Here is a 61,596-nt window from a genome sequence, read left to right as displayed (position 1 = left end):
CTCACACCTGACTCATGCCTACCTCACACCTACCTCACACATGTCAAACTGTATGGTCACACCAGCCACATTAACCATCTGACCTCCATATTGCATGGCTTCTTCAGAAGGTTCCAGAGCTGTCCATGAACTTGCACCAACTCAGTTTCCTGCTTGTCTATCCTGAGTTGCTCTGGAATTTCCCATGTGTAATAGTTGCTATTTAATGCATCAATTCTCTTTGATTTTTCCCAAAATTTCTTAGTTCAACTCACTGGGAATTTTCAGATTCTCCTGGCTGCCTGCCTTCTGCCCTCTAACCATGTATACTTCACCCCTCCACATTGCCTCATAAAGAAATGAATCCAGGATGCCCTCAAGGATCTGGAACTCCACAAAACACACAGATCCTTCAGACCACAGGAGACTCTACTCAATGCCAACATCAGAAAGAGAGACCCAAAGGAAAGAGAGACTCCAAACAGCTAGATGGTATGAGGAACACCCCTCCTGGGTCTTACCACAGAAGTGGCAAGGTTTGGATATGGCCCAGAATTCATCCCTGTGTAATCCTAGAAGAAGAAAAAAAGTGTAAACAGGGTTTCATGCAGCTTGGGCTAGCCTTGAACTCAGTATGTAGCTAAGGATGACCTTGAACTCTTGCCTCTACTTTCTGAATGTTGGGGCTTCAGATCTGGCTTTTCATGTTGGAGATGGAATCCAGGGCTTTGTGCTTGCTAGGCAAACATGTGTTCTACCTACTGAGCTACAACGCCAACCACAGGAAATGAATACTGGGCTGAAACTGCCGGAGAGCAGACCAATCAGGTAGTTGGAGAGTGGGTGCCTGGGTGGACTTCCTCACCAGCCCTGGAGGCCTCAAGGGGGCAGGGGCCCTCTCAAATTGCTAAAGGCAAGGAGAGGAACTGAGGTTTGTGAGCACTGTGGCTTGCATTTCCTGTTTCAGCAGGCTGTGTGCAATGAGAACGTCAGTATAAGAAGAAAATGGTGAGGAGGCTTAGAACCTCGGCTTGACAGCTCCCTCAGCCGTCTGAGACCAGTGAGACCTGGAGAGGGCTGAAGGCTCTCCTGAAACACTTGACACAGAACCTGGGATCCGAGGTAACGGTGGAGGAAGATGCTTTGGGATCCAGGTTTGGGTCTGTTGACTTAGGGTGGGGCAGACGATCCTCTGCCTTGCCAGCCTCCTGCATAGCACCAGGTGGTAGGACTTTCTTGCTACGGTTTCTACAATCAAAAAAGGGTCCTGTGCGGAAGTCCTCAGGCAACCACAGGGTATGGCTGCCAACTCCACTCCGTCTGTTGGTTTAGATTAGGTGTGAGTCCCATGGCTTGGTGTTGGTGTGCTCAACATCTGTAACATGAATTAGATGACCTTTCCCAATCCCTTCAATGCCCTTCTCCTTCAGCTATCACTGAGAATGCTGAACTAAGCAGGTCAGATCCATGTAGGAAGCCATCCATCACTTCCTCTACGTACACAGCCAGGGGGTAGGTGCAAAAATGTGGAAAGCCAGAACACGCCTGTGGGTGAGGGGCAGTGCAGTGCTGTCTTCCTGTGCAGGAAGGAGAGCCTTCCCTAGCCAATGCCAGCCTGTCCTCCTAGCTCTAACTAGGTCCTTTCATGTTGGCAAGGGGTACCTCAGAGACCACAGAAATCCTAGGCAGTGGCCTTGTGACCTTTCTCTGAACTACAGGACCGGTTCCTTTTTCCTATAGCCTGCCCCTGTCCATCAGACCTTCCACAAGCCTTCTTGTGTTTAAGCTAGCCAGGATGACCTCACCATCCTAGAAGGCTGTGTGGTTCCATACAAGTGCCAAAGCCCAGCAGGTGTAGCAGGCTATGCGTCTAGAGATACTCTTCTCTCTAGGGTGCCGTTCCTATTGCAACTTCCTAACTGTCAAGTCCTAATGATGCAGAGAGTAAAACGGCCATAATTTCAGTGGACCTACCGACAAGCTAGACGGAGAACAGGAAGAGATATCATCACAGGCCTGCCCTCAACCCTTCAGACCTTTCTTCTCCTCATCTGGAGGGCAAGAGGATCTACAACCCAAGGAGCTCCCTCTAGTATGAAGCCCTCATAATTTATAATGGTGTCTCCTTTCTTCACCTACCTCCTTTGTCTTTCTGTCCGACCTAATCAAGTTGATGATTGCATCCAGACCACAGAGAAGTGCTTGGTCCTTTTAACCCAAACTCAGACACCACAGGAACCACAGCAGTAAAATTATTCCAAGATGGAACTACAAGCCCTGTTCAGAACTGAGAGAAGGGAGGAGGGGAATCAAAAGGCAAAAGCAAACATTCTCAGAACCTAGAGTCTGGCTTTGCCTGGGGCATTTGATTCATAGCACCAAGTCTTCCAGATCCAGCACCAGCCATGACAACTATCTATTATTTTTAAAAAGCTGCCATTTATCATATGCCATGTGCTAGGTATATGGTATGGGTACTGCGTGTTGTCTTTTAATGCCCATGCCCTTTCAAGGGAAGTTTTAGCCCCATATCATAAATGAGAACGCTGAGGCTTAACAACTCCCCCCCCCCATACCTGTTTGGTGGGTATTGACAACCTGGAAGTGAGTCAGTCTGACCCCAAAGCAAAGGTTGCCCTCCTTCAGAGAAGACAGAATAGTTGGGTGCCGTGGCTTGAAGGTGCACATGTGTGTAATTCCAAGTCTCTTCCATACATTCATTTATGACAGAACATGAGTAGGCTTTTTGGCTCCTTTTCTACGTAATTAAATAAACAGGGTGACATGTGGCAAATTGAGGTAGCCCCACAGAATGAGAGTGGGACGAAGCCTGAGGGAAAGGCAAACACTTAGCACGTCACAGTCTCGCAGTCCTTGGGGAAGACTCTGCCCAAGGCAGGGAGTGTCCCCCAGCCCTCTAGAGTCAGGTAATTAAAAGCATATAGGACTTGGCCACATAAGAACCCTCCAGAGAGTGAGACTGGCCAGCCACAGGCTTGTGAATGAGTATTGCGACCAGAGGACGAGCAGGAACCCTGCACAGGATTCTGTCCATGCCAGGATAGGGATCGAAGTCCCAAGAAGAAACTCAGGGGCCTCTCTTCCTGCAGAGTCTGTGCAGCCTATACACAGGCATGAGGGGTCAGAACTGGCCAGTGTCTGCAAGACCACCCGGGATCTGAATTCCTGGGCAGTGGGATAATCTGGGCATAGAGAAGAGGCAGCAGCTGTGACTAGGATCTTCCTCCATCACCACAGTCTGACTCCAGAGGGCACAGGAGGCAGGGTACAATCTCTGATGATAGGGTGTAGCTCATCTGAGTCCAGCCCTGATTCCACCAGGCTGCCAGAGCCCAAAATAAGACTAGCCAAATCCTCAGCAGGTGGGTGAAGATGAGGGTTTGGGCACTAAATGGATGCCAGACAAGGCCACCTAGAGGGGCATCCAAGGTGGCCTGTCCTGAAAACTGTTACTTGGGGACTTTCCATTATACAGGTTTCTCTTCTTGTTTCTTGCGATTTGTAGGACTCCTGTTGAGAGCACCCCACACATTTGCTAGTTTAGATGGCAGATTTGAGGACCAGACTGAGCCTGGCAGGGAGGTGATCTTAAGGGAGTAGAGCCTCCTCTCTGAGTCCCTGAGCCAGATTCTCTGAAATGAACCAACACCAAGCATCTTGGAGGTTCTCAGCTAACAGACTAACTTGATCAGCAGCTGAGAGTCAGAGCCCAGCACTAGATACACAGTAGATGACAAAGAGGAAGGATTGGGGTGGTGATGGAGGAATCAGGGCAGGCTTCCCTAGGTCATGCCAGTCCAGAGCCACAAAATGGCTGCTGAGAGCTAGGAGCGGAGCAGAAAGTACCAGTCACAAACCTGGTCACCTCCTGAGGGGTTGTGGCTACCCTTCTAGGTCTCAAGAAGTGTCACTTAGCAAGAGACAGTAAAGATGACATCATCTTTCCTTTTTAGACTGGGAGATAAAGTGGGTCAGGCTGCCCACAGTTCTATAAGCCACCCACATGGCTGTAGGCTCTTTATGGCTACTGTCACTTCTTCTTCACGTTCCCTCACTTAGAGGCATCTACTCAAGGAAGAAGGGATTCCAGAGATAACCGACCACTTTAGGAGATTAGTGCTAGAGAAAAGTGGAAACCTGGCCTTACTGGATTGCACCAGTTCATGCAGGATCAAGCCCGGGAGTCCCGACCCTGGGTTCTCAACACACATGGATGGAGCCCCATATTCCTTCCACCCTGACCCAGGGAGATAGCGGTCAGTTTTCAGCCCATCTTCTGACTCCTCCCTCTTGGCATCTGGCAGATCCAAGCAGCTGTTCAAGGAAAGTAAGCCAAGCACGACAGGTGCTCGGGAGGCCACCATGATCAGCTCAGACTCCAGGTCCTCCCCTGGCTTGGCTCGGTGGGCCGAGAGCTATGAGGCCAAGTGTGAGAGACGTCAGGAGACCCGAGAGAGCCGCCGCCGCCGCCGCAATGAGACCACTTGCCGCCAGCCTGGGAAGGTGCTGAGGACCCAATACAAGGAACAGCTTCAGAGAGCTCGGCAGCTACAGTTCCTCAAAAGGAGAAACCTGGACGAAGAGAAGAAAGGCCAAGTCAGGGAGCAAAGGCCCTCCAGCAAGACAGATGGAAGAACAGGCCAAGTGTCTCTCCTCGAGGAGTCCTTGCCTGGTGCCAACAGGACCTGTTTCCCCGGACAGCAGGTGCGATATGTTTGAGATAGCGCTGCCCCAGGCCCAGGGCTGGGGGTCTGCAAGCTACAAGGGATGACCGTCACTAACAATTGATTTCCATTAATCTCTTCCTCAGCGTTCAGTCAGACTTCCTTTAACCATCAACCAGTGCTCTTTCAGAGAGTCTGTGGTGTCTTGTCTTAACTCCTTTTGAAGAGGAGGGGGCTACATCTGCCTATTGGGAGAAAGGAAATAATTGTACAAACAATTTCAAGCCAATAACTTATATAAGATCTTCTTTTTTTTCCCCTGAGGTAGGGCCTTGCTATGTATTCCAAGATGGCTTCAAATTCATTATCCTTCTTGAATTACAGGTATACCGTAATTAGCAGATTTCTTCCATGCAGCTTTCCTTTAGTTCTCTCGATGCTGAAGGCCTTATGGTTGGTAGCCGAGCTCTCAGCCCACTGAGCCACTGGGCCACATCCCCAGTTCTTTAATATCTCTCTCTCTCTCTCTCTCTCTCTCTCTCTCTCTTACTCTCCAGTAAGGTTTCATATCCACTCTTTCTCTTGTGACACTTCATTTCTAACAGCTTTGCCGAACTGAAGCCTCATCTGATCAGGGAAGCCTTCCCTGGCAAGTCAGGACACCTCTGCTCTCTTGGGTCTGCATGGTTAATATTGCATCAGTACATAGAAAGCCCATTACCATGGCCTAGGAGGAACAGTGTTCACAACAGCAGGCCCTGTGTTATTCTTCTATACTGTCAGCAACTGAGGAGAGGAACGGGTTCATGTAACACTGGGTGCTGTCGTACATACCAAGAATAGGTACTTCATATAGCATGTGTGTGTGTGGGGGGGGGTGTATGTGTGTGCGTGCATGTGCACGTGCATGTGTGCGTGTGTGTGCATGTGTGTGTACATGTGTGTGTACATATGTGTGTGCATGTGTGCGTATGTGTGTGTACATGTGTGTGTGCATGTGTGCATATGTGTGTGTACATGTGTGTGTGCATATGTGCATATGTGTGTGTGTGTGTGTGTCCATGTCTATAGGTGTTTATGTGGATACACATGAATTTATATGTGAAATCTAAAGGTCTACTCCAGGTATCATTCCTTGCTTTTTGACCCTGGGTCTCTCATTAGCCTGGTGCTCACCAGTAGGCTATCCTGGGTGTTCAGCAAGGGATCTAGATGCCTGGCTCCACCTCCTTGGCAATGAGATTACAAGCAATCACCACCAGCCTGGCTTTTTAAACAAAACAAAACATGGGTTCTGAGCTTCATGGTTACAAGACAAGAACTTCACTGACTGCACTGTCTCTCTGGCCTCTTCATGAGGCTGCCACACAGCTGCCCAGAACAACCATCCTGGGACATAACTGAAAAAGAACTAGCTGCCTGCTTGCAGGGTAACAAGGCCTCTGAATGGCCTGAGCGAGGGGGCCAGGGTATGAAGGATAGAACAGAAAACAGTGAAATAACTTCCTGCCCACGGTTATCAGGTCAGCCCATGATGGAATCCCATAGATATTTCTTGGCTTTTAGTGCTCTTTTATTTTGTAGGAGAAAAGATTAATTAGACTAACCTGTGATCACCACTATCCCATCCTCCCAACAAGTTCACTACTCTGTCTTCTTTCAGTGGGAAAGCTCAAAGGTCTTGTGGCTCCTAAGGAGAGGCAGGCAGCCAGTCTAGGCCCTCTTTGATAGGCAGGAGCCAGAGGCCTAGAAAAGGCCATGTCTGACTACTGCCAAGTCTCTGACCACTTCTTCCACTAAATCAGCACATGGCTGAGTGAAGGAAGACTGGCCCCTTGTCTGGTCAAGGAAAGACATTCTCCATGTCCAGGACCAGGAAGAACAAGTGGTTTTCTAGGTGGAAAATATCATATGGACTGCCATGACAGGTTACCACCCACAGGACAGCTTACACACAGAAAGGTGTTTCTCATCATTTGTCAAGTTCAAGCCCAAGCTCAAGGTTCCAGGGTGTGTGGAATCTGATGAAGATACTCCCACTGTGTGCAGATGGTCACGAACTGTGTCCACTAGTAGGAGAAAGCAGGCAGAGGGGCACGCTCCTGCATGGCCCTTCTGGTACGGCACTAACCTCATTCATCAGGGCCCTACACTCAGACATAAGTATTTCCCAAAGGCTCCATTTCCCAACACTGTTAGAATTTCAACATGTGAGTTTCAGGAAAACTGCTCAGTGCGCACAGATGTGATTCCATTCTGCCTTTTTTTTTTCCACGCTGAGGATGGAGCCAAGGACCTTATTCATGTCTGGCAAGTCCACTAGCACTGAGCTACATCCCCTGCCTCTGGTCCTTCTTTCTGCAGTTGTCTGGAAAACTTAAGAGGCCCTTCATGGTGGCATTCAGCATCCTTCATCCTTCATTTGCTTTCCAGGAAACAGGGATAAGCTCTGAGGTTTCCCCAGCCTTACATCATTCCTCCTCAGGCATCCGGAGGGATCTGGATGACCACCATGCTTCCCATGGGAGAGCCTTTCCACCACAGGACTCTGACATCAAGAAGCCACACAGACACCACAGGGGTGAGAGCACAGCCCTGACACCTGCAATGGTAGTCCAGCTCCCCCATCCCTCCCCTCGTCCTCCCTCCTTCCCTGGATGCTGAATCATCCTATCTCTCAGGTACCCAGACAAAGGCAGAAGAGGCGTGGCCAACAAGGAAGAATGATGCCAGTCAGCAAACCAAGTGAGTTCCTTCTGTGTTCCTGACCCCAAAGCTTCATACCTCCTCTCTCCGCCCACATGTTTACTTGGAACAAGTCCACTGGACACACCAAGAGGAGCCCACCCCAAACGAGAAGGAAAAAGCCCTACCCACACTATTATATCACTTCAGCAGGGATGCCAGAGGCAGCTGAGATCCTGCCCGCTCACAGGTTTCATTCTTTGACCCACTGTCATGTTTTTCTTTTCTTCCCAGCTGCGGAGTTGCTGTGCTAGACAAGGTAAGAGGACCCTCATTTGGAGAGATCTGGCTCAGACAGCACCTAAGCGCTACTATTCAGGGATTCTGCAATAAACTCAGGATGGGGTGGAGGGATACCTTCTTCCAGGATGGTCAGATGGTCCTGAGCATAGATGTGGGGCCAGACGGACCCTGTGAGAGTCAAGGCAAAGGAGATCTGTTACATGCAAGCTGGTTCTGCACCAAAGTCCTCCTGAATCTCTTTCATCTCTCTCACTAGGATATCATTCAACTCTCTGAATACCTCAAAGTAAGTATCATGGTCACACACACACACACACTGTCGGCTCTCCACCGACTCTACCTCCAGGATAATCTTCCCTTTTGCATTTCCCTCTAGGAAGCCTTACAAAGGGAGCTGATCCTGAAACAGAAAATGGTGATTCTCCAGGACCTCCTGCCTGCCCTGATCCGGGCCTCTGACAGCTCTTGGAAGGTAAGAGTAAAACCTTCAGACAAGTACGCAGGCTTCTGCGCATGCCCACCGCATTCCTCTTAGCATACCATCTAACAAGGGAAGGGCTGTCTCACTGGGAAGAGGCAAAGGTGGAGATACTCAGATGCAGAGGTCAAAAGGGTCACAGTGAGTGTATACCTAGGGAAGACCCAGAAACAAAAGGAGACAGAGGCCTGCCTTTAAACCTGTGGAAAGACAAGAAGGAAATGCCTATGTAATGTTGTTACTGAGTATTGTCAAACTCAAGGGCTCTCACATGAGATTCTGTGTTTTTTAGTTACCTTTGTTGTTGATGCATCGAAACACCCGACAAAGGCAACTTCCAAGAAAGGGCCAGTTTTGGTTTATGGTTCTAGAGTATGATCCATCGTGGCGGGAAGGAGGGTCATGGCAGCAGGAGACTGTGAGGCAACTGGTCACATTCCTTCCATAGATAAGAAGTCAAAAGAGAAAGGCTGGTGTTCAGCTGGCTGTCCTTACTTTTTCTTTCCATCTGGAGATCCAGCCCATGTAATGGGACAGCCCCTTCCATCGGGAAGCCCAGTCCATGGAAGGGACAGCCCCTTCGCAGGTGGCTCTAACCACCTCTGTGATGTAGAAGCTCCCGTGCAGACACACACAGGGGTTTGTCTTCAGTGTGATTCTAAATGTCATCAAGCCAACAATCAAACCTAACCATCGAAGATCCATACCAAGGTTCACACAAGTCACACAAGCCTGTGACAATACTCAGCCTGGAAATGGGGGCCAGAATAGAGAAGTCGTAACGGGTGATCTAGTCTAATTTTCTGTTTGCTGTAACAGGCCACAAGGCCTTGCCCAAGTCATAAAACCCTAAGTTCACGTCTCTAATGATGGTCTGTTCGTTCTCTAGATAGTTGAAGGCCATGTTCCTGCTAACAAGTACTAGGAATTTGCTCTTTAGGAAGTTTCATAGTTCCTAAAATTCAGAGTTTTGAAAATGAAACATGTGCCAAAATAATACAAAGACATGGTAAAAAATGAAACACTTCCAGGGTAGAGCAGACAACAGGAGGGAACAGACAACTCCAGAGAAGGGAGCCGAGGATGTTGTCTCTAAAAGAGGTTTATTTATCTTATGTATGTGAGTGCACTGTAGCTGTCTTCAGACACACCAGAAGAGGGCATCAGATGCCATTACAGATGGTTGTGAGCCACCATGTGGTTGCTGGGAATTAAATTCTCTCTGGACCTCTGGGAAGAGCAGTCAGTGCTCTTAACTGCTGAGTCACCTCTCCAGCCCCGACATCAGGATTCTTTATGCTAATTTTTAACTGAAAATTCCAAAGAACTTTGGATTTATACCACATCAAAACTTACCTTGTTAAAAATTAAGACAGAAATTCAGAAATATCAGTTTTGAAATGACAACAGTCAAGCATCATTTGCTCACTCAAGTTATGTATTTTAATGAAGAACTCTTGTTTTCAAAAGGATAAAAACAGAGAAGCGGCACTTACAGTAGACATTTATAATATCTAGCTGAACGAAAGACAACTAAACTCTATTTGCTCCTGAATTCAACCTCCTGAGATTCACTCTTTTAGCTGAAGTATTTGAAAGCATTCAGTGTCACGGAGACACGTGCTCAAAAGGGAGAGAGACCTTGTGGATCCCTTGAAAGAGTCTCTGGGAGCTCATGTATTGAGCAGATGATAAGGACATTGGTGCCACCAAAGCCTAAGGCAGCAAGCGTGTTAAAGGAGAATGTCAGCCTCTCAGGCCCCCATTCACCTCACTGGTAGGAAGCTTTATGCTTAAAGAAGTGAAACAGGAAGTTACAAAATACTCGAGGAAGTTTGCAGTGACACAGAAGACCACCACTCCCACCCTGCAAGCCAGTCACTGGACCTGGAGTCAGGAGTCTCTCAGGTCAGGCCTCCGGTTGCCAAGTCATTTCTACTGGCAGAGCAGGAGCCTGAGTCAGGGCAGCTGGGCATGTGAGGTGGTTTCCGGTACTGAGCTAAATTGAGCTCATCTCATGCACCCCTTCAGCAGATACTTAGTGACTTTCAACTCTATGCCGGGGCTTCAGGAACAAAAAGAAATAGAGCCCTTGCCTTGATAGACTCACAGTCCAGCAAGGAAGAGTCCCAGCAGACAATGCCAGTGAGACAGGGCTGCAAATGTATGTGCAGTGTGACACAGAAAGACAGAGGTTCTGCCTGAGGTAGAGTAAGGAAGGCTCTGAGCAAAGAGACCATGTCAGCTGGGCGTTACAGATGAGCTGGAGCTCACCAGTTCAGAAGTAGCTTGATGAGGAGGAAGAGCAGAAAAACACTTAGGGAATTAGAATGTTTACAGGCCTAGGTGTGCAGAGCACTGGGTATAGCCCAAAGCAGTAGACAGGAAGTGACCCTGTCTGAACAGCACCACACAAAGACCTCTCTCACAGTTTCACAACAAGAGACGTGAACCTTTTCTGTTAAGGTTTGCTTCAGATTTAATGAAAAGCCACACAAACACATAAGTACATATTTGTACATGTGTGTGCATGTGTGTCACAGCAGACATTTTGTTTTGGAATGGCCCGTGAGACTGCATGCCACCCCCAGCCTGAGCAACCCGTTTGTCTTTGGAGGAGCTCGGTCACTACAGAACTCAACTGAAAGGAACGATCTGATTTGTGTTCCTAGCTTCTCTAATCAAAGGCCCAGCTGAGTGAGGGGTGGGGCCCTGGAGAAGTCTAGAAAGCCCAGGTCAATTGTGCTTAGTGGGAATGAGGCAGATACTGTAAGAGCTATTTGTATAGATCTCAGGATTCTGAGACAGGAGGTTTCCAAACTCCAGACCAGCCTGGGCTATATGTTGAGGCCCTGTCTTCTTCTTTTTTTTTTTAAGCCATTTGTATCATAAACATGGCAGAGGGTGCTATTTCACCCCAGGCTCCAGCTCGGTTCCTCTCTCCCATCTTCCTGCCCTTCCCAGGTCTCACACACTTCTCTTGTTTCTCCCACCCCAAGCCTCCAGCTTCCTGAATTTAAGAAAAGTCATCCATAACTGTTCATTTGAGAACCCTCGCGTCTCCCAAAACAAAACATGTCCAATCCCACCCCTCCTGAGAAAGCATCAGTACGCCATCAGACTGTGGCCCCATTTGGTGATTTAAGGAAAGTAGTTGAATGAATGAGATCAGAACTGGGACTCAGACTTCAGCCCAGTGTCCACTTTGTCCTTTCCACTCGGGTCCACGTATGAGCCTCCAGATCCTCATGCAAGTCTGTTCCTGGCAAGACCTAGAGAAGAACTCCAGGATCAGTGCCCCTGAAGACACCTCTAGGGACTGCTAAGAACCTAGAGCTGGGTCTGACCACTAGCACAAAAGTAGCTCTACCTGCGGAGGAAGCTGGAGTCAAGCACTAGGGCTTTAAGATCAAAGCAGAACTGAGATCCTGAGATGACAGCGCAGAGAGCTTCACACACTATGCAAGCTGTTAGGGGAGAGATGAGCAGCCATGAGAAGGGGCTTCTGTGATGAGGTGTCGTGTTTCTGGAGACAGAGCTGAGGCAGGGGACCAAACAGCAGTAGGATCTGAAGTCCTGGACCAACACCATGTGTGTGTGGCCTCTTTGCTGCCTTCCTCCACCAGGGTTGGCCTTTCCAAGGTGCTCCAGGATCCTGGGGTAAGGTCTGTAACCTTAGAGCCTCTCAGATGCTCTAACACTGATGGCAACATGGGGAGAGTTGGGGGCAGGAAACCGTGTGCTCCATTTGCAGCAACTTGGCTGGGACTTTCCTGCTTGCCTTAGGGAGTCTGGGAAGACAGAGCTGTGGACAAGAGATTTTGTTCAAGCCCTAGACTTGGGTGGCAGCCCCTATTCCTACTTGAAAGGGGATACTGTAAATTGTCTTGTATTGCAACATAAGTGGAAAAATAATCTGGGGGTTGGCTGAAATACATAAACACTTGGAAGAGGAAAATACTGAATGAACATGATACTACAGAATAGGATGGTGCCCAGAGGACATTTCAAGGGCACGATCTGGGGCTTATGTTCCTTCCAAGCTGTAAGGAGCCAATCTTTAAACTTGGTGGGTTTGGCTGGCTTCTGCACTGTAGAGTCTGGGCAAAGAAAAGTGCATGCACTTAGTGGGAAGACCAACACAGAGTAGGGCGGGGTGGGGCCAGCTTAGTGCGAAGCCGCCAGACTGACAGTGAACAGGCCCCTCTGGGGAATGCAGCTGTTCTACCACTTACCCCTGTGCCTGAACAGTGGAAGCCTTTGTCCTCCTCTTTCATTGGTCCCAAGCCCTGTGGTTATTGTCAATGCCAAATCCCTTTCTCTCTGCTCTTTCCCACATGCGGGGCTGAGAAAAACATTAATAGTAGGAGGCACTTTAAAAAATTGTTTTTGGCAAAGGTTTTTGCTTTTGCAAGGCCCAGCTGAGTAACACAGGAAGCAGCAAGGGTGGGGGCTCCCCCTGACCCATACAGTTAGAAGAATTAAACAAATAAGATCAAAACAGGAGCCGTGTAATACCACTTCCTGCCTTCCCGGGCACCCTGACTCTCAGAAAGAGAGGCCCACCTCATCCTAGACACCCTCATCCCTTGTCTTTTTAGCCATGAGGGCTGGAAGTGTTTGTTGGTTTGATGCCAGGAGCTACAACATCCAGGCCTGGAGAAAGGTCCCCCAAGAGTCCCTCAGGACTTGGGTGGACAAGTCAGAGAAAGAATATGAAAACCATTACAGACTAACTGCTCACAGGCCTATCTCTAAGAAACATACTCTCATTACTGGCACCCCAGCTACTCCAGACAGATACACCCTGGACAAAGCTCAAGGCTGGCAAAGGGCGTGTATACAGGTACAAGGATCAACAAAGCAGCTGAAATGCTACAAGACTAGAAACCAGAGCTGCACCTCCGCTCATCTTTCTCTGCTTGGTGTTAGATCAAGGGATACCTTAAAGTGCCATGAGGCACCTTAGGACCTGGGGCTCACGGAGTGGGGCACGGACAGACCAGTAGATTGTCGCAGCTTCTGAATTCCTCTGTGACTTTCTCAGAAGCCCTCTTACCCCTTCCTGTGCCCACACCTACTCTGCTTCATATCTGTAGGTCCATTTCTCATTTTTCAAAGAATTTCCCAGGAGTCTTGCCAGACAGGGAAGGACACAAACACCAGTAGTCAGTCCTCTAGAGCCACAGGTTCCAAAGCCTCAATTCAACCAATGTTGGATTGAGAATAACTGAAAGGGAAAAAAATCCTGTTTTTCTTGTCTTTCTTGCAATTAGTCCCAAGTCTGACATTTATATGGTATTTCCAGTGTACTGTGAGTGAGTCAGAGACAATTTTAAGCATATTGGAAGATGTGCATACGCCTTAGATACATGTACACATTTATATACAAGGGAGTTGAGCATTCTGAGAGGCTCTAACTAACCCTCGGTGGTTATGAAAGGATTGCCATGACAGAGAGCTCCGCCCCACTGTCCTGAAATCAAGGTATCACCTGTTCCCATCTCCTGCTGCATGGGTTGCTGACATCCGTCTTGTCTTTTGTTGTCTTCCCCCAGTTTATCCTGGTGTTCTGGTCTTGTTTTAGAAAAACACCATCAGACTAGACTAGAATTAAATCTGACTGCATTTAACTTCATTGAAAGTGCACCTCTGTCTTAGTTAAGGTTTTACTGCTGTGAACAGTCACCATGACCAAGGCTACTCTTATAAGGACAACATTTTATCATGGCTGGCTTACAGGTTCAGAGGTTCAGTCCAGTACCATCGAGGTGGGAGCATGGCAGCATCCAGGCAGGCATGGTGCAAGAGGAGCTGAGAGGTCTACATCTTCAACTGGAGGGTACTAGCAGAATACTGGCATCCAGACAGCTAGGATAAGGGTCTTAAGCCCACGACCACAGTGACACACCTACTCCAACAGGGCCACACCTCCTAATAGTGCAGCTCCCTGGGCCAAGCACATTCAAACCATCACAACCTCCAAATATGCTCCCATTCTAGATAGAGTACTGCAGCTCACTGCAGCGTACAAACCTGAAGGTGAACACAACTCAACCACTAACAAGGAGCTGGAACAAATACAGATTCTTCCCAGGAGAAAAGACCAAAAGCTGTGTGCCAGTGCTTTACAGACAAAGGTCCAGGTCCAAGATGAAAGGAGGCAAGGAAAGCAAGAGCAGGTCCATAGGGAGACAGTTTAGAACTCTCTCTCTCTCTCTCTCTCTCTCTCTCTCTCTCTCTCTCTCTCTCTCTCTCTCTCTCTCCTTCTTTGATGTTTGGGGCATTTGTTAGAGGAACTCAAGGTACAAAGAGGATGTGAGGCCAGTCTGGATCGCCCCTGACCTGCAGAGAGAAGACCGACTTCCCTTCAGAACACCTTAGCCACCTCTGCACCTGGAGGGGTAGGCCCACAGCACCAAGCTTTGGCTGTGAAACAGGGCTGGAGAGATGTAGCTAGCCTCTTTGCATTGTTCGTTTATCTGCTTGTCTGTTTGTTCTGCCTTAGCTCACCATCGAATCCTTTACTTTAGGGGCAGCTTAATGAAGACAAACTGAAAGGCAAACTAAGATCCCTAGAAAACCAGCTCTATACCTGCCTGCAGGTAAGCATTCCGGAGAACACTTCTAGCACATTCACTTCAACAGAATTAAAAATGTTTGACTCTCAGCCCCGCCTTCTAGAAATGCTACCAAATGGAGAGTAGCATGCCAACTCTTGCCTCACTGTGCTTGCCTGCGTCACGTTGTCCCTAACTGGCATGTAACCACCTCCAACTGCCCCTTCTTTGTCCTACCATGCATGACTTTGTACCCTTGGAAGGAATTCCGACACTAAACAGTTGTTGGCTCCTCGGGAAGTGTAGGGAGAAGCCACTGGTGAAGATTCACACCATACAGTCTCCAGAGACCCCAATCTGAGGACAGACAAAGAGGCTCTAACAGAAAATCACAAAAACGGTTTTCATCTCAGGAAGGAGGGGGTTTGTTTGTTTGGTTTTGTTTTTGTTTTTTTAGCAGAAACCCTGAGGAAGGAAAAACTCCTAAAGAACGTGCTGTTAGTGTTCAGCTTCAGTAATCGCTGGATTTGGCCTAGTCCCAGGTTACAATAAAAGACAATCAGTTCCCCTGACAGGCGGAGATACCAATAAAGGAGGTGGGAGAACAGGGGCCAGCAAGAGGGCTTAGTAGGTGCTTGCCACCAAGCCTGACGACCTGAGTTCAATCCCTGGGATCCATATGGTAGAAGGAAAGATCTGCATCTCCCTCACAAGTTGTCTCTGACCTCTACATACACTCTGTATATGTGACAAGTACACACACACACACGCACACACACACACATGCACACGCACACATACACACACACATACACACACACACGCACACACACACACAGGTGCATGTAAAAAATATTGAAGGAAACATAAGGAGGGAATGGGTGGGCTTCTCTCATGTGGCACCAGAGGGATCAACAGTTTCCTACACAGCTGAGGACAATTTATACTGTCTATAGCAGCGGTTCTTAACCTGTAGGTCATGACCCCTCTGACAAACTTCTATCTCCAAAAATATGTCCATTACATTTATCATAGCTATACCAAAATTACGGTTATGAAGTAACAAAAAAAGTAATTTTATGGATGGGCTCACCACAACATAAGGAAGCTGAAAACCACTCACTAGTCCCTAGGTTTCCAGGTCTACGTGTTTGCTTGGCTTTGATGTGAGCTGCTTTGTCAGGCTCTTAGCTAAAATATGCCCACCAAACTTGTAAGAGACCAGCACGAAAGCTGGAACGCAAGTCTTTAATTTGGTTGTTGTTGAGAAAGGTGTAGTTATTAGGCTGACCTTGAACTTGTGACCCTCCCACCAGCCTCCCCAGTACTGGAGTCACAGATAGAAGCAACTATGCCAACATAGTCTATTAATGTTTCTATTGGAAATGAAGCTAACCTGTGATTGCTATAGTAACTGGGACATCACCATGTTTGGCTTCAACCAGTCACTGTTGGGCTTGACTTTTAATGAAAATCCTAAAAAGCAGAACACCCTTGCAGATACAAAAACAAAAGTCCAGACAATCCCAAGATGAGACAAAATGATTGTTAATGACCCTCTCCTTAGCTTTCGTTGTCTGGACTTACCCAGATGGGTGTAGAATTGATTGTAAAAGCTGCCCGCCTTCCCCGAAATTACTAGGCAAAAAGGAGAGGTAACAAGGGCTATCAACACTTCATGGATCTGCAAATCTGATTTGGGGGTGTTTTCCTTAGTCCTAAAACCAGGGGAAACATCTACTGCAAATGTACTCTTTTAGAACACCAAGTCTGCAGATCCCCGGGGCCATTTTCTTTTAAACAGCAGTGTGTTTGGAAACTGTTTCCAGTGGCGTGAGGGGGACTCATCCACAGAGCAGAGCAGTGGAGGGGGTGGGGCTAATTATCAGAAATTCCAAAAACATGGGCCCCATTCTCATAAATGCAAATATGCCAATGCTTAAACAAACAAGCCACCAGAGCTGAGGATAGAGGAGTTAGTGAGATTTAACAGAATTGGTGTGTTCTCTACTTCTGGAGCACAGCAGAGGCTACTGGGCGAATGGATGGGGAGGTAGGCTGTGGTGGAAGTGCCCTACTGATGGCAGGCACCTCTCAGACAGCCTGGGAGACTCCTCTGCTCAGCTTCAGCCTGACGACAAGGCCCATCACATGACCGGTATCTCTCTACATTGAGTACGAGACCTACAGTATTCACAGGTGTCTATCCCTGCCTTCTGGTAGATAGTTCAACGCGTATTTGTTGAACTGCTTCTGATTTACAGAAACACTCCCCCTGGGGGATGAAAAAGGTACTACTGGAGATGGAGGACCAGAGAAGCAGCTATGAGCAGAAGGCCAAGGCTTCGCTGCACAGAGTGCTGGAGGAGAAGATGCTTGCAGAGCAGCAGCTGCAGACGGCGCAGGTAGAGATGCTGTGTAGCTCCTGGGGCTGGGACCCTGGGAGCAGTCCCCAGAGCAAGGGGGCCAACCACCACTGCAGGGAGCCTGCTCCTCAACTTCATCCTGCATTCTGAACTCCAGGAGTTCAGTGTGTTCCCTTTCTCTCAGCTTCTGCTCCTTGGGAACCTTCTCTCCTCTGGTCTCTCTCAGCTGTCCCTGGCTTTGGCAGAGCAGAAGTGTCTGGAGTGGAAGAGCCAGTACGAGGCTCTCAAGAAGGACTGGAGGACCCTAGGGGACCGGCACAGGGAGCTGGAGAGCCAACTGCATGTGCTTCAGTCCAAACTACAGGTACCAGGCCCGGGGAGTGGGAGAGGAAGTGGGGCAGAAGGGGGAAGAGGTCTCCTGGGTTGGGCCGCAAAGGCTGGATACATACATGGAACAAGTAGCTTTCAAGTCTTCATCCACTGCCCACTTAGTACCAGACTCACTGTTTTGCTCTGAATTATAAGTGTGTACTTAGAGGGAATGCCTACACTGCCCATGCAAATGAACTAAGTACCCACTGGAAAGACAAAAATGCCTGGGTTGGAACATTCATCTGGTTGATCAGCCTACCAACTGCACACTATTCAGACACCATCCCAGCAGGGCACCCAGTGCACAACTGCCCACTGCTTTGCACACAGTAAATGTTACTGGTTTACTGACAGGTGCTAACACGTCTTCCCTTCTTCTTCACAACATTACAGTAAATTCTTGGCATACTCAAAAGTTCCTACACTTTCAGTCTGCCACCTTAGAAAATCTAATTAACCTCCATGAGCCTGTTTCCTCTGAGGGTCTTCTGTTGCATGGGTTAAATGTGAATAGGCACAGAAAGTGTGTAGCATAGTCTCTGGTACATATGAACCTTGACTCAGGTTAGCAATTACTTTACATGTGTTTCCTCTGGCCTGGGTGGAGGCCTAACATCCTAAGCTCCCCAAAACATATTAATCAATCCACTTGGGACAGTCAATCTTCTGGCTAATGAACCACCCATCAGGAAGGCAAATTCACCTTAAGCCAAGCCAAAGAAGGAAGAATAATTATTCTTTCAGTGTGCTTTATGTACTTTCCCTTTCTAGAACGCCCGCCCCTGGTGTAGTCACTCACAGCGTCATGGCCATGCTACTTGGACAAGCCTGCCCATTCTTCCGAATTTCTCAGAAAAGCGTAACTTTTCTTCTTTGTGTCTTCTTTCTTCCTAGCACTTGCCGAAGCCTAGGCGTGCTTCCAGAATACCGGGCTTTCTCTCTGAAGTTACTCTCTATCCCCTTTGCCATATGGCTGCTTGCCAAACCACCAAACCTCCATCCCTAACTCAAAAGGCATGGCTTTCTTTCCCTTTTGTCCACCTTTGACCTCCAGGCAGCTGCTGAGATTCACAGAATTCCCATTCTGCTTCTGTCGTCATTGTTACTGTTTTGGGGTTGTTTTGTTTTGTTTTTAGTCTTCTTCAGAATCTGTTCTTAGTATTTTTAATGTCAACAATCTTTCTTAGATATTTTTATTCTCAAGATTATAATTACATTCTCCCTTCTTCTTCTTCCCTCCAAACCCTCCCCTACCTCCCTCCCAGCTCTCCTTCACGTTCCTAGCCTCTTTTTCACCAATTGTGATTGCATGCATATATATTCCTGAATATAACCTGTTGAGTCCATATGTTACTTGTATGAATGTTTTCAGGGCTGACCATTTGATCCTGGACATCCAGTTAGTATGTTCTTCCCTGAGGAAGAGCACCTCTCCTGCTCCCAGCTTTCCTCAATTACCTACCATTCTCTGTGGAGGGTTGAGGCCATGGGCTCTCCCCCATATGGCATGCCCACTGGTGGCCTCCATTTAACTTCACAGTTGGACAGCCATGTTGGTGAGACTTTATGGGTGTTGACGTTACTAGGAGACACAATCTCACAGCAAACTCTCTGATCCTCTGGCCCTTACGATCTTTCGGCCTCCTCTTTTGCAATGTTCCCTGAGCCTCAAGTATAGAGTTGTTTTTATAAGCTCTATTCATTGCGACCAGGCTCCACAGTTATGCATTTTGATCGGCTATGGTTTTCTGTGGTGGTCTCCATCTGTTACAGACAAGTTTCCTCAATGTGTTCTTAAATTATTTTATTAACAAATCAAAGAACTCAGAGAGGAGACCCAATTTCCCTAGTCACCTATGGCACCTCAGATGAGGCTCCCCAAAATTTTCAGTTAACACATAGGTTTCGCATACTTAGTTTGAAACTTTCAAGATCTGTCCCAATCTTTACAATTTCCCCCAAACAAGAATAAGAAAAAAATATACTTGATGGAAGAGGGTATGAGACGTTTGGAGGCACAAATCTTACTGGCCACAACACGACATCCACATCTTAACTTTACGAGTTTCTTCCTGCCATGCCTAAGGCAGTTCTTAGGAAAGTGTTTTGAGGATTTTTTTTTCCTGTTCCTTCCCTCTCCCTCTTGCTCCAGCTCTACTCACTCCAGGCCCTGTTCGCTCATATGAGAGCATCAGATCTCATTACAGTTGGTTGTGAGCCACCATGTGGTTGCTGGGATTTGAACTCATGACCTCCAGAAGAGTAGTCAGTGCTCTTAACTGCTGAGCCATCTCACCAGCCTATTTTGAAGTTTTTAAACCTTAATTCTTTATGAAAACAGCCTTAGCTGCCCCTCTTCCTCAAAAACTGATCATGCCAAAATAAAGAGCAAGTAAAACATTTAGAAAAGTTCTGGCTTGGTGCGGAGATCTGTCAAGACATCAAGTCATCCCCCCTGTAAGTATCAAGTCAGAAGCACTGCCATAAACATAGGGGATAGGGCAGAACAAAGGGGAGGGGAAAGCTTCCACCTCCTGACACCTCATCTCTTAAGTTCTACCACATCCTGTCCCTTTCCACGGCACCTGCTCTGTCTCCAGGCACACTAACCTGCTGCTCTGTGGCTCCTCCCCCTCCTCTTTGCAGGGAGCAGACAGCAGAGACTCACAGATAAGCCAGGCCCTGCGACTTTTAGAAAATGAGCACCAGGAGCTGCAGACCAAACTCGAGAGCCTGCAGGGAGACCAAAAGCAGCGGAGCTCTGAGACCCAGGACCTACAAGGTACTAGTCGTCTTTGAGGTCATAGGGTCATGAGAACCACAACTGAACGGGCACAGAGGAAGGAGGCTGTGAGGAGAGGCTTGGGTCCTCATTTGTGCTTGGCCCTACGATTTCGTTTTTCACTGAGGGAAATGCAGGGAAATGTCAATCAACCAAAATGAACATTAGCTTTGCTTCATCTGAGGACTGTGCATAGTCTATCTTCCAGCTTGTCCCTGTGGGCCAGACCTTAGCTGCACAATATACTAGTCACACACAAAGGCCAGATACCTAATTTGAAAGAAAAAGGTTAGTACGAACACAAGCAGGATGAAGGCCTCCTAGCTGTGCCTGTGTGGGCTGAAAGGACCCACCAGGGTGTGTACACAACTTCATGATGTTCCTATGTGAATGCTGGCCCCTCCCTTCAGATCTGAAAGACACCTGACACTCCCAGGCCACAGAGGACAGGACTTAGCTCTCATTTCCAGCCTCTGGTGCTCTCCTATTTCCGTTTGTATTCTCTCACTTTCAGATCAACTAAGGAAGTCAGAGGAGGAGAGACAGGCCCTGGTGAACAGAATACAACAGCTACAGAGTAAGTTTCCTTTTTAGGGTTCAACCTGCACAGGCGGTTCCTGTTGCTGCTGATTACAGAAGGCATTCGAAGGCACTGAGCCATCCAGGCTCTAGTGTGTCCTGTTTCTGAGCCACTTCCTGCAAGGGTGTGGGAGGGTCTTCTGCACAGCTCTCCACGAGTTAAATGGTTTCTTTCCCAAGTCATACATTAGTGTCTGTTCTTGTGTTTCCTATTTGTGTGTGTGTGTGTGTGTGTGTGTGTGTGTGTGTGTGTGTGTGCATGTGTGCACACAAGCCCATGCACGATGCAGAGACAAGGGAGCTGGAGGGTGTTGAGTATCTTCCCTATTACTGTCTGCCTTAGTTCCTTAAGAAAGGGTATGTCACTGTTTTCCAGCGAGGCTGCCTAGCCAGCAAGCCCCAGCCATCTTCCTTTCTCTGTCCCCAGAACTGATAGCATTAGGGTAATGGGAACAGGCAGCCACAGCCAGCTTTTTACCTGGAGCTGGCATTCTAAACACAGGTCCTCCTAATCACAATGTTGGACAGAAGGATCTAGGCAACAATGGAAATGCACATATTAATCCTCCAAGCTGGGCTGGAGAGATGGCTCAGTGGTTAAGAGCACTGGCTGCTCCTCTAGAGGTCCTGAGTTCAATTCCCAGGAACCACATGGTGGCTCACAACCATCTATAATGGCATCTGATGCCTTCTTCTGGTATGTCTGAAGACAGCTACAGTATAGGCTTTCTAAGGTAGTTCTTTTCTTATACATTCTATGGAATGAACAAGTCACTTACATCTTTCTCACTAGAGTGGTTCAGAAAAGAAGCATTCATCAATCCCATACACAAAGAGTCGGGCATCCCAGCCATAGACACTGAAGTATACGAACAAACAAAAGTAATAGTTTCTTAAGAAACTTCCATTCTAAACAAGTCCAGAGATAGGTGTTTCATTAAAAAAAAAAAATCAGTGTATGTGAAGTCACAAAAACTACTATAGAGAAAAAAAGAAGCAGGTTAAAGGTAAAATTAATCACCGTTTGGTAAAATGTCACCTGGGAACGTGTTCCTTCAGAGCCACAGCTGAAGCTGGCATAAGGATGGTTTATTTGTAAGGAAGTACCAGATTAGGTGATGTGGACAAAAATCCGAGCTGTTCCACAGATCTGGAGGCTGCAGACCAAAGTCACGCTGCCCAGAGGATCAGGGCCTTCTGCTGTAAGGTCCACTCCAGGCCTCCGGCAAGTGTCTTTACATCACTTGCCCTGGAGCATGTGTGGGTGTAAATGTCCCCTTTCTGAGATCACCAGTTATCTTGCTGAGGTTTCATCTTTTTTTTTTTTTTAATTACTCACTCTGTTTATTGAATCGACAGAAGGGAATACAAAGGACTGAAGTGCTATGCACTGACATGGAAAAGGTGGGGTTAAAATAAAATGTAAAAATCCCAGTAAAGCAAATCAAAGTTATTGTGATTTTAATAAAACAAAAAAAATTAAAGACATTTAATATACCACACATTTATAAAATGTCAACCAAAAAGTGTCTTGTAAATAATTAGTAGAACAAGTGAAAATAAATATGAGACCTGAAGTTTTTATACTTTAATGAAATAAAACAAAGAAATTTAAACTACTAAATATAATCTGAGAGGCAGTTAAAAAAGCAAACCCCAAAGTTTAAGAACACAGTCCTCTGGAAACATCTTTCAGTCCATAGTTAACTGTTCCTGAAGTTTCATCTTAATGACCTATGTTTAACCACTTTTAAACATAAAAGCCTTTTTAAAGACTCCATCTCAAGGAAGTTCACATTACGGGGTTAAAACTTCAATACAAAACTTCTGAGGAATGCACTGTTCCATCCCTAACAGATGATAACTAATCTTTTATAACTGAGGCCCCAAGCCAATGTCTGAAATGAATCTTTACAGTAAGTCTGTGAGCACAGACAGACAAGTTCCTTTTGTCTCCCAACAGGTCTGCTTCAGAATCAATCCTTACAACTTCAAGAACAGGAGAAACTCTTAAAGAAAGGTCAGCAAATTTCCTCCCACTAAATGTTGCTCTTTCTTTACCTAAGGCTGGGGAAAGGACTACATGACTTCTTGGGGTCCCTCCCACTTCTGAGTCTGTGAAGTCAGGGAGGTAGGGGAAACGTTCTGAGAAACAATCACTGGCCTGGAGACTTCAGCCAGCTACCTACTCTGGGAGGTATATAAACTGTGGGAACGAGTTTCTACTTTCTCTGAAAACATGTGTCTCTGTTGAACATTTCAATAAATTGATTTTGAACTCAGGATTTCATGTCAGTTTTTACAGAGTTGACTTTACACATCACATCCAACGTCTCAACCCAACCATACGGTATACAAAGAATCCTCTTCCTCTAACCCTAACCATTCTGGAGCCCAAGCTTGCTAAGGGCTCATCAGCCACAGAGAGGCTCCAGTAGCTCCTCAGCTAGCCACAGCACCGTCTGTTGTCTTATTCTCCCCACTACTGGGTGTAATACAGGAGAATGTAGAAATGAGTGTGGCCTCACAGCATGGGTAAGAACATAAAGAGCTCTGATCATGTAAATTAACAACTGAACTAAAGCAATAGCCCTGAACTTGAGTTCAGTGCTGTTTTCAGTAAAACTAGGGCTACAAGGTACCAGAAACCAGCTTTACAGTATGAAGAGACAAGTCTAAAATGACTTCCATTTTCAAGACTTTAAAATGAGGGTGCAAGCCGGGCTGTGGTGGCACACGCCTTTAATCCCAGCACTTGGGAGGCAGAAACAGGCGTATTTCTGAGTTCAAGGCTAGCCTGGTCTACAGAGTGAGTTCCAGGACAGCCAGGGCTACACAGAGAAACCCTGTCTTGAAAAAACAAAAAAAAAAAATAAAAAAAAATAAAAATAAAATGAGGGTGCAAAGAGGAAACATTAAGCAAATCTACATGAGAAACTAGATACTATATGACTAATGAAAACCATTTCAATTCATAAACATTCACAAAAAGTATCAGATTCAAAGAAAATCAAGACAAAGTTAAAGAAAAATAAGATGTCGACCTTGCCTCAATGGTCCAAACTTCAGCTGTGTGTCTAAGCCACTTATGTTTGTTCTGTTGTTTTCCATACAGGGTCTCACTATGTAGCTCTGGCTACATAGTGAGGTGTCCTGGAACTCATAGTGATCCACCTGCTTCTGCCTCCCAATTGCTGGGATTGATGGCATGCAGATGCCATTGTGCCAGCACACCAGAGTTATTTAATGCAGAATGTTCTACTCCATTCAGTGAAGCTATAGACAAACACACCATCTCCCTGCTCTGCACATGCTAAGGGTTCACATGACGTGTCAGGCCCTCACAGACAAAGGCCTTACTGTCACTAAAGAGTCTGGCTGCTTTTTTAGATCAGGGTTTGCCTGTGTGGAATCCAAAGCTCTCCCTTGATGAATTGAAGCCTGAGGGTACAGAAAAGGAGAAAATTGAGGAGCTCAGAGACCAACTACAAAAAGAGACATCTCAGCTCCGGGCCAAGGAAAAGGAGGTGAGGAGGTGACCTCAGAGTGTGAGGGCTCATCTAGATTGACAGCGCTCATCCAGAGAGTGAGGGCTCGTCCAGACTGTTGTGTTCATCCAGATTGTGAGGGTTCATCTAGACTGGGGTGGGGTGGGAGTGGGGCAGAGAAACCTTCTAGGAGGCAACTGGAAAGCAGGAACCTCTAAGCTTAAATTGTTACTGGATGACCACAAGTGTTCATTTTCTTCTATAAATGTTTTTATTCTTGGATTGACTTGAAACCTTTCTCCTTCCTAACTTATAACAACCTCTATTGGTAGCCTATTAGAAAGTCAATCAGAACACAAAAATATCTGGTAAACACATTCACTTCTTGTATTGTCATATACTAAGGATCAGCATGCTTTATTTTACATTGTATCTTTTTTAACAAACACTTTCCTAGGAACATTCTTCTAAACTCACAAACCCTTGGAAGTGTGCAGAAGCAACTAGATTCCAAGAGAGACGGGTCCTCCAACTATTTCGAAGTCTTTTGTGAAGAACTTACTTTTTATTTTTATTTATTTTTTTTTAGTTTGCCCACATACAAAGTACTTTCACAAAGTCACATGAAAGCATTTACATGTATTGGAACCAATAAGCCGGCTCAGTAGGTAAAGAAAAGCACCTGCTGCCAAGCCCGAGGACCTGAGTTCAATCCCTGGAACCTACCATATAGATGGTAGAAGGAGAGAAGTGACTTAAGAGTTGTCTTCTGACTTCCACACATGCACAGCATATTAGTGTACATACATACATACACAGACATGTGTGTGCACACACTCACACACACTACCAACAATGTAAAAACATTGAAAGTGTTCCTATATGTAAAACGTAATATATGCATCATAACCAATCTTACAGCTCAATATACTCTCAATAAACTGTGACAGGAAGAAGACTAAAATCTTTGAGAATATTGGGGAAGAATGGTTCACTTAGAACAATGAAGGAGTGTGGTACTCAGGGCGGTCTCTTCCAGAGTTCTGTTGAAAAGAGGATTGGTGACACCTCACTATGTTCTGCTCAGTGCAGAGAGCTGTATTCGGAATTAGACATCCTCAATGAGAAATACCTCTCCTGTCTACATCACTGTCAAGAAGTGCTGAGCCACAGCCAGGAGCCAGCTCCCAGAGTAAGAGGGGCCATCCTCCTCTACAGCCCTACATGACAGTGGGGTAGTTCCTTTTTAAGCCCAGTGTTACAGATAAAATATATCAGTCCACACCAACGTCTGGTCATCCTGTACCATTCCACTTTATTTACACTATGCCAACGATACAGCAAACATGAAAGAAACACTGTCTATTATCTACCCCGTTTTTATGCATCTCTAGGGTCTAGAAGACAGGAGATTAAGCACCCTCGTTGTGGAAACCTGACATGTTCTCCATCCAGAACATACCGTGCATACAGGAGCACGATGCTCAAAAGCTTCAAATAATTTCAAATATTCTGGATTCAAGATGTCTTTTTTATTATGTTTGCTCAAATGGTAAAGTCTATACAAATACTACTGGGGAAAAAAAAAAAGAAGAAAAAATACAAAATTAGGATGCCTCCTAATCCCAAGCATTTCAGAAAACGGATACTCAGCCTGTGTTGGTTCAGGAATGAAAGAGTATTCTTTTGATTTATTGTGAACATAATGACAAGGGCAGGGGAGAACCGCAAAAGTATTGAGGCACACGAATAGAATGTTATTCTGCTGAGTTACTTTCCACCTTCGATTACTCATACCAGCATTTAAATATCTGTCCCCTGTCAGATGAGTCTGTAGGCCACTAGTAACCTGCTTTTACCTCAGTGGAAGTGACAAAAAGTTAGGGAGACACTGAAGAGAAAAAAAAAAAAAAAGTCCTTTCTGCCACCAATGCGAGCTTTTCTACTGGGTTAAAATGCCAAGGGACCATTCCTGCCCATATGGTGTCCAGCTAACTCATGGCTGCTCTCTCCTGTCTCCGCCTCCTTCCATACAGCGGCAGTGTGGCCAATGGCTCCCGGTGCTGATGGTGGTGATTGCTACAGCACTGGCTGTGTTCCTGGCAAACAAAGGCAGCCTGGTCATCTGAAGAACTTCTGGCATCTATCTGAAGTAAAATTCAGAAGCAACGAACTCCTTGGAGAACATGAGCTTTGGTACTTTTATAACTTAGGTTTTCCCTCCAAATGAATCCAGATTCCAGGTTTTACGTTTTTCACCACTGATGTGTTTACAAAAAGATAAAGGGGGGGGGGAATATGGTCTATGGAGAGGTGTAGTCAGGTATGGGGGAAGGTGGGCCCGCGATGAGGCATCCCTTCCCCCTGAGGGACCAGCCACACGATGGTATAGTATAGAACAGAGGTTATTTAGGATTTAGGGCATGGGGAAGGGAGTTAAGATTGGAGTAGAGGCAGAGAAAGGCAGGAGGGTGGAGGGAGGGTGCAGGGGGAGAGGGAGGGAGAGAAGTAGAGGCCAGTCATGAGCACGTGGGGGGGGGCAGGGAATGGGGAAAGAGTGGGAACAAGAAGGGAAGAGTAAGAGCGAGAGAGCAAGAGAGAGAGAGAGAGAGGAGGGGGCAAGCAGCCCCTTTTATAGTGGGCCAGACCTACCTGGCTGTCTCCAGGTAACTGTGGGGCAGAGTTTAGACAGAATACTAACAACCACGCTGTAAATAAACCTTATTTCACAAAACTCTTTAGAACTATGTATTCCTGAGAAATAAACCACAAGTGTGACCCTTGAACATCACTGTCTCATACCCTAATTCAGTTAGAGTTCCACAAACATGCAAATTACCCAGTCACTCTCCTTCCCTCCAAGTTACCGTCCACTAGGGGCATGGCCACCATCCAAGGGTACACTGCTTAAGTCTCCACAACACTCCTTTTCCTGTTCTTCTATCTCTTATTCAATGAAAAACAAACAGGCTCCTCTGCTAAGGACCTAGGAACTCCTAATACAACGGTGGAAATCATACTACTGGCGCCAACAACAGTCCCTGTTCACATATGTGGTCACTGATTGCACAACATTCTTCCCGGGACACTCAGAATGATCGTAATTGACATCTTCCACGCAGAGATAACCACTCACTGATACCTTCTCAACCGGCAGAGTTAACTCAGAGGGCCACAGCACGAAGTGTAATCACCTCAGAGGAGACACTGAGGTCAGCAAAGGCATTCTGAGTCCTAAAGCGGGTTCTGAGTTCCTTCTCCCAGGCACTTAGAAAGTCCCTCAGGTCTGGGAACAAACTCTCTGGAACACTAAAGGAGTACAGCAGAATTGGAGGTTGGCCAGGCAGCCATGAAATCTGGGCAGTAAACACCCGCAGGGGAGTCATGGCTAAGCAGTTGCCATCTCCATGGTTCAGGTCAAATGTGTAAGAGACAGGATAGCCCAGGAGTACCCCAAATACAGTGCAAAGATTCCAGTCTGAGGAATGCAGCTTGCTGTAGGAGACTCCCGGAGACACATCTTTCTGCAGTCCTTGAAAACGTGTGATGATGTCAGCTATGAGAGATTTCAAGGTCGGAAGCTGGTCCAACGACCGGACAGAAGGATGAGGCTGGGTGCAGGAAACATCCACGAAAGCTACGGTACCAAGCAGTGTCTGTTCCAAATGCCAACAGACATGCTCAGGACTCACGATGAGGTTATTCTCTTCAATCTCAAGAATATGAAGTCCTGGCTTCAGGACTCCCAGCCGCTGTAGTTCCTCCAGATAGCTTTGGAGCGCTAATCCTCCTGCAGAGCTGCAATCATAGAGTACAGCTGGCTTCAGCCCGCGGGCCACAGCCAGCACCTCTCCTGCCAGGTGAAGGCAGGTAGCTCGAGGTGGGCTTTTCCTCTTTCCCATGCCCAGAGTCTGCTGAGCAGCTGCCACCAGCAGCTGAGGGCTTGGTGGTGACATGAGATCTGGAAGTTACGTGGCCTCCTTAGCTTGCCACAGTTCCCTTCCCTGAGTCACACACAGTTTGGCTTCCAACACTTGAGAAAGATCCTAGAAACAATATGGTAGGGGGGAAATCGTTAATACTGTCAAGATGGGGGTCAATGCTACACCCCACTTCTCTAGCCGAACTAAGTCTCCGAAATCGTGGTTCTAGCCACATTTACATTGTCTCTGACTTCGATTCTAACTTTTACCTGGTGCAATTTATGCTCTGGGGATTCAAACCTTACAGCAACTGGAACCGTCTTTGGGAAAAGTTATCACTTCTCCCAAAACTGTCCTACTGGGACAGAGAGTGCTCTGGGCTCCAAACGTTACCGTCCGTAAGCTCTCCACTGCCAATTCCCCATCTCTCCACTAAAAGGCTGATCAAACCAGCATAAGCTACAATGCGGAGTAACCACCGCCTCACCCTGAGACACACAGGTAGGCGAAAACGGCTAGAACTGGGGCAGGAGCCATTTTAACACTTGCTGGGACCGGCTTCCCTTCTGGGGCGGCACGCTCCCACCGCCACACGTACCCACGCGTTGGATCATTTTAGACTAGTTACAAAAAGAAACCCTCTGCCTCAAAACACTGGGCTTGCATTTCTTCGCGGGTTCGGGGGCGCAGGAAGTCCTTCCGGCTGCCCTCCAGCGGCCAGGAAACCAGCACTCTCCCACGCCCCAAAAACAGCACTGTGAAAACCCCGCGGTGTGAGAAGCCCAGGGAAAACAAGGACAGCCTGGCGCGCAAGCGCACTGACTTACTCCGCCCTTCCGTGACGTCATTCAGAGTGCAAACGCACGCCGGAACCTTTGACAAGGCCGCGGACCGAGTGAAAGGTAAAGCCACCTCAGACCCGCCCCTTCCGGTAGAGCTGCTGCCGGCCGGCCTTGCGAGGCGGAAGTGGAGAGAAGCATCCGGGCCGTCCTGCTGTCAGTCCCCGGTGTAGCTGGGATCCGCACCTCTTGTGTGGGCAATGCTGTATGCTTTTTTTTTTTTTTAATGTACCTAAATTCTGAACTCGATAGGGATGCCAAGACCATGCATATTCACTCCCTTTTTAAAAAACGCCTTATTGTGTGGACACGCACAATGGCGCCTTGTCAGCGCTCGCTTCCACTTTAGAAGTGGGTCCGAGGGACTGAACTCAGGAAAACAGCCTGCTGAGCAAGTGCCATTAACTGCCGAGCCAGTGCTACTGTACTGTACTGTTTTACTTCGAGATGGCATTTTAGGTAGCAGGGCCTGGCCCGGAACGAGACTTCAAGCTCTCTGCCTTATGCCACGTTGGGAATTGAACTCTGGACTTCACCCTCTGTCTGCAGCCTGAGTATTCACTCTCAGTGTGCCGAGGCCCTAGGGCTGCTCCATTGTACCTTCTTCATGGAGCTCAAAGCCCGAGTGTCCAGTTTGCTGATCATATTATTTTAAAAGATTTATGTTCATGTGTAAATTCGTATGTGCGGGTGCCCAGGAAGCCAGAAAAGTAGGATCACCTGGAGCTGAGTAAGTTAAAGATACTGTGAGCTGTCTAACATGGGCTTTGGGAACCGAATTCAAATCTTAAGAAGCAAAAGCGGGTCTCATCTCTATAGCCACACTGTTGTAGTGGAGGTTTTGTTTGGGTTTTTGAGACAATGTCTTGCTATGTATCCCTCAAATATAACAATCCTCCTGCCTCAGCCTCCAAAGTTCTGTGGTTAGAGTCTGTGCCACTGCGAGACCACATTAGGGGACGGAAATGAGCAGTGAAGATCCAGAGGCCCAGTGGATCAGGTGGCGCCAAACTGCCACCATCTTCAAGAGTTCAACTGTGTGGTCTTGTGAAAGATCATTCCAACTAGGCTTAACTGTTGACATTCCCTTATAGAAAGAGGATCTTGGGACCTCATCAGAGTCTGCAGCCAATCCTCTCAGCCAATTGTATGCAGTCCCACCCTAACTGAATGATACCTCAAGGAAGTGTCTAGGCTGGGAAAAACTAGAGAGGCGAACACCATCTAGGAAGCCAGGGGAGAGTTAACATCCTTAACTGGCAGTTTGAAGGCCACCCATGCTCCTTGCCAGTGGGACCTTAAGAAGTGCCTTGCTCCTTTCCCCAGAGAAGAGTCTTGCAACAGACAGAAAGGACAAATTAGCCTATATCTTCTGTAAAGGGAATCTTAAGATAATGTGATCTTGGGCAAATGGCCCCAGTTATGGGCATCAGAATGGAGACCCAGACTGGAAGGTTTACGTTGGTGCCACTTTGAAAGTATCTTCATACCAAAAAGGACCAACAGTGAGTTAAAGACAGTATGTAAGGAAGATCAGTTTGTATGGCCTACCAATCTAACATAGATTCTTAGCCAGAGGGAGTCCATACTAAAAAATGATACAACCAGTACTCTAGCCTTATATTTGTTTCTTCCCAAATTTATTTTTACATTCCCGTGGCAGTTACCAATAAATCTCCAAATTGAAAGACGTAGTTCATTTATTATAGCACAAATATCTTAGAACACACTGTATCAGACACTGCTAAAGACCTGGCAATAAATCTAAGACAGACTGTTTCCACTTTCCAAGCTGGCAGTCAGTCAAGCAGGACATAGATGCAGAGCAATTTAAAAATGACACAGTTACTCTGAAAGTTTAAGATGCTACAGGAACATGCAACCAAGAACTTAATTGTGGAGGGGAGAGGAGATTCAACATCTGCCTTCCCGGTTTAACTGTAGTGGTTCTTTTAACATTGGAGTTAATCTGGAGTGCATAGTAAGAAAAAGGAGGAACTGAGGGAAACTCTCCTCCCTTTTGAGTCTTCAGATGAAGGCAGGGAAGAAGACAGCTGGGGAGTGAACGGGAGCACCGGGAAACTTAGTATTCCTAAAAGGAGGGGACCTGGTATCTACCAACACCAGAGAAAGCTTACTGACGATGACAAGAGAAGACCCCCACATGCAGTGTGTGCTCCCAGCATTCCCAAAAAAAACTGCAAGACAGGAAAGAAACTGGACTGTCTAGTTAGGACCACACAAAATCGTTCATTGTCCCAACAGGCTTGTCAACTTTTCATTATAGTCACACACTAAAAACTCAATCCGTAGCCTTAGAACATATTTTTGCACTGTTTGTTGCCAGATCCTGTTGTCTGGTCGGTCCTCATAGCCTGCTGACATTTCACAGAAGGGGAAGGAAATGTCCCTACCCCGTCTCTATAATGGGTTATTTCTAACTTTGAGCTCCCAGATGGAGCAGACATACATCAGACTCCCTCACTTCGTCCCTCCAAGTGATACTACTCACTCCTCCAAAGAAGAATAAAGTCCCTAGGCCTTGCATGAGTCCTAGTCAATCAAAGTTCAGCTTTTAAACTTTTACCCAAACTTCTCTTTAAAAATTTTAATTAGCATACAAAGAGTTTTACTCTGATATGTCCCTACTTTGACTATATGTATACAATTATACTGTGCTCTTATTCACACAGATACCTGCCTTTCTTAACTCACCCAGATTTCTCTTTGTCCTCCTTTTAATAATCTCTAAGAGACATTTAAACCAAAGCTTACACATCCTAAGTCTCACTGCTACCCAAGATTAAGTTGAGCTTTTAGACTTTAAATGCATCCCAACTTTTGAGTGGCTAGAAAAGCAGAAGGTGCTACCCTTAGCGTAAAGGCAGCAGACAGTACAGAGAGGCCTGTTCCCTATGACATGAAACAAACAGACATCGGTATTCAAGAGGATTGAGGCTATAACCAGAGAGACGCATCTTGCTTTTCATCTAAATCTTGGAATTCAAATATGAGAAGGGACAGGGCAGACACTCCGTGAGACATAGCTGCACTGTTCTTCATTGTCCTCATTGCTCATAGCAAGTGATACAAGCAGGTCTGAGCCTTTCCCACAAGAGCACCGTCCAGACCTTTAACATATGCAGCGCCTCATTTTTCACAAATGGAAAAATCCAAATGTCAGACTCTTGGAAGTCTCTGAACAAGTACCATCCATTTTGTCGTCGGAGTATATCCTAGATGCCCAACTCCCTCCAGATTGTCTTTGAGAAGAAAATGAGGAAGAGGAGAGTGTCTGCCCTGAGTCACGTGGAGTCAAAGTTTCTCATCAACTTCATACATAAGGTGGTGTGAGTAGTGATGAGGTACACGGCTGATGACAGTCTCCCATGGAGTCCCTCCGTGGCCAACCATTCTCTCTCATGGAATTCCTCCACTGACGACCATTCTTTCTCTCATGGAATCCCTCGGCTTTCTGTGTCAGCAGCTTTCCCTTTGACACTCACTTTATGAGCTTTTACTCCACACACAGGTTGGGTGACTTTCAGACCTTGGCACCATCTCTATTTAGCTATCAAAACTGGTTGCTAGGCAACCAATCAGCTCCTCTCTTACTTCCCCCAGCAGGGAACCAGCTGACTGTACTAGCAGAACAGGTCAAACAGAGCTCAATTCAGATCAGATTAAGGAACTTGGATGAAAGCAAGAAGGGGAAAACATGTGGACTAAGAACAATGCAGAAGGGTCCTGTTCCAAGCAGTTTGGTCTTATACAAGTTGAGGAAAATAATCAAGTCAGAGTTTTAAGGCCAAATGCAATTTTTGGCATCATTCCAAAACTTTTTTATTTATGAGTGATGCATCTGATGCCCTCCAGTTAAACGATCTGTCTAAAGTCAAATGGACAACAGCTGCAGCTAGAGTCCTGGTGTCTAAACTTCCAAAACAAGTCTCTCCTACACCAACCATGGAAGATCTAAAAGGAACCCCTCAGAGGACGACAGCTTGATAAGCTAGAGGAACTTTTAAAAGTAAGCATGTTTGGAAAGTCTCAGACTTCTAATGAGGTTATAGAAAGGAGATTTAAAAGTTGACTGAATCTGAATTTAAAAAAACCCTTATGTACAATATAAAAATGAGAGGAGAGGAGAGAAGAGGGCACGCATGGGAGGCAGTCTGGGTCACTGGGCAGGCAGAGGGGGCGGCAGCTGCATGCTGGGGGCAGGCTGCAGCTGCATGCTGGGGGCAGGCTGCATGGGCTGCCAGCTCTCCTGGGTTTGAAGGATGCGGTACAGCTGCTTGAGCTGGGCGACGATGTTATCTTTGATGTCTGGAGTGGAGATCTGCAGTCGAACACTGCCACTGTCAAAGGACCGGGTGAAGTCCCCAGAAAACATCTCATAGATCATGCGAGCCACCACTGGAATGACCTGTTCAGGCAAGAGCACACGAGTTTCCACTGAAGAACGGGCACTTTTAAGTAGCAGGAGAGGCCCCGACATTGAAGAAGAACCTCTGAGGCCCCGAGAACCACTCAGCCTCCCTACCCACATCTAGATACTAGTGAATGGCTGTATCTTCACTAGTCAAGGTTCACCTTAGAAGTTGGTTAATTCAAGGAAAGGAACCTGGATGCAGCATCATTCCACATGCCTAACTAGATGACGGCTTACTTAGCAAAACTGTGAATCAAGAGGCACCCACTGCCTGTCTTAGTGTATAATTCCATGCACAACCCCAAGTAGACTTGTAACCATTCCCAGAACACAGTTACATCTTATGATGGCCAAAATGTTTTATAAGAAGAGATGAAAAATGTTACGTCTCATAAGGTTAGCAAGACCCTGACATCAGCAGGAGAATGAAAGGTGAAGAGTCCATTAAACTGTTCACCCATGTTGAGAATGTGGTATTTACAACCTAGTCCTACTGCACAAAACTCAAGTCTGCCACCTCACTGAGGGCATTAAAATATACATTGGTCAGTAGATGCTCAAGCAGGACTCATCCCAGACCAGGGGGTAAAGCTCCAGCAGAAAGAAGAGTTGCTGTCATGGTCTTTTCTCTCCTCACCTGGACCAAGATGAGCTTCCTCTCCAGGGGCTTCCCGTCTGGCCACTCTTCCCCGAAGCATAAGTAGATCTCAAAAGGCGGCTGCTTCTCTATCTGTCCTTTCTGGTGGGCAATGAGCTCTGCGGAAGAGGGAAAAGCACTCCTGGATTATTCTCTGTCTGTGCCAATCAGCATTGCCTTCCAGGCAGCCCAATACAATACCCACAATTCATGCGTGGCTATTAATTTTAAATTAATTAAAATTAAATTACTCCTTGGTCATACCAGTCACATTTACATGCTTACCAGACACACGTGACCGGTGTTTACCAAACTGAACTTCACAAAATACAACCTGCCTATTATTTCAGAGGGTTCTCCTGGAAACTGGGGATATAGACCTGGGATTCAAAACACATTATAAATTTATATCTCAATACTTTTTCTAAACTTGCCTCCTTAAATTAACTACTCAAATATTTCCTGAAGGAAGAAGAGTGTGAGTTTTGCTATGCTGAACAAGGTCACCTTCCAAAGTGAAAGAAAATCTAACATTTGGGGAGAGAAGTACTGGCAAGACTGTCTTCTCTGCCCCCAAAGGAGCCATAACCAACCTCAAAACCCCTTTCATGCAGATAGTCCTAGAGCTCAAATCTCTTTGTGGCTGCCCGAGTCCTGGTCCTAGCTTAAAACCAAGGTTCTCTTCTCCCTTGACCTTTCTGTATGCCAGGAAAGATTAGGTGGGGAGGGAGAAGAAGAAGGAGGAAGAGGAAAGGGAAGAAAAGGAGGAAGAACAGGAACAAGAGGAGGAGAAAAGAGAAAAACCTTTAGGGTACATCTCACAATACCAATCTTCTAAAAACAGACTTACCACTCAGGAACGTTTCCAGACAAAACAACTTGACCTTCTTCTGCCTCTCAATCAGGTTAGGTGCAGCAAGTGAGGGGGCACATGGCCCTGACCAGTACACTTTGCACTGGCACAGCCGGATGGCATAAATGGCATGTCCGCTGACCTCCAGGATCAGTCCCCTGTCCATGACATCCAACAGCTTACTAGTGAAGAGTTTCTGCTTCTCGTTGGTGATATGCTCTGGACCCGGGAACTTGACCTGCTCCAGGCTGACAGGACCAAAGAGCTCCTCCTGGTCAGGCATGGGGCCCAGGTCCCCATAGAAGAGCCGGCAGCCCTGGGGGTTGCTCACCGTCATGGTTTGCCCGTACTCCTTCCCACGATACTGAAACTTGATGTCCAAGTCAGTCACTACAAGGCGAGAGATGACAGTGAGTCCTGCTGTTCTGCTTTGTCTGTCTGTCCCTAAGACTCACATGAGTCCACCAAGATCAAGCCATCATCTTTCAACCAGCTTTCAGGAAGGCCATTGCCATAGTTATCCCTCCTGCAATAAAGGGAGGTGTCAACATACCCCAGGATGGTCACACAGAAGGACGCCTTGCAGCAGAGCTTAAGGCCCAGATGTACTATCTTCTCAGTTGCCACACCCTTGGGGCTAGAAACTATCTCCACATACTGATGGTCCTGATATCCCAGGTCACAAAAAAAGTAAAGATACATTGACAACATCTGAGGGGGACTGCAAGACTGTCCCTCCAATATGAGTAACCGCTTGCCACATGTATGCACCGAAAACATGTGTAACGAATGTGACTAAGGATCTATTTTATATCTATTAATTTAAATTAATAGTCACATGTGGCTAATGTCTACTCTACTGTGCATCATGGAAGGTGTTTATTGAAAGAAGAGAGAAAGGCCACATCCTCAGAGAATAAGCAACAGTGTCTGATTTGTACCTCACTTTTTTTTTTTCTTTCTGAGACAGGTTCTCACGTAACCCAAACTAAACTTGAACTCCCTATGTAGCAAAGAATGGCCTCGAACTCCTGATCCTTCCACCCCCAGTTCCTGAACGCAGGATTTAGAGGTGTATGAAACCCTACCCAGTTTTATTTAGTGCTAGGAATCAAGACCAGGGCTTCCTGTATCCTAGGCAAGCACTCTACCAACTGAGCTACACCCTTAGCCCTGTGTCTCACTTTTTAAAGTAACTGGAGAAACAAGAAAAAATACCAAGCCATCCTTCTGAAGTCATACATGCTAGTACACACCCTGAACCTGTTCTACACATGCTCTAAAAAGAGGCTCACTGAGAAGTACATTTTTAGTCAGCAAGTCTTCCCTGACCCCCAAAGGCCTTATCAGAGCTACTCAGCTTCTTGGACAAGATTTTAGGTTCGTGCCCCATCATGTAGAATGTGAAAAGATGACAGGGGAAAAGAGTTAATTCTTCATCAAGATAAACGTGTACCTAACTTAGTCCCTAAAGTCTCTTAAAATCAAAGGCCTTGGGTGACCAAATCCATGCCGGGGCCTAGCACTTCCCTGTCTTAGAGCAGACCTTGTCACCAAATCCTCAAGAACAACAATAATTAACTTGTACCTCTTACCAATCAGAAGAGCTGAACAGACAAGAGGGGATGGACAAACAAACTTCCCTGGTAGCTCATCTCGCAGCTCATAAGCAGACACAGAGAGCACATGGGCAGGGCAGGTAGCTAGTCTAAACATCTCAAAAATAATAAGGCAGACAAGGTCTGGGGGTGTTTGCCTCACATGCAAGAGGCTCTGGTTTAATTCCCTGCACTTCTGGAGAAGAACAGAGAAGGAGGTAGGAGACAAAGGAGGAAAGACCATGTAATAAGAGATGAAGCCCCAGCAAAACAAAGCAGGCTCGCTTACTGGGGAGAGAGCTGATCCACAGCTCTGGAGAACTATAGAAGGGCTGAATGGGGGCCTGGGGTACTTCCATCTCCAGAGGTTCTGTTTTGGGCCACACTGATTCAGGGCTACAGTTTCCCACACTGCAGTTGCCCACGCTGGCTGGTGCCATCGGAGAACCTAGAACAGAAGAAAGGGAGTGAGCACACAGGGCACACTATTGTCTGGCCTGAGGCTCAGAGAACAAGCAAGGTAGGTCCACGGGAGTCACCGAACCCTAACCTGCTATGATCTCCCAGCCTAGCACACATGACTCGTGACTCAGCGGCTACACAGCTCCTGATTACCAGTCGTTTTATTTCTCCCATAAGCTCATTGCTTTAAAAGCCTCTATTTGCTAAAGATCCGAAGGAGACAAGGGAACTTTCTCTGTAAGCTGATTCAGAACAGTATGACTGAAAGGTGCTCCGCCAGGGCCAGAGAGATGGCTCCGTGGTTAAGAGCACTGACTGCTCTTCCAGAGGTCCTGAGTTCAGTTCCCAGCAACCACATGGTGGCTCACAACCATCTGTAATGGGATCTGATGCCCTCTTCTGGTGTGTCTGAAGACAGGAACAGTGTACTCATATAAATAAAACAAATAAGTAAAATCTTTTCAAAACAAACAAAAAGAAAGATGCTCTGCTGCTTAATCTGTACACGGTATCTTGATGCCTTTATAAAGGGAGCACTGAAATGTGCACATGGTGACTCCATGTCTTCATGAGGGGAGCACTGCACAGTGTATACACAGTGACTGTACACACTGACTAATGTCTTCATAAGGGAAGTACCACTGATTCAGCCAACTGGCTTCAAGTGAGTGTCAATGTACCGATGTTCTAGTAGAACAAATGTATTTTAAAATCATAAAGTCTGAAAGGGGGGTTGGATAGATAGCTCAGTGGGTAAAGAACTTGCTGCCAAGCCCAACAACCTGAGTTTAGTCTCCAGATCTACACAATAGAAGAAAAGTGACTCCTATAAGTTGTCCTCTGACCTCCACATGTGTGTGCGTGTTTGTGTGTGAGTGCGCACACGTGTGCGCGCATGCACGCCCCCATACACAATAAATAAAAGTGCAATAAAATATTAACCTGTCTGAAAGAGGGGCTGGAAAACCAACTCAGCGGTTAGAGCACTGGCTGCTCTTCCAGAGCCCGTGTTCAATTCCCAGCACCACATAGCAGCTCACAACTGTCTGTAAGTCAAGTCCCAGGAGATGCCACACCCTCTTCTGGCCTCCACCAGCACCAGGTACACACGTGGTACACAGCATGCAGTCAAAACACTGACATACATAAAACTTAAAATAAAAATTTAAAAAATTAAAAGAATGCCCAGAAACCTAGCTAAATGTGTCTATATTGGTAAATGAAGCAGAACATTCTGTGACAGGATGCAAGGAAAGTCTTTCAACTGGGGCTGGTGAGACAGCTCAGCAGTTAAGAGCACTGACTGCTCTTCCGGAGGTCATAGTTCAAATCCCAGTTCACAACCATCTGTAATGAGATCTGATGCACTCTTATGGGGTGTCTGAAGACGGCTACAATGTACTTATATATAATTATTAAATAAAAAGGCTGGAGGGGCCCAAGCAAGAGGGAGAAGGGAAGGCGAAAAAATTTTAAAAAGTCTTTCAACTGATTATCTTTTTTTTTTCCGTTAAAAATTTTAAACCACGTTTATTCATTCAACCAGATCTAATTACAGCTTTTCAAGTGAGAATGAAAACCCTTGTCCTTGGCAGGCTTGATGGCACATGCCTATAATCCCAACACCTGGGAGGTTACGACAGAAGGAGCGCTTGTTCCAAATCAATCTAAACCACATATTCAAAACAAAAGAGAAAGGATATCCCAACTCTACTTCCTGCTGCCATTGGTGCTGGCTTGTCCAAGGCCCCGCCTAGGCCTCATCTCTTAGGCTTCTGTGCCTCCGTAACCTGCCTTCCTCTGCTGCCCACCTCCCCAGCACTGAAATCACAGAAGCTGGTGTTCTTTGACCGTTTTAGTTCAATATGAAACCATCTTACACTTCTGTTGGCAATGTATATTCTACAACTCTCTAATATTAGAGACTCGAGGTGGCCTTGAACATGAAGAAACACAGCAGTAGTTTCAAATACTAGGACACTGGAAATAAGTTACAGCTTTTCAAGGAATGAAACAGAATGAGGGAGCAAAGAATCTAAGGAAGGGCCCATGTTTCCAACTCTTTGTTTAGTTTTGTTCTCCCTTTTTTTTCTTTCCTTTCCTTTCCTTTCCTTTCCTTTCCTTTCCTTTCCTTTCCTTTCCTTTCCTTTCCTTTCCTTTCCTTTCCTTTCTTTTCTTTTCTTTTGAGATAGGCTCTCACTAAACCAGGCTGGCTTCAAGTTTGTAGTGATCTTCTGTCCTTGCCATCCAAATGCATTGGTTATCACACTTACTAAGAGAGCAGCGTGTAGTAATACTGTCTAGATTAGAAAATCTCTACAAAAAGGTGCCTTTTTTTTCTTTTTAGATATTTATTTTCATTACTTTTTAATTGTATGTATGTGTGTGGGCCCAAAGATGCAGGGGACAGCAAATGCCCTGGACCCAGATGATTGTGAGCCACTAAAATAGATTCTGCCAATCTCTCCAGCTTCCATGAAAGTTTTCTTTATCCATCACTTGTCTTCAAGGGTCCAAAGGCACCTAAGGCACTCACCTTCAACCCCAGCACTGGGAGGCAGAGGCAGGTGGATCTCTGAGTTCCACACCAGCCTCATCTACATGACAAGTTTAGGCCAGGCAGGGAGCTATATAGTACCCTGACTCAACAAAACAAAACAAAACCGACAAGAAGAAGGAGAGAAGGAGGCAGGAAGTGAAGAAGGGCTGTGAGCAAACACTGTCATCTGTCACTCTAGGTGAAGCACTAGAAACAGCAATGCCCAAACCCTAAGGCAGCATCATGGTCTACTGAGTTCTCTAGGTGGCAAACATCACCTAATCTGACCCACAGCACGCAGACAGTGTGAGGTGTGCTGGTGATCAGTCATTCTACTGGCATCTCCACAGGCAGATGTGGTAAGAATACTTCAGGAGGGCAATCCAGAGCACAGTGGGGATGTTTGGGTGAGCATCTACAGACAGACGCAGACCCTGATGCCACCCAGCAGGTCCTAACCTCTCCAACTCCTCTCTGCTGGAGAGCTGACTTCACAAGTCCATATAAGAGAGTGTGGCTACAAAGCCATCACGAGGCTGCTGGGCAGGACTCTGGAAGGCCTGCTTTTCTTTTTTATCTTTTTATGTCTTTTTTTTAAAAAAACTGACCTAAGCCTGAGGATACCCTCCCTAATACACTGGGCTATCTTACTCCTTCTATGAAGTCCCTCATACTCTGCCACATGGCTGACCACCATGCTTGCCCTCGCTAAAAACAACAGTTCAACTCAAACAACATGGCTTTCTCTCAGCCTCTTCTCCATCTTCTTCCTCCTGGCAGTTGTCAAGATTTACAGCTTTCGTGTCTGGGGAGTTTTCTTTTAGATGTTAATAAAATTGTCAAAAAGCCTTCAAAATCAAAATGATAAAAGATTCTTATAGATAAACCCACCGGGCCGAGTACCATCAGCTAGAATCAAGTTTTTCATGCCACAGTTTCAGCAGAGCGAATTCTTTTAAGGACATAACTCAGAATTCATACCTGGAAAACTACTGGGAGTGTAACTACGATTCATAAATGGGATAGCACTTCTCTGAAGTAAAGTCCCAACTTTATCATTCACTGGGAATGAATTATGCTTTTTCTATCTCCCTGAATGGGATGTTCTCTAGAACCCTAGAGCACACCCCCTTGCTTTGCAATAACTGAGGTATCAGGTCTTCTGCCTGTGACTCTGGCTTACTAACACACCAGCCGACTGGCTGGGGAGCCCCTCCCCCCACCCCCTCAGAGCCATGGTGGCTGATGGGTCAGTAGTTCCAAAGCCAAAGTCAGTCACATCCGCCTCACCCCTGGGGGCCGCCAGCCCGCCCACTCACCATTGATGTTCAGGAAGGGGAAGGTGTCCTGGATGGGCACGTGGTGCTGAGACTGATCCAGCTCATCCTCATCATCATCCTCATCCACGTCGTTATCTTTCTCATCCCAGGGAGCAGAGCCCGTCGATCCTACCCAGGACACATGCGCCCACAGAAGGGCAGTTGGCTTCACTGACATCTTAACTGCCGACCCACCAACCAAGCTAGAGACGCCTCAGTGTGCACCCACAAGCTTTAGCTAGTCCTAAACCCTTCTACAGAGTCTGAACTCAAGGTCTCTTATCTTGCCTTAGAAATCCCTACGTGTTACTATAGCTACCCAGCTTTCTACACGTGAGCAGCCCTGTTAAGGGCTCCTCGATACCCACTTTTCACCTTCGAAAGCCGCATGTGAGGGAGGCACCAACCCTCCATTATGTCAGGGTCTGACTGGATGATAAGTTGAATGTCTGCCTCTTTGTATTCATTATCCACTGAGGAATGGGTGGCATGAAATACTCCACAAACTAAGCTATCTTGACCCTACGTTTATAGAGAACACAATAGCTTGCACGGGTCGTGTCCACTGGTTCTACAAGTAACCTTGTGAAAGGCAGACTAATGAGAGTTCACATCTTGAAATTGAAGAAACAGAGGCTCAGTGTGCCCGGTGACTCAACTGGAGTCCAACAGTAGTGGAGCCATCTGAGAGCCAGGCTTGGAACACAAACCCTTCAGCTGTTACTCCTCCATCCCAAGAGAGGCTGTCCTACAGATCTGTACCCTCATCTGCCTTCTGCTTGAAGCATTCGTTTTTGTAACTCCTTATACTATCTGCTCTCTAAGCTCTTCCTAGGCAAAGGCCTTGATGTCAACCTGTCTCCCTAAGAGACCAACCGTGGGTCTGTCCAAGCCTCGGGCCTCACCTGGGTTAATGACAGAGCCCTGGGGCTGGGGGATGTCACACACTTGATAGATCTTCACAGGATTCATGGGCACCTCCTTGGTGCCATCGTACATCAGGTTGAACTCCCTGCTTTTGTTGAGAGCACAGCGGAGCTGGGCCTTCCATTTGGCTGGGTCAGGATCATCCACCCCTTCCTGGTACTTTCCGGTCTCCACAGCCCAAGCCTGAGGAATGAGACAGTGTGAGTGCTGACCACTGTGGAGAACTACCACCAAGCACACACACACACCCTCACATGCGCACACATGCACACACACGTGCACACACACGTCTGAGTGTTCCACCATTCCAACGTCAATTTAGAGACTGCAGTGGGTAATACTGACCTCAGGGCCAACAAAGGCAGGTCAAAGAGAAACCAAGCTGTATGCAAACAAATTTCTGAATGGAGTCTTAGTTCAGGCTTTAGCACCTTTAGCACCAGGCCCTGTCTAGACAATGCTGAACCCGAAGTCTGGGGCGACACTGTATGGCAGACTTTACTCAACCTTTTTCTCCTCTTCCCCATTCTCTTCCACCCTTGTTCTTCCTCCTTTTCTTCCTCTTCCCTCCTCCATCTGTCTTTTGAGGTTTTGCTTAAGATTTGATTTTTAATTCCATCTATTTAGGGGTTAGGTATGCTAACATGCATGTGCATGCCCTCTGATGCCAGACCAGATCACTGGATCCCCCAGAGCTGGAGTTCCAGGTGGTTGGGAGCTGCGTACCGGAAGTGCTAGGAACTGAACTCCAGGATGCTGAGGCGCGGTACGCTTTCCTAACCACTGAGCCATCCCTCCTGCTCCTGTCTCATTACGCACCACACACACACACACACACCACACACACACACACACACACACACACACACACACACACTGAACTCAGCGCCAAATCCTCCTCTAGCCTCCCCAGTGATGAAAGTGAAGTGTGTTCCACCCTGCCAGGCTTTCTTTTAAAACAAAAATAACTCACACAAGTATGACGAAAGGAAGTGAGACAATATAAAGACTTTCAGGAGCCAGGTGTAGCACTGTCTACCTGTAATTCCATCACTGAAGAGGCTGAAACAGGAGGGCAGTGAGTTTGAAATTAACCTGGGCTACATAGTAAGAGAGTCCAGGGCCAACCTGGACTACGTCGTGAGGCCTCGGTTCAATAAAAACAAAACAAAAATCGTTCAGGAAGCATGATCTGACTTACAGCTTGTCCCAACCCCTGAGGGCGGCAAGCTTTAACAAATTCACACGCATCTCTTCCCAGTTCTTCAAAACTCCCCCTTCATTGGAAACAGCGCCTGGAGGCAAGGCCTGGGGCGTGGCCTAAAAACCACCGTGAAGCTTCCTCTGTTTTCCTAAGTAGTAAGTCAAAGTACCACTGCAGATGCGCGGAACAAGATCCTCTGCCCAGGGAGAAGAGAAGAACCAGAGACCCAGCCCCTCAGGAGCATCCCTTGGGGGAGGAGCAGACCAAGCTCTGCTTCCAGGAGCCCCTCACCGGCTACCCACTCTCCCCGCCAGCCACATGCCCTCTGGTCACTAAACTTTCTTCAGTTCTCTAAGGCAGATGGAGGAGACCTCATGAGAGATCTGTTCCTCAAACAAGAACACACTAACTTGTTTAAATGTTTAACTTCACCATGTTTTATTTAGTTCGTGTATAGAAATGGGAATCGGTTCTCTCCTTCTATGAGACCTGGGACACCTGCTGGGCCATCTCAACAGCCCCACTCAAACCTTTCCAAGCTGTCAGGGCAGATTACTCCTCCAAACTTTTGCCACATAGAACTTTTTTTCTTTTTGATTTTTTTCTGAGACAGGCTCTCACTAACGTACCTCAGGCTGGCCTCAAAAATTCACAGCAATTCTCCTGCCTTAGCTTTCAGAGTACTAAAACTTCAGGCATACACACCATGCCCAGGCACAGGCTTTCTCCTTAAGCTGAAATGGAACTTCTGCACCCACTTTTGAGATCTCTGGTCCCCCTCAATTCTACCCTGCAGAGCAGCAGAGTCCAGTGTTAACTAAGCCTTCTTCTTCCAGCTCACACTCATTCCTCCGGCCACCTTCTCTGCTTTGTTTTCTTCTGTGTGTTCTGCAGTCTAGGATGAAGCATGCCAACCAAGTTGAGCTGTCCTGTGTGACTTAGCAGCACCAGGGTGGCTAAGGCTGGCTCCATCCACAGGAAGGCTCAATTTCACTGCTCCTAGTACCTGAGATACAAAACTGCCATTACCTGGTGTACCTGCCCGCTGCCTCCTCTATCTCCCCATGGTTTGTCTGACCTTCTGTATTCACACTGGCTCTGACTCTATGCAGCTGTCTCCAGAGGCAGATTCTGGAAGAAGTCTGTAGTCTGTGATTCCCTTAAATCGTGCTCCTTCAACAGCACAACTGGACTGACTGAGCCCCAGGCTCGCACCAGCTTCCCGCTCACATCCAGTCATCTCCTCAGTCAGTTCATCTGATACAGAAGAGAGCTATACTCTTTGCAAGCACAGCTTCAGCACCAGGGAGATTGATGCACCCTGTGGGCCAGCGCTGTGACGTATAAACTGTACTTGTTCAAACTCCTCCCTGAGCATGGTTACCGTAAAGTCCCTATTTCTCTTCCTAAAATGTCTCTTACTTCTACATTTTTATGGTACTTTACAAATGTCTCCCCACACTTTGATTTCCATGACAATTTTAAAAAGCAGACAGACTGGCTTCACCCCAATTTACCAAAGGAAAAACTGAAGAGGTTGCATGCTTTCCTTAAGACCAACCCCAGGGCTGGTCATTATAGAAGTTGAGGTTGACCAGTTCAGCTCCTACTCAGGATCATAAAGGGGCCAAGGGAACAAGATCGGAGACCCAGATTCAAATCCTGGAGCTACCGTTGATTGACAGGGGAAGTTACTCAACCCCACTGACGGCTTCTAAATGTATAACACAGGGTGGGAGAAAGACTCTCCCTGCATGGTCCTCATGAGAGTCAAGTGACATTGGGAACAAGGAGTCCATGCTGGTACCTCCCTCCTCTCTGTATCTCACCAAAAGTTCACCAGAGTATAGGACCTGTGACAGTGTCCTGTCTCCTACCACTCAAATGCTCCTCAGCAATCTATAAACGGACAGGCCCATGCAAAGCTTTCCTCACATACTCCTGAGAGGGGCCTACAGGACCAGCCTCTTCCTGTGACCAATCAGATACTACAACAGCAAACTCAGACCCAGAGCAAGGCTGCAAGAGACACAACCGGGCTTAACAAGCTTGTCCCTTCCTCGACGTCAGCTCCACCAGTGATAGGCACTGGTCTGCAGATATTTCCCTAAACATTTCCATAACGTTCATCCATGATATTAATACATTATTAATATTCCTAGATTTAGTGTTTCATTTACATACTTTCAAAGTCCTCTCAGGCCAGATTTTTCTCTGCCTCTCCTCTCTACACCAGAAATAGGTGGGAAATAGCCTGGTCAGCATGGCTTTCCTCAGAGCCCTGGACTCGACTTCCCTGCCTCTTCCTGGTCCTCCAGTCAGTCAGGACTGGATCGCAGCTCAGCCTTCCAGCTTATAGACTAAGTAAGAAAGCACAAGCATCTTGGGCTGCGGGAACTAACTACTCTTGAGATGGAAGGGAGAAGTTGGTCTAAAGTAGAGAGGCAGATCCTGAAATTGCAACCATCATGAAACCCTTCCATAACCACTGCCTACTTCTGTCTAAAGTCAAACTTTGGTTTCACTTAAATTTAGTAAAGTGCTGTGTGACTAAATCTTGTCTCAAGCAGACGACAATGAGGATCACAGAAGAATTACTTGTTATTTGTGAAAACATAATTAGGGCTTGGGGTGTAGCTTGGTGGTAATGTGTATGCTTGGCAGGCACAAAACCTTGGGCTTGACTGATCCTTAGGGATGAGAAAGGAAAGGTGGGGGAAAAAATCAGAGGAGGAGTAGGGAAGATAAAGGGGGAAGGGGAAGGAAGGGAAAAGGCAAAGGATAGACATTTAAAGAATAACACTGCAAGGCTGGAGAGTTGACTCAGTAGTTAAAAGTGTTCACGGCTCCTGAAGAAAAGCTGAGTAACTTGGTTCCCAGCATACTTGTCAGGTGTGGCAGGCAGCTCACAGTCAACTGTAACTCCAGCTCCCAGGAATACAATCTTGTGACTACCAAGGGCACCTGCACTCACGTGTACACACACACAGAGACACACCCTCACCCCAGATCCACTCGGATATAAACTGAGTCTCTTACAACCAATGGTGGTGTAAAGACCTCAGCCTCACAGACACAGCTAGAGAAGAGGAATCACAATTTGGGCACCTCGTCATCTAGATCCCACTATACCAGAATGACAGACTAGAGAAGCAAGCAAACCCAGAATGGCCTCAGAGAACTGGAACAAAATCATGCCATCTCAGATGGCAGAAGGAAGTTCTTTACCTTAAAAATGGTGTTTTCCTCCTCTTGCTGGGGGCTGTGCCGTGTGGCATGTTTCCAGGGAATCTGGAAGCGTTTGGAATCTCTGTGTAGCCAGATGAGACCAGGGTAGAGGCCACTGTCCACCTGGGCCACCAGCCAGGGCTTCAGCCGGACTCTTCGAGGGTGGAGGGCCATGATCTAGGAGTAGGGAGAATGGAAGAGTAAAGCTAGTCACTGAGAACTTTCCCAGCCACTGCTCCCGTGTGCTGCGGCTACAGTTTCACTAGATTACAGCAAAGAAATTAAATATGGCAGTAAACTGTGCCAGAGAGAGGAGAAGGAAAGAGGTAAAAGGAATCTTTTGATTCTTATTGTGAAGCCATTTATACTTCATGCTCTTGCCAAATCAGACTTATCATGCAAGCAGATCACATTTCTTCTATTTAAATCCTTAAGCAGAGAAATGAAAGGTGATGTCATCATCACTGGAGCAGAGCTTCCTCAGGGGCTCCGCAAGGTTAAGGCAACTGCTCTTTTCAGTCTTGCCTCAGGAGAGGGAAGGAAAGTTTTGGAAACTTTGGGCCAGAAGCTAAACAAACTGTCTTTCCAAGAAGACAATGGAGAATGGTGACTTGAGAGAAGCAGGTGAGGGGCGGGCCCTGGTTCCAAAGTCCTCACTTGGGTGAGCAGGCAATCTTTCCACCAGCCCAGACAGCCTTCCCTCTTTTGGCTTCTAGCAAAAAAAGAGTCCCGGCTGATCTCCAGTACAGCTTGAGAACACTTCCCCGTCGTGAGCCTGAGAAGGATCTAAGAAGCCCTACAATAATCAAATTCTGTTGTCAAAGCTAAGCCCTGCACAGCTAAGCTGGCCTCCTCACCTAGGTCTGTTTATCTCCCCACAGAGGCTGGAAGAAACCAACTGGTTCCAGGCGCCAGGCTGGGTAAAGTCTGCGATTGATTCTCCTGAAAACGTGGACGCTGCCGATAACACACAGCAGCCAGCACTCCACAGCCCAAAACAAAGGCCTGTGGATCCGGTGCCAGAGGCAAAGCCACTGGCTGGAACACTGTCTGCCTGGGGTATTGTCTTAGACTCTTTTAGATGAGATCAGGTGTGTTCAGGGTAGTACAGACACTTCGGGGGTTTTAGTGTTCTTGTTTTGTTTTTACTTAAGATAGAAATGGACACCTGGAAAAAGTAAGTCATTCCGCAAATATTTGTTCACCAGCAGCTGTGTGCCAAGCACTGTGTTAATTAGAAACATCGTTCATGTTCTCAACCTATGTCCATTCCTTCTTGAGGAAACCACACTGGAACTATAAGCCCCACGGTGGCCTGAAAATGCTACCTTCTTAGCTCCGGAAAGCCCTTACCAGGGTCACAGTTCTGAAATGAAGCCAGTTGAGTCAGCTGAACTACCTTCAGAAAAGCCTATGCATGGGTGACCCAAACATCACTTCTTTCCCTGGGCAGGCTCCACCCAAATACAGGGAACTCAACCCAACTCAGTTTCTGGCACTTTAAGAGCAAGGTAGGACCTGAGCCTTCTGACCCAATTACCAAGTCCAGCAACTGAAACCTTCCCCCTGGGACCATAGCTTGCTGGACAAGGTGAGCTGAGCATAGAGCCTTCTAGAGCCCTTGCTCTTGGCCCTGGTTTGGGGTGCTTCACAGAGCACCGCATGGAGCCATTAAGCCCAGGGAGCATGTGGACACCGATGAGAAGGACTGCAAGGCAGGACAGGAGATCAAGGTCAGACTGGGTTACATGAGAACCTACCTCCAAAAGAAATATCAAAAAAGAATCTGCACCCCAATGGCAAGGGCTGCCTTCTCCTCCAAGGTCCTCCTCTGGCTAGAAGAGGATGGGGCAAGAACAAGGGAGAAGACAGCAGATCTGTTAGCCTAGCACTGAGCTATGAACAGCCCCACTGCAGTCCTGAGAAGTCCCGATTATGGGTTTGTTACGCATGAGAAATCCACTTCTTGTCGGACAACGCACCTGAGGGCTTATTACAGTTGATTCATAGGCAAAAAGAACAAAACGAAGACAGTCATGACAGTAGTCTGCACTGGCAAGGCAAGAGGAAGAGCCGCCCCGGTCACTGGTGACTAAGATCCACACTCTGGATTCTCCATGTTCTCCCAAGATGGGGCTGTACATGTATGGGTCCTCAGCCTACCCTTCTCTACCTTACTTCCCTCTCTGCAACCCGCGCTGCCTTCTAAAAGTCAGCCTGGAGTTCCACCATCTGCCACCTGAGAGTCTTAGAACAGGTATGGGGGGGAGGGGTAAAAACAGCCAAGCCAAGATGTCAGAGAGGGAAAATGGTTTATTAAACCAAACCCACAGGCTATACACATGTGGGCCTCAAACCCCACAGCAGAATCTCCACTCCACAACACACACAGACACGAACCAGGGAAGATACTGCAAGACACCATGATATATTTAGTGCTTGCCCAGAACTTTGCATACTTCTCTGTATACTTATATATATGATCCACATTTTGTTTCGATTCCTAATTATTTAAAACGGCAGCAGCCTTTTTCTACACCACAGGACAGTGACACCTCTCAGGGTGGATAGCAGCACCATTCTCCGTATCAACACAGGCTGTATAGTGTCACCTGTGTTATCCTGCCCTCAGGATCCAAGACAAGGTGTCAGCCCCATTTGACAGCTGAGTTAACTGAGGAACAGGGATGAGGTTAAGTGGCCTCTACCTTATCTCTGGGTTGCACCAATCCCTGCCTTTGTGCCCTGCACTCTAAGCCTCTCCCATTCTACACATCAACCAAAAGGACCCCGAGGAAGAGCCACCACACTGAGAGGAAGAGATTAAAGACATCTAAATCAGACCTCTCTAAACCATCAGGCCACTGAAGCTGTGCCCTGCCACCTCTAGCTGCCACCACATGAAAATGAAAGGTCTGTTTTCTCTGACAGGTAGGAACCATCCAGTGAGAAGGCCGCCACCCACCTTCTCAGTGTGAGCAGAGGGCAGGGGCACTTTAAGGCTCCTGGGGCACTAACTGTCCTCTCGTTGCCTCTTCCGGGAGCGGATCATTTAGAAGAAACACCCCACCGCCTCTGCAGTCCTCACTGGGCTTTTCAGGACCTGAAGCTAGAAGGCTGTCGTGTTTTAGGCCAGGTCTCAAAGACAGCTGTTGGGACTGCCTTAGTTTCCCATTCTTCCTGAAGGGAACTGAATTGCCAGCTCCGTGGATTTTCGCCATGCCTGGGCATAAATACTGAGCTCCGGGTCACATCCTCACACACCTCCTCCCTGTGGGTTTGGAGTTGGTGGAAGACAAGGCCAAGCTGTAGGCCACTGTGCTGTCATGCGTGAGACACAGATCTAACTAGCAACTTCACCAATCCCTGCCCCAGTACCTTCGTCCTCTCCCTTCCCTAGTTTCCATCTTGATACCCGCCAAGAAAACAGGGAAGGCTGGTGACCACTTTATCACCGAGTGAAGCACGGCAGCCCAGGCCTCCCTTCCAGGCAGGTACGGGAGACTTTCGGCTCTCCGCACCGCCTCCAGCCCCTTCAGGCCAGGAGGGCCTCACCCGCAGAGCTGCCACGCCTGGCGCCACCCTCTCCAGCACCTAGCTTGGCTACCTGGAACTCCACAGACGTCTCCCAGGCCCAGTGTGAGTGGCCTTGACCGTGTTAAGACACTCGGAAAAAGGAAAACAAATCCGCCCAAACCCTAGGTCATCCTTATCTCGATTTCCCCCTAAACAGCCACTAGGACCCAGGGCCTCAGGACTTGAGAAGTCCCCGCTGCGACACAGGAGCCAGCCTCTGAATAAGTCAGTTAAAACCAGAGGGGCTAGGGTGGAGGGGATGCCTTCGCTCCATCCGACAGAGGAGCAGGCGGGGCAGAAAACGAGCTCTTTCGGCGGGAGCAGATCAGAAGGGGTCCGGTGCCGTCCCAAAGCTACTGGGAGAAGGGTGCCCAGCACCCAGCCTGGTGCGGGACATGGAACCCAAACCAGCTCCCCCGCCCACACCAACTCCAGTGGGCCCGGCCCCACCCGTCAGGTGTCTGTCCTCCCTCAGGTGGCTTTCGGACGCCGGCGTCCCCACCTGGCCTCAGTCGGTGCTCAGGAGCAGGTGCCCAGGAGTTCACGCCGCCGCAGCACAGGAGCTCCCCCGACGGCTAGGCGCGCCTGGGAACCGCGGGCTCCTCTGCGGCCCCGCACAGGCCCGCACCTGCCCACCTCGGTGCCGGGTGCTCAGAGCCCAGCCCGGGATGCCACAGCCCCTGCACGGCCTGGCCACGCCCTCCAGGTGTGGCCACATCCCCCGGAGTACAGGATTGGTGCAGTGCGAGAAATCTGATCCTCTGCGTTCCTGGGCCGCGGGCCCCGCCCTGCCTCTTCGTCACCCTACGCCCCTGCCACCCAGGGAGGGAGCGGTCCCTGGGTGGGCCTCTCCCTACGGGTGTCAGATCGTCCTGGGGACTTGAGGGGCGGGGGAGGGCGCGTCAAGAGGTCACGTCGAAATAGAAGAGAGTCGCCCCTCCCGTAGTGACCCTGCATTAGTGAGGGTTTTGAGACTGGGCCCCACAACTAGCGCAAGGACCTGCGTAGGTGGACTTGGCTTTGAGAAGCTACTCCAGAACTCGTCAATGCGCCTCCAGAACTGCCTGTGGGACCCCGGGTTCTACCTTATGCTCTCATCTATTCAATTTCCGCTTTTTCTGTTCTCCTTGAAGTGCTAGTTGAAAGCACAGACCCTGGAGTCTGTTATGGAGTTCAACCCCCACCTCACCCCCGACTTTATCAGGCACTAGAGACTGAGGAAAGTTTTCTCAGCTCTCTAGGCTTCCATTTCTTTTCTGTAGAGCGCTGTTTCTAAACCTGCCTACCTGGTAGATTATGTGGGCATTCACTATGTGTCTAAAGGACATAGGACTTTTGGTTATTATTGAAGTGAGGGTAGAATATCCCACAATGCCTTGCAGAGTAAGAGCGTCTTTTCTGTCACCTGGAGTTCATGTTCGGTGTGCCTGAGGTGTACCACCCACCTTCCCTATCCATAGATCAGCTATGAAAGCAGCGACCAGCCAGTGAGGCAAACCCCTCACTCCCAAGCACCGCTGTCACAAGGAGATGGAACCTGGGCCAGGCACTTAGGAGGAAGACTGGGGATGGAGCTTCTTTATAGAGTGTTTCCCTCGTATATCGAGCCTCTGGATGAGAACGATAAGAATAACAGCGATGAAGGACATCCACCCCTCGGGAAACTGAGGTGGAAAGACTGAGCCTTTGTAGCCTAATACTGTAGAGTGTGAAGTTAGTATTGGCTGTCGTCATCTGGACAGCCAGAGGACAGGCCTCTGGCCATGTGTGTGGGAGGTTGGGGGGTTGCATCGATTAAGGTTAGCCTCTGATAATATGTGTGAGGAATTGTCTTGGTTAAACTAATCCATGCGGGAAGACCCATCTTAATTGTAAGCAGAGCCATTCACTGAGCAAAACAATGGAGCCGCTAAGCTAAGCTTCAGCACGCTTGCATCTCTGTTCCCGACTAAGGAAGCCTGAAGCTCCTGGATCTTGAGATCCCAGGAATGACAGGCTGTATGCACTCCTGAACTGAGCCAGGAAAACCTTTCTCCCTTAAGTTTCTTTTTCTGGTTATTTTATCACAATGAGAAGAAAAAATAAGACAGTGAGTTTGAGGGCAGCCTGGGATCCACAGAGAGAGCCTGTCTCAAAACAGTAAGGTAAGTTGATAAGGAAGAAATTGTGGAGTGGTGGGCTGAGGGGCTGAGGAAGGGGCCCCCGGGACCAGAGTGCAGCTTTATTTGGATACTTAAAGATGTGATGAAGTTAAAATGAGGTCATCGTGTTGGCTCTAATCCAATATGACTGCTGTTCTTATAAAAGAAGGAGAGTTGTACACAGGCATAGTGCACAGAATGAATATGATTCAGAGATAAGGGAGAAGACGTCATTGAAATTCAAAGGCAGAGGCCGGGAATAGATTCCGTCCTACAGTCTTCAGTCGAATGACACCACAGCACTGCCCTTCTAAACGCCTGACTGACAAGACAGTAAGCAATCTGTCTGTGATATCTATTCTGATGGACGTAGTAAACTAATACAAGTTGGCTGGAGAGCTCATGGTTGGTGATAGATGTAGGTTTGCTCCTAATCCCAAGTCAGCTTGGGACGTCACCAGGCAAAGGCTTAGGATGGCAAGGAGGCCCTGCAGCCTGACTCAGCTGGCCTCTGCTTCAACCACTGCCTGTAGCCACTCTTCCCTCTGCTCAGGGGAGGGACTGGCTCACCAGTCCAGCCTACTCTCTAGGACTGACCTCAGGAAAGCTCAGGTCTTCCTTGGGGGGGGGGGGGGGCAGAGGGGAGTAGGGCTAGCCCTTGAGACCAAGCAAATGCCCGTTCAAGTGTGTGTGCAGGGGAAGACTACCCAAGGCCTGTCGCCTGAGAGAAGACAGGAGCCCAGACGTGGCTGACAATCCCAGGACTAAAGTGATTTCTCAAGGGTCTTTAGAAGCATTTTTGAAGTGTAGAGGGTTGAGTGTGATATTTGCTTGTAATCCCAACATTTGAAAAGTTGGGGCAGGAGGATCATGAATTCAAAGCCAGCCTTGGCTACATAGTAAGGTTGAGTCCAGCCTCAAAATCAAGACACATATTTTAGAGTGAGGGAGATTTAAGCTAGAAGAGAAAATTCTCGAGTCCAGAGGTTGGGGACATGGCACAATAGGAAAGTGCTTGTCCAGTATATGCAAAGCCTGGACTCAACCCCCAACACCACAAAAGGAAGCAAATTCTCTACTTCAGGGCTAAGACTGGCTTAGAAATGTTTGTTTGGTTCACACTGCATCCTAAGCACTGGAAAGTTTCATATAAGCCCTGGTGTTCACAGTATGACTTTAAAAGTCCCACTGAGGACAGACACCTGGCCAGCTAGAAATGCTGCCCATGCAGAGGGAATCTGTGCATCGTAGCTAGGACAAGATACTCTGTTACAGTGGTGCTCAGCCTTCCTGACGCTGGGACCCTTTAGGATGTTTCCTTATGCTAAGGCAACCCCCAACCATAGAGTTATATTGTTGCTCCTTTATAACTGTAATTTTGCTATGGTTGTGAGTTATAGTGTAAACATCTGATATCCTGTATGTGATCCCAAAGGGGTCTTAGCCCACGGCCTTAGCCCACAGGTTGAGAACTACTGTCCTATTGGGTTTACTCACTTAATTACATGAAATTGAGTATTAAACCTAAGGTCTAGGGTCCCCCTCTTCATAGAAGAGGTCTCAGAGGGGTCAAGTGGTTTTCTCAAAGTTGTACAGCTGAGTAGCAGCAAAGCAAGGTCTAGAACTCAGGTCTGGGGGTCTGTCTAATTGGGCTTTGCTCAGTTAGCCTTACTTCTGACTAAGTACTAAACCACAAATCACACACTGAGTGGGGCACAGTTGTTAACACAGTGCAAAGAACAAAACTCCAGTTTTCATTTCACTTCCTGAAGAAGCAACAGGAAGAAGGAGGCAGGGCCAACCAGGAAAAAAACCCTGCCTCCCAATAGAGAACCCGAGGTCTCTTTTGCTTGAAAGAAGCCTCTTCTGTGTGGGCTGAGGATAGGATATCTTGTGAGCCTCATAACGTCCTGGAGGAGTGGATTCTATGTTCTCCTCAGAGGCTCAGTCCCCTCTGCCTTGGTTGGGCCTGACCTTGCCTATGCTGACTCAGCCATGAGTCTGAGTTTCAGGCAGTAGTCAAATGCGGCAGTACAGGGGCCCTGACTCACACACAACACAGAGAGCTGGGGAGTCCCTCCTCTGCCCTGTCACCTCTCATTCTGTGGGAAGGAGTCTCCTTTGGTGCTGGAGACGTCAACCTCTATTAATATTGTGCACGTGACAATAAAGCAGCGAGACCCAATCCTCCCGTCTTCTTGGCAGAGCAAAGGGTGAGGTAAAACTGGAACCCCAGCCAGAGCTTGTGCAAGGGAGAGGCCTGAACCTTACTGGAGTCAGTGACAGTAGCTGCTCTCCCAGGATGTCTTCAGTATAGTGGGCTGCTGAAGAGGGCCGGACGATGCCAAGCTAAGCAATCCAGCCTTGCAGGCTCATAACAAAACCAAGACTCCGGTAACCTTCTAGAAGGCATTCCACAGCCCATGGGACTGCTGTTTAAGATTGGCCCTGGTCACTTCTGCCTCCATTCAGTCATTTCAAGGTCTCAGAGCTACAAATAAACCTCAGAGCCTGGTTTAAATAACTATTTAATCTTAAATGCCTGTGCACGGCGCCCTAGAGTATCAAGATGCCCGGGAACACAGATTTCTGAGTTCGAGAGTTCGAGGCCAGCCTGGTCTACAGAGTGAGTTCCAGGACAGCCAGGGCTACACAGAGAAACCCTGTCTCGAAAAAACAAAAAACAAACAAAAAAAGATGCCCGGGAATAACAGCCAAATCAAATGTGTAAACTAGCCTCACTTTCCACCTCAGACTGTGAACAGACTTTGGCTCAGGCTCTAGATCCCCCTGCTGAAGCCCCCAGCTAGTCATTTCTGGCTATTCTTGAATCAAACACAATATTGAAAACCACTTGCCGGGCAGTGGTGGCGCCAGAGACACCCCTTTCTTCCTGGGCAGGAGGAGCAGAGGAAAAAGAAGATGAGGTGTGTCCCTCAGAACTTAGTAAGCGCACCCTGGGACTCTTCATCTGTGCTGTATCCCTGCCTTGAAAACCTGAGAGTCCGTTTCTGTCTCACCCCGATGCGAGGGGTTCCATCTACAGTGGAAGAGCCACCAAACAGCACTGTGCATGTCAAGGTTTACACTTCTGCAGGGACAGAGCAATGGCCAGACTGGGGTCAACAGTAAACAACCTACCCTGTCACCAGAGACTAGTAGGTAAGAAAGTGTCTTCAAAGTGGCCAAGTGCTGTGAGGTGAGAGCCAACATCACCGTTGTCAGCTGTTCTTGGTTTTGCTGTGTGAACCTTACCCACCAGGCCTTTCCCAAAGACAGCCAGCCATGTGGGAACTCTTGCCAGCCCTCCCGGTACAGCCCTGGACTCAGTATGAATTGAATAACTTCATACAGTTCACTGACTTTAGAAAATGAGATGTGGATGGATGCTGACTTTTTTCCATGGTGAAGTGGAACAAGAAGCTAGACCTCTGCCCAGCTGAGTAGCCATCATGTTTATCTCTTTACATTGTTTGGATCTTTCCAGTATAACGGCAATGAGAACTAGAGACACATAAATATTAACCCACAGGGTGGGGACAGGCCACCAAGCATGAGAAGGGAGCTAAGAATAGAGAAAAAGGCTATAGTTGTGGTTCAACTGGCAGGATGCTTGCCCAATGGTCAAGTCCTGGGTCCTATCTTCAGCACTGCTTAACACCAGGCATGGTGAGCCTTTTAAAGTCTGCATTCACAACCATGACTCGGAAGCAGGAGGTTTGGAATATCAAAGTCATTCTCAGACACATAGTCAAGGCCAGCCTGGGCTACATGAGGCCCTGTTTCTTAAAAAACAAAACTAAACAAAGAGCCTAGGACATGCATCATTGGGTAAATTGTTTGGCATATAAGCATGAAGCCCTGAATTCAAATTCCCCAGAATCCATGTAATGTCCAACAAGAATTGTTCCGAAGGTAGGGTGAGACAGGGGACTCTCTGGAAACTTGTGGGCTGGCATATGAAGTAGTGGACACCAAAGAGACCCTGCCTCAAATACAGTGGAAAACAAGGACTGACACAGAAATTGTTCTCTGACCTCCGTCTACACACCGTGGCATATACATGCTTGTACTTACTCATATGAATACAGAGAGAGAGAGAGAGAGAGAGAGAGACAGAGAGACAGAGACAGAGAGAGACAGAGAGACAGAGAGACAGAGAGAAAAGAGAATGAAATCAACAAGATATTAGAAGACAAAACATTACTTCAGCACAAACAGGGGAAAGGCTGTTTGGGTTATAATGTTCCCTGCTAATACACGCTTAGCAAAACACAAACATAAATTTGAATTTTTTTAGATTTAAAAAATGTTTATTTATGTGTATGCATGTGTGTCACATGTGTGCAGAACCCTCAGGAGTCATAAGGGGGCTTCAGTTCCCTGGAACTGGAGTTACAGACAGTCGTAAGCCGCCATGTGGGTGCTGAGGACCAATCTCTAGTGCTATGCAAGAGCAGTAAGTGCTCTTAACCGGAGTGGGACATCCTCTTGGAGACAGAGCAGAGGAGGAATGGGATGAGGAACTGCTGGAGGCCCAGGAGGGAGGGGGATAACAACTGGACTGTAAAAAAGATTAAAGATAATTTTAAAAAAAGAAAGAAAGAAAGAGAGAGAGAAAGAGAAAGAAAGAAAGAAAGAAAGAAAGAAAGAAAGAAAGAAAGGAAGGAAGGAAGAGACTAAAGTTTTTTTAAGTGCTCTTAACCACTGAGCCTTCTTTCCAGCCCTGGGATTTATGTATTACTTTTATTTTATTTATTTTATTTTATTATACATTATGTGTGTGAGGGTTTTGCCTGCATGTACATATGTACACCACACATATTCTTGAGAAAGTCAAGAAAGAACATCAGATTCCCTAGAACTGGAGTTACTGATGGTTGTGAGCTACTGTGTGAGTGCTGGGAATTGAACTTGGGTCCTTTGCAAGAACAATAAATGCCCTTAATTGCTGAGCCATCCCTTTATCTATTTTAGTTATGGTTTTATTACTGTGAAGAGACACCATGACCACGGCAACTCTTATAAAGGAAAACATTTCATTGGGGCTGGCTTACAGTTCAGACGTTTATTCCATTATCACCATGGCAGGAAGCATGGCGGTGTCCAGGCAGACATGGCGCTGGAAAAGGAGCAGAGAGTTCTACATCTTGATCTGCAGACAGCAGATGGAGACTGTGGTACCGGGCCTAGCTTGAGCATGTAAACCTCAAAGTCTGCCCCGCAGTGACAGACTTCTTTCAACAAAGCCACACCCACTCCAACAAGACCACACCTCCTAATAGTGTCACTGCCCATGCAGTAAGCACTCAGACACATGAGTCTAGGGGCCATACCTATTCAAACCACCACACCATCCCCCAACAAAATGATTCAAACATTGGTTGGTATTTGTTTTTTTAAGGGGGGGAAGAAGAGAGAACTTCTGTTTCCGTTGATGAACATGTCTTCTATGGTTACATTTCAGAGGCAGCACAGAAACCCGCAGGAAAATGAAATCTGCTCAAATGTGTCTCAACTTCCCTTTCCCCGTCTCCTAATTGCATCTGCCTCAGTTTACCCTGTTTACTGTTTCATGGGCTCAACAAATGTGATTTATTACTGCTTCTGGTTCACACACACACGCTTGTCTTTAGACAATGGCAAGCACAGCTCCAGGCTCTAGTCTTCATCCAATAAAAGCCTGAGAAATCTCAAAGCATGAGACTGAACTCTGAGTTTGGGCAGAGATTATAGGATACCTTGCTTCTGTGGATGGGACCAGAACTGAGCCCTGAGCATAGAGTTCAGAGCCCAGTGAATATTTCTGAAGGACAGAGATGAGAAAGGATAACTGAGAGATTCTTTGGCCAAGCAGTAGCCCTGCCCTTCATCCCTCTGCCTCAGAACTTGCTCTTAACTTGGTCCATTTCCCAGCCTTATCTGAGACCAACTTCCAAGAAGTAAGCTCTAAGCCCTAAGCTCTAAGCAAAGCCAGTGCCTGCAGGTTCTCCCACTCTTTTGGAATAGTCAAAGAGACAGACTCTTGTGCACACAAATTCCACCACATTGTCCAAAACTAATTCAACAGTACTCAGAGAGTCATTTGACCTGATCCATGCCCCTAAACATGCACAGCCCAGAACCCACCTGTTTCCTCAGCCTAAATCTCAGTTTTGTCCATGCTCAAGGTCCACAGTCCACAGGAACACAGGAGCTCAGTGGTGACAGTATAGGACTCCTGGCTAGGCGAACCCTCTGGAGCAAAAGTGGTTCAGATCTACCACAGACAGACCAACCAACCCAGAGCCCTGAGTTCACCTCACATGACACATACCTTCATTCATCTTTTAGGAAACAGTCACTGGGCAGCTGCTGGACACCAAGGGATTCCCTCCTTTGAGAAACTTCCCCACTCCTGTGGTCTCCGTCCGTTCCCACTGAAGGTTTCTGTCTCCACTTCTGTGTTCTGCTATTGCAACCACTTCCTCATTGTCTGCTACTGCAGTCACCTCCCAGACCCAGTCAGTCTATGCTTCAGCCAGCCTGAGCCCCAAGCCCATCATTCTGCAGGGAACAAGACAGACCAGTGGCAGCTTCTGCTTTCAAGCTCCCAAGGCGTTACATTCTAGTAGAGGAGACAGGAGATGAACAAGAAAAGTAAAACTTGTCAGTTAATGCTAACCCCTAAGAACTGCAAGGCAGGATACCAGACTAAGGAGAAGATGATACTGGAATAGAGAGAGCTACGGACTTAGGGAGGAACTGGGTGTTTTCAGAGAGAAAAGCACCAGGCGGAGAGCAGACCAGCAAAGGCCTTTCCTGTTCCCTACCTCGTCAGAAAGAAGGTCATCCCAGAGAGAGGGACAGGCAGGTGCAAGGGACCTGAGGCCAGAGCGCACCTGCACCTGGGTGCTCAGGGTAGATGAGGAGGTCAATGCATGAAGCAGGTTGAGCAGTGAGTGAGGAGCGAGGGAGAGGAGAGTCATAGGAGCTGGAGCTGGAGAAGCAAGTGTTGACTCCTGCAGAAGCGGTAGGAGCCATGCGGGCTTCAGAGGAATGAAACAATGTATTCCTCTGTAGGATCCTCAGCTGCTGCATCTCAGGAGAGCAGGTGGAGAGCCAAAAAGCTCTTTCTGGCAGCAGCTACCTTCTCCGGCCATGCCTCACCGCCCAACTGTCTTCCCTGCAACTGTCTCAAAATTATCTCCCTTGATACACTTTGGGTTTTGTTTGCTTGCTTATTCCATTTCATTCTGCCTTACTATTTTCAGACAGTCTCATATAACCCAGGCTGGCCTCAGACTAACTCTCTAGCTAATGGTAACCTTGAACTCCCATTCTCCTGCACCAGTTTCTCTGGAATTACAGGCTTTGAATACATTTCCACCTGCTGATCTTTGACTGAGTCCCCACCACAGGCACTTGGGGTGAAAGGCTCTGCCTCTTGAGCAGGTAAAGCCATTCCTTTCCCAGTTACTTAGATAGAACATCATTTAATGTTCATATTTTGTTCGTGTTTGCTCCCAGCCCCAAATGAAGTCTTAACTGAGCCATTTGCATCTTAGAGGCTCTCTAGATCAGTGGCCCCTAGCCTTCCCCCTTTAGGAAATTCTTCACAAAGGAAGAAGCTGTGTTTAAGACAGTGCTTGAAGTGTATCACTGGTGTTTTAGATGGAAAAATAGAAGGAAAACTCACTTCAGACCAAACGAATAGTGTTGCCATAGTTATAAGGTGTCCTGTGGGATGGTTAGGTCACACTGGTCAACCGGACTGTGACATCAGCAAAGATGAGATAGGACGGGAACAGTCTGAGGTGTCCTCCAGAGGAATGGAACACTCTCATTTACAGCGATGGCTTGTAAAAAGGCTATCAGCCACAGACAGACAGTATTCTGTAGGTTGAGTGTACCTTGAAACACGAGTGCTTGAGCCACTGGAGAGCTTCCTTCTCTCAGGAGCTGTAGTTGCCCTCCAGATTACTGATGACAGGCTCAGCTTGCACCGGGAAAGCAAAGGGTTCTGTAAGCTTCTGAACTTTGCATACATCTGCAATAGTTTTAAACCACGTGAGCCTTAGAAAATACAAGCGGGGGTTAAGAAAAAGGCTCACAGGAAAAGGTTGAGGGTAAGAGTTCTTGCTTCACAAGCACGAGGATCTAAATTCAAATCCTCCATCACCTGCATAAAAGTGTCCCTGTCGCTCTCTGAAAAGTTCCCGTGGTCATGTTCAAATCTGAATTGAAAAAAAAACAAAACAAAACCCTGAATTACTGAACTTTAAGCTACATGAGCTGGCAAGCCATGGAGGCCCAATGATGCAGGCAGAGTTCTTCATTAGCTTCTACCACCCTCTTTCCTGGGGCTATTTCCGCCTATGACCACTATCCTGTGGGAGTGGTTCCCTCTACTTCTACTTCCAGAGAAACTTCAGACCCCATGTCTGGGACTGGCTCTTTCTCCTTCTAATTTTGTTCAAACTAAGGAATCGGATACAAGGCAGACACACCACCTGTCCCTCCTATGGCAGATCCTGCATGTCCCTCAGCTGCCAGCCACAGGAGTGACTTCCTGGTTTGTCAGAGGCAGAGAACAGTCTACCAGGCTTGTGCTGGGCAGGTGCCTGCCTAGCTAACTCTTGGGGTATCCAGGAAGCTCTGAAATAAAGCCTTCTCACTATTTGCAAAACATTCCTGACAGGACTGGGCAAGGCTGCCACATCCACAGTGGTAGAGGTGGCTGATGACAGGGCCCAGTGAAGAGGTACCGACAGAGCATGAACCAGTGCTGGAGGCTTCAAAAATCAGCCGATATTTCCATTTAGGTCTCTATTAGGAGAAACCCATGCTTTCCCCCTTTTCCCTCCCACACTCCTTTCCTCTCATCAGTACCCCACAAGCCACGATTGGCAGGCAAAGATGAGGTAGAGTTGAGGTGCTCAGAGTTAGAAAGCAGAAGGAAGCACACCCGGCATGGCTGCGTCTTGGCAACAAATATAACTCGTTCAAAAGTTTGGGTGATTTCAGTTTTGGAATTCAAGTTTGAAACTTTGTTGTAAAATGTGCCATTCGATTTCTCTATTTTTCAAATCTTTACTCTGCTGATTATAGTTCTTCTTTCCCTTTTCATTTTTTATATTTTTACATGTATTAATTGACAGGGTCTCATGTACCCAGGCTGGGCTTGAACTCTTATGTCGATAAGGATGACTTTGAATATCCTAGCTGAATGACAGGCTACCGTTTTTTGACACTTTCACATATGCATACTGGGAACTGTAACAACAGCTTTCCCTCTCTCTTGCTGCCTCTCCCTCCGTCTCCTGTCTCCTTCACCTGAGCATAGATGTCAGAGTCTTAAACGTGCTAGGCAAGTACTTTCACTGGTCAGTAACCCCAGCCCCAGAATTTTTATTTTGAGACAGCGTTTCACTGAATGGCTAATTCTGGCTGTGAACACACTCTGTGGTCTAGCCTTGGACTTTGGATCCCCTTGCCCCAGCCTCCAAAGTAGCTGGGATTACAGACTTGAGCCAGCAGATCTGACTGTCCAATGATTCTTCACAGTTATCAATGTGAGCTGTCCTTGTCCTGTGTTGTTATGTGCTAAAGCAGACAGCTTTGCCTTTCCCTGGGTGATCTAAAACACACAGGTTCAC

The 61,596-nt window shown here is 47.3% G+C and overlaps 3 protein-coding genes across 5 annotated transcripts; 1 reads left to right on the top strand and 2 right to left on the bottom strand.

Moving 5' to 3' along the window:
• Window positions 1-877: 877 nt before the first annotated feature.
• Window positions 878-26,450, top strand: Traf3ip3 (TRAF3 interacting protein 3). Of its 2 annotated transcripts, XM_028761251.1 has the most exons (16): window positions 878-1,101; window positions 4,305-4,704; window positions 7,098-7,245; window positions 7,346-7,409; window positions 7,644-7,668; window positions 7,909-7,938; window positions 8,029-8,124; window positions 14,664-14,735; window positions 16,955-17,095; window positions 17,283-17,420; window positions 20,075-20,210; window positions 20,725-20,787; window positions 22,753-22,809; window positions 24,180-24,316; window positions 25,365-25,469; window positions 26,314-26,450. In XM_028761251.1, the coding sequence occupies exons 2-16, from the start codon at window positions 4,363-4,365 to the stop codon at window positions 26,404-26,406; spliced, it is 1,647 nt and encodes a 548-aa protein (XP_028617084.1). In that variant the 5' UTR covers window positions 878-1,101; window positions 4,305-4,362; the 3' UTR covers window positions 26,407-26,450. The 2 variants fall into 2 exon arrangements, with proteins under 2 accessions (XP_028617084.1, XP_028617075.1); XM_028761242.1 differs by lacking the exon at window positions 25,365-25,469.
• A 287-nt stretch (window positions 26,451-26,737) lies between these two features.
• On the bottom strand, window positions 26,738-28,960 carry CUNH1orf74 (chromosome unknown C1orf74 homolog). Its single transcript, XM_028760869.1, has 2 exons — window positions 28,799-28,960; window positions 26,738-28,323 (listed from the first exon to the last, which is right to left on the bottom strand). Exon 2 carries the CDS (start codon window positions 28,231-28,233, stop codon window positions 27,442-27,444), a length of 792 nt encoding a protein of 263 aa, XP_028616702.1. The 5' UTR covers window positions 28,234-28,323; window positions 28,799-28,960; the 3' UTR covers window positions 26,738-27,441.
• A 3,879-nt stretch (window positions 28,961-32,839) lies between these two features.
• Irf6 (interferon regulatory factor 6) lies at window positions 32,840-50,433 on the bottom strand. 2 transcript variants are annotated; one of them, XM_028760628.1, is made up of 8 exons: window positions 50,320-50,433; window positions 46,242-46,418; window positions 41,788-41,992; window positions 40,883-41,011; window positions 36,852-37,010; window positions 34,962-35,354; window positions 34,112-34,230; window positions 32,840-33,468 (listed from the first exon to the last, which is right to left on the bottom strand). In XM_028760628.1, the coding sequence occupies exons 2-8, from the start codon at window positions 46,413-46,415 to the stop codon at window positions 33,220-33,222; spliced, it is 1,428 nt and encodes a 475-aa protein (XP_028616461.1). In that variant the 5' UTR covers window positions 46,416-46,418; window positions 50,320-50,433; the 3' UTR covers window positions 32,840-33,219. The 2 variants fall into 2 exon arrangements, with proteins under 2 accessions (XP_028616461.1, XP_028616470.1); XM_028760637.1 differs by lacking the exon at window positions 50,320-50,433 and having other exon boundaries at window positions 46,242-46,661.
• Window positions 50,434-61,596: the final 11,163 nt, after the last annotated feature.

The sequence above is a fragment of the Grammomys surdaster genome, unplaced genomic scaffold (genome assembly GCF_004785775.1).
Source record: "Grammomys surdaster isolate TR1022 unplaced genomic scaffold, NIH_TR_1.0 130, whole genome shotgun sequence".
NCBI lineage: Eukaryota > Metazoa > Chordata > Mammalia > Rodentia > Muridae > Grammomys > Grammomys surdaster.
The sequence above is the reverse complement of the archived record's forward strand: the minus strand, read 5'-3'. Positions and strand labels throughout refer to the sequence as shown.

Coding starts and splice junctions, on each gene's coding strand:
- Traf3ip3 (XM_028761251.1), top strand. CDS start 4,363: ATGATCAGCTCAGACTCCAGGTCCTCCCCTGGCTTGGCTCGGTGGGCC. Junction 17,096..17,282: donor AGCAGCTGCAGACGGCGCAG/GTAGAGATGCTG, acceptor GGTCTCTCTCAG/CTGTCCCTGGCTTTGGCAGA. Junction 22,810..24,179: donor GGAGAAACTCTTAAAGAAAG/GTCAGCAAATTT, acceptor CTGCTTTTTTAG/ATCAGGGTTTGCCTGTGTGG.
- CUNH1orf74 (XM_028760869.1), bottom strand. CDS start 28,233: ATGTCACCACCAAGCCCTCAGCTGCTGGTGGCAGCTGCTCAGCAGACT.
- Irf6 (XM_028760628.1), bottom strand. CDS start 46,415: ATGGCCCTCCACCCTCGAAGAGTCCGGCTGAAGCCCTGGCTGGTGGCC. Junction 41,012..41,787: donor GGGCTCTGTCATTAACCCAG/GTGAGGCCCGAG, acceptor TGTCCTGGGTAG/GATCGACGGGCTCTGCTCCC. Junction 35,355..36,851: donor GTGGATCAGCTCTCTCCCCA/GTAAGCGAGCCT, acceptor CTCGCCTTGTAG/TGACTGACTTGGACATCAAG.